Below are 72,089 nucleotides of genomic sequence, written 5' to 3'. Positions count from 1 at the left end.
GTCGCGGAACCATCCCACTGAGGGTCGCATTAGCATACGCCTAGACAGGGCGCTTGCCACCGCTGCATGGAAATCCAAATTCACCGGAGTATCAGTTCAACACCTTTCAATGTCCACCTCAGACCACTCCATGATTGCAGTACATTTGCCACCCTCTAAGACTCGGCTCAAACGTTCTCGACCACCTTTCTGCTTTGAAGCAATGTGGCTTCGTGACCCACGTTGTGCTGAAATAGTGGAGGAGGCATGGATGGAAGGACTATACAACCCAAATGGTGCCCCAAGCCTTGAAAGTTGTAGAGCTCGGCTATCTACATGGAACAAAACTGAGTTTGGGCATGTCGGAAGGCAGATTGCAAGGTTGGAAAAGGAATTACAATCTCTAGAACAACATCACCATCCTAACCATGAAAAGATTGAAGAGGTCCGTAAAGCTTTGAATTGCTAGCTTGATGCTGAAAACACAATGTGGCACCAGAGGTCTAGACATTTGTGGATCACTGATAGCGACCGAAACACCTCCTTCTTTCACCAAAAAGCTTCTAACTGTAAAGACAGAAACCTCATCCGAGGCATTACGGACACAAATGGGGTATGGCAAGAGGATGCTCAGGCTGTGGAAAGTGTTGTTCTAGACTACTTCAACTCCATTTTTCGGTCCAACGGCCCTACAAACACTGCTCCAGTAACTGCAGCCGTTCGACCTATGGTCACTGCCCAAATGAATGAGTACCTTTGTCAGCCTTTTCAAGCAAATGAGATACACAAAGCATTGAAGCAAATGCATCCAAAGAAATCCCCGGGCCCAGATAGTATGCCTCCACTCTTCTACCAATATTTTTGGTCTTTGTTGGGTGAGTGTGTTACAAAAGCTATACTTGACTTTTTAAATTTGGGAATCATGCCTCCTAAGTTTAATGACACTCATATCGTCCTCATCCCAAAGGTGAAAAACCCTACCAAGATAACAGAATATAGACCCATAAGCCTAAGCAATGTTATCTCTAAATTAGCTTCCAAAGTTATTGCAAATAGGCTTAAACGCTTCCTCCCTGATATCATTAGTGAAAACCAGAGTGTGTTTATGTCTACTCGGCTTATTACAGATAATGTATTAGTGGCTTTTGAGACCATGCATCACCTAAATCAAAAATGAAGTAGGCGGGTTGGGGAAATGGCTTTAAAGCTTGATATGAGTAAAGCTTTTGATAGAGTTGAATGGGGCTGCCTTCATGATATAATGTTAAAGATGGGTTTTAATACTAAATGGGTTAACTTTATGATGCTTTGTGTTACCTCTGTTACATATTCCATCAGGATCAATGGCGAGCCCCGTGGCCATATCACCCCTACGAGATGCTTGCGACAAGGGGACCCCATATCCCCTTTTCTTCTCTTGTTTTGTGCAGAAAGACTATCCGCCCTCCTCAATCAAGCCTCTAAAAGTGGGCCAATCCATGGTGTTGCTGCATGCCCACGGGGTCCACAGATCTCCCACCTTTTCTTTGCAGATGATAGTATAATCTTCTGTCGAGCCACTAGTGTTGACTGTGCTCACCTAGAACACATCTTGGAGACCTATGAACAAGCATCTAGCCAACAACTCAACCGTGACAAGACTACCTTATTCTTCAGCAAAAACAGAACACTTGAGGTTTAGGAGGACATTAAACATCGTTTTGGGGCAGAAGTTATCAGATAACATGAGACTTATCTGGGGTTACCTTCCCTGGTGGGTCGTTCAAAAAGAAATACCTTTCGAGCACTTAAGGAAAGACTGGATAACAAGCTCTCGAGATAGAAGGAGAAGTTGCTCTCACAAGTCGGAAAGGAAATCCTCATCAAGGCAGTGGCTCAAGCGATTCCCACCTATACAATGAGTGTCTTTAAGCTTCCAGACTCCCTTTGTGATGAGATGACAAGTATGGTTCGTAAGTTTTGGTGGGACCAAAAGGAAGGGAGAAATAAAATGGCTTGGTTAAGCTGGGAAAAAATGTGTGCACCCAAAAAAGATGGAGGTTTGGGCTTTCGTGATCAAAAATCTTTTAACATTGCACTCTTGGCAAAACAAGGCTGGCACCTTCAAAGCAACACACGCTCCCTAGTTCATCGTGTTCTCAAGGCATGTTACTTCCCTGACCGTGACTTCATCCATGCTGAATTGGGCCGAACACCCTCCTATGCTTGGAGAAGCATAATGGCTGCCCAAGATGTTGTTGGGGCCGGTCACCGATGGCAAGTGGGTGATGGCACTTCTATACAGATTTGGAGAGATAAATGGCTGCCAAAGCCCTCTACTTTCCAAGTCATCTCTATGCCAAAAACCTTACTTGAGACTGCAATACGTAATAAAAGTTTTAGTCTTCCTATCAAAAAAAGAAAAAAGAAAAACTAATTAAGTGAGATTCGAATCTTGTTAAAGGAGTACCATTTGTGTCAATTTAATCTTGAAATTTTAAAAATGGATTTCAGATGACTTTTATTCATACTTACCTAAGTTAATTTAAAATATAATTTTTAAATTTGGAGAAGTTGTACATCTTTTATCTATTTGATTTTGTATTAATAAGGATCAAAATTAACTATGATATGGATATAAAAGAGTCCCATTTTATGTACTCAGTCCATTCAAATCATTTGAGTAGCACATTCAAAATGATTAAGCAAGATTTCAATTTAATAAGCTTTCCAACATCTTGCCCAAAATTATAATTGTGCCCTACAACTACCATAACATAAATTCAACATAATGGCCGCCATAACCCACCATGAAACTTGCATATAAACCTAATTCCAAGAAAATTATAATTGTTGCCCCTACAACTACCATAACATAAATTCAACATAATGGCCGCCATACCCCACCATGAAACTTGCATGTAAACCAAATTCCAAGACATGTTTGAGATAACACTAATTATTTATAATTAAAAAACCATAGCTTCTTAAGAGAGAGAGAGAGAGAGAGAGATAACACTAACTTGGGCATCAAAGATCCCAAGCCCAACATCACACCAATGTCTTCTTATAAATTTTTTTTTTTTTTTTTTTTTGGTAGGTATTCATTGTCCACATCAGCGATACAATCAACTAATTCATCAATTATAAGTTGAACAACTATTTTTGTTAAAATTAATTCTATCAGGGAAGTTAAAATGAGTAATATTATATGATTTTTAAATTTTCATGATGTAAGATAACACAATAGTAGTTAACTATCAGGGAAGTTAAATTGTAATTTGCCTCTCTTTATTTATTGTTTTTCCAAGACAACTTGTAAACTACATCAGTAGACATTTTCTACCTTTTCTGTTTAGGTTTAGAGCTAACATGACCTGTAGTTTTATTCATTTTCCAAATGACTTGTACCTTAATACCCCTCCTACTTTTGAATGTGTACTTTCATACCTCGATGATCACAATGCCTGATATGTCAGCCAAACGCTCCTACAAATAGACAGAACAAACTTAAATCTTTGAGGCAACTGAGGGAAATCGAATGATTCTAGAGCACAAGGCTGATGATAGAGCAACACAATCAGTTTTGGGTGTAAGCGAAAATTGAACTCAGATCTCTTATTCAACCGTTAGAGATTTTACCAGTTTTATGTATGTATAAATACAATTAACTTTTAAGTTCCTTAATTGCTGATGATAGCTCTATCATCAGATCAAGATATCAATCGGTTTTTGAGATAGAAGGGAATTAAACCCCAGATTATTCAACCATTAGAAATTTTACCAATTAAGTTAACTGAAACCCATATAAATATAATCGTTTGAACTTTGAAACGTATGTCATTTACTATTATTATTATTATTATATATAATTATTTGAACTTTGAAATCTATGTCATTTATTATTGTTATTTTTTTTTTATGTATATATAAATACAATTAACTTTTAAGTACCCGTCAAAAGCCTTGTAGCTGAAATGACACTTCCTCATGTACAAAATACTTGAGGGTCTAAGGGGGAAAGGGTTTGAGTTACGGGGTTAGCAGCATGTTGTAATTATTTCTCAAAAAAAAAAAAACTTTTAAGTACCTTGATTGAATTCTGTGTGACATAAGTAATGTCGAACTTTGATAACAACATTGGCCATTGAACAGTCCTTCTTGGTAGAACTTTGAAACCTATGTCATGGAAAATGCCGGCCATACCAAAAAAAAAAATCCCACAACTTGTCGTATAGCGAGTTGTGAGTGGTGAAGATTAAATGGCGGGTCCACATCTTCACCACTTGCAACTTGTCACATGGTGAGCTGTGACAAAAATTATGAGATTTTACTAGAATTCATTTTAGTCCTTTTTAACTTTATTTTAAATTATTTTTGTCCTCTAAGTGTCCGTTTAAGAATAGTTTGTCTAACTTTTTGTTAAAAATATCCTAAAGCATACCTGTGAGAAAAATTGAGATTTTAAAAAATTATAAGTAAAAACTAAAAATTGTATTCAATCGAGGCTTCCATTAGACCTCCATTTAATAATGTTGTTTTTGGTGATTTTTAAATATTTAATTAATAAACTTATTATTTTAATATTTATTTCTAAATAATAATGATAACTAAATAAATAAATAAACCAAATGACATCATTGAGAGAGAGAAACTATTCTCTAGGGTCTAGGCCCAAGGAATTAGAATTTTTTTTTTTTCTATGGCTATGTTTGCACAATAGCATACCCTCAGCGGAAGTGTTGGGTGCAAGAGGTTTAAACTTTAACCCAATATGTATGATGTGTCACAGGAGCAATGAGTCCACCACCTTCTCAAGGAGTGCGAAATAGCTCAAAAATTCTGGCAAGAATTGCAAATCCCTTATTGCCTAAGAGATTCCTTTAAGCTTCGAATTGGAGAGTGGCTTGAACTCAATTGCAAGGCTAGGATGAGCTCCAAATTTATGGGTATTCTGTGGAAGTTACTGTTTCTGATGGGAGTATGGCAGCTATGGTTACATTGGAATAACTTTGTGTTTTGGACAGGTAAGGTGGACCACCTGATATTGAAATGATGCATCTAGGTCAGTGTAGAATTTTTCTCCATTGGTATGGAGACAAAAGTAAAAAACCCCAAAACCATCATTCCAGTAGGGTGGGAGAAGCCACTAGAAGGGTGGATGAAACTAAATTCATATGGTTCAACTTTGGGAAACCCAGGAAGGGCCGGGGGAGGAGGTATAATTCGAAATCATGAAGGAGATTGGATATGAGGGTATGCTAGAGCTCTTGGTAATACCAAAAATATTGTTGCAGAATTGTGGGCACTAAGAGATGGGCTGAACTTGGCAAGGGAGCTCAGGTTGAATAACCTTATTATAGAACTTGATGCTTTAAGTGTTGTAATTCTCATGAACAATGACTCTGAAAATTTGTTGATGAAACCCCTCCTAACTGATTGCAAGAACCTATTGAAGGCAATCCCAAATAAGCAGGTAATACACACCTACCGCAAAGCTAACCAGTGTGCAAACGCATTGGCAAAGCTAGGAGCTAACTCCTTATCATCTTTTGTTGTCTTTTAGAACCACCGCCTGTGGTGGAAAATATTTTGGCTTTTGATAAAGTAAATATGCACTGTAATAGACTTGTTAATTTCTAGTTAATGCAGTAATCTTGGTTTACCCAAAAAAGAATTTTTTTTTTTTTTAATAAAACCAAGGAATTAGAAACAGTTTGACTAATGAAAGTTCAAAACTATTCTCCAGCAAACAAAAGTATACATGTTTAGCACCAAAAAAAAAAAAAAAAGGGTATATATTTCAATTTTCAAACCTAAAGACTAAGTCTTATATTAGGTTTACCCCAAAAAAAAAAAAAAAAGTCTTAAATTATTATAATGCATTGCGAAGAAAATGGGTCTACGAAACCTCCGGCAAAGAACTGAACTGGAGTCGCCGACAATGTCCAAAAAAATAAGGGATTTGGTAGGGGTGGGTTTTTTTTTTTTTTAAATTAAATTTTTTAATTTAAAAATAAATAAATAAATATTAAATTTATTATTTAAACATTAATAAAACACCAAATAGGACCTCGTTTTGGGAGGGGACTAATGGCTAGGGGCGGCTTTCCTGGTCAGATCACATGAACATTGGACTTTGAAATATTTTTTTATTTACCTATAAAAAGTTAAATTTTAAATTAAAATAGATTCTTAACTGCCTTAGGAAAAAAAATCTTGACCACTTTTATAAAATACTAGCCTTTGAGTACGCGCTCACGCGCGTGCTTAGAGGCTCTTCTATTTTTTGTGTAAGGGTTAATCTAGAGTATTTATTATAATTTGAAATTACTACATTTTCTAATAAAAAAAAAAATGTAAGAGTGTGATAAGTATTATGTGTGGTGAAATAATTTTTCATCACACCCCTAGGTCTTTTTTGTAATTGAAAAATATAGTAATCCCAAATTTTAATAAATGTTCTAGATTAATTCTTAGCCAAAAAATAGAAGCACCACTGAGTTAAAACTTAAAACACTTCAAATTTTAGAAATTCATATGTGAAACTCTTAGCATGACTGAACAGATTTTCTTCAAAATCATTCTCTTGTATTTCAAAATAGAAAATTAGGACATTGTTAAAAACGTAGTAACCCCTAAAACTTCCAATCCCCCAAATCTTCCAATCCCCCAAATCAAAAATTCAGATGACACATTAAAAAATGACAAAATTGATTCCCCAATTTTTACCATCTTCAAAGGATAGCAACTTCTTAAACATTGAATTAAGAAATTGAAATGATTTTGAGTAATCAATCTAATCCAAAATATCAGAATAAAGGGAAAAAAAATTCTGAAAGCAAAGTAACTAAAAATTTTGTCTAAATAAATAGAACAAAGCATTAAAATAAAAAAGATCTTTTTTTTTTTTGGATAGAATAAAAAAAATCTTTGAAAAGTAACGAAAGCTTTCAAAAGAGAGTGGAAACTAAACGAAGTGATCATAGGATTTTTTAGCTTGCATATTTCTCAATGTAAACATTATTTCTCAGCGTAAATAGACAAAATATAAACAAATTTTAATAAAGACAAAATACGAACAATTTTGATAAGTAAATGAACAACCTACATATTACATCTTATGCACAACAATTAAAAAAATCCCCACACATCAATAAACCCATCTTGAGACATAAATTATTAATAGAACCAAAGAAAAAAAATAAATAAACCCATCACTTTGCCAATGGGATAAGAGGGAGTCCTAGAACTCTATAGAAACAAAGAATGAAACTGGTGATTGCTATTGAATTGCGATTCCTCAAAAAAACAAAACTTATACACCCCTCAAAACTTATACTTTGTAACTCTGTTTTGGGTGGTTGCCTCCTCCTTGCCAGTCACCACTCTTAACAAAATGTGAAAATGGTTACTGCTTTGAGTAACATAGCAAGATTGGCCTCTTCCTGTGTGTGTGTGTGTTTTCTTTTTTTTGGTAACTTTCAGGAGATTGAGGATAGAAATGGATTGACAATTGTGCATAGAAAGTCTATGGTGAATTTGAGTTTGTTGAAAGGCTGTGGAGATATTTTTCTGTTCAGGATGAAAGAAAAAAAAAATAGAAGAAGCAAGAGAAGGATGTAAACTGAAATTGTATTTTTTTTTTTTTTTTCATTAGGTTTTTTGTTTTTAATTTTTAAGAAGAAGTTAAAAACATTTTAAATAAATTGTAATATATATATCTATTTAGTTTTTTTTTTGGGATAAACTGGAGGATGTTTTTAAAAAAAAAAAATTGATTTGAAGTTAACGTGAGGATGATTTATTTTTTTTAAAGAAAAAAAACTTTGAAAAAGTGAGTTAGTGGAAGAATGATCCTGTTTTGTAGGAAATGTTTTAGGTGAGAGTTAGAGATATATTTTTACTAAGTTATCCTTAAGTTTTGCCTCTACTTAAACATAGGCTATAGGGGTATTTTGGAACCAAAAAAAAATCCGGTCTAAACAGGTGTAGCCCCTTAAATAGTAGTATAAAAAAAGTAAAAACTTGAACACCCTATAATATATATATATATATGTGTGTGTGTGTGTGTGTGTGTGTGTGTGTGTGTGTATTTGAGCCCATTAAAAATAAATTTTCATCTCTCCAAAATTTTGGTTCATTAAAAGTTGAACAAAAAAATTATGTGAAATTTCATACCCACAATACTTTCATAAATAATTCCTAAGTATCAAGTTGTTACTTGCTATTATTAGTGGACAAAAAGTAATTTCAATGGTAAGTTCAAATTAAAACCAATAATAACTTTCCATTTAAGATTTGTTGTGAAAGTATTATGAACATAATACTTCTTAAAAATTTCCCAAACAAATACAAATTAGCCCAAAAACCCAAATCAAATGTTTAATTGTGATTTTTTTTTTTTAGAAAGTAATTGTGATTTTTTAAATTGTGCTTTCAAAAGTCATATCATATCATATATATATATATATATATATAAGTTGAACAACTATTTTTGTTAAAATTAATTCTATCATGGAAGTTAAAACGAGTATTATAAAATGATTTATACATTTTCATGATGTAAAATAAGTAAATAACACAGTAGTAGTTAACTATCAGGGAAGTCAAATCGTAATTTGCCTCTCTTTATTTATTGTTTTTCCAAGACAATTTGTAAACTACATCACTAGACATTTTCCACCTTTTCTGTTCAGGTTTAGAGTTAACACGACCTGTAGTTTTATTCATTTTCCAAATGACTTGTAGCTTAATTAATACCCCTCCCACTTTTGAATTTTTACTTTCATAACTCGATGGTCACAATGCCTGATATGTCAACTAGTCAGGTCAAATTGTTTTCTTATAATGTTACAAGGAAACCAATGGTGCAGTTTCAGCAACTAAAAACGAGAAAAGCAAAAGGAATGTAAAACCCATGAGCTACCCACTATTTTAACTTGTACTCCTACCCTCAAAGGTAAAATTTGCAAGATAATGTTATTTTGATTTGTACTATTTTGAAACCATTTGGAGATCTAGTTATGTTTTTAAACCAACTTGATGACAGCATTTGAGCCAAACGCTCCTACAAATAGCCAGAACAAACTTAAATCTTTGAGGCAACTGAGGGAAATCGAATGATTCTGGAGCACGAGGCTGATAAACTTAACGACTCGGGTTTGATTTTGCATAAACATTGAAATTGAATTGCTCAAAGTCAAATCGACTCCAATCTCTATAGCATCAGTTGAAAATTGACAGCTTTGTTAGAAAAAAATTAGTAGTCCATAAGGCAATCTAATAAGAGCAGAAAAAATTTAACACTCTGGACATGTATATGACATCACTAGATAAACTGTGCTACCGACATGCAGACAGCAGCGGGAAGACTTCTCTTTGTTGCTTTCTTCAATCAAACCTGAAGAGGCACGAACAATTTCGCCACCGCAGAATACTCCTGCCAATGGTACCCCAGGAAAGTCCTCTATGAATGGAGAGCTAACAAGGTTGCGGCGTTTAAAGAATGAGTCACTGCACCCACAACATGAGAAAATAAACCCTCCAAAAACTTCCTTCTTAATATTAACAGGAACAGCCCTCTTGTGATGACAATTGTTGGAACTTCCATCTTGCTTCAAGCTTTTGAGATTTACAGAGGCATTATTACGATCTGAACGGTAGAATTGGAAGTAATCACCAGTTCTGATGTTAAAACCATCGACATAAAGGCTACTTTCACCTCCCCTGTCAATAGCCAAAAGACTCAAAAGACATTATTTAAAAAAAGAAGAATGCAACAAAGAATTAGTTAACTGCAACACTAGTCAAGTGACGGCAAAAGAAACACCAATAACACAATTATTCATTTAAGAATAAATTTCAAATAGTTACCCTCTAACTCGATGAAACGCCAAGGATGTTATTGTCTTTTCCTTTGACCGAATACAGTAATTTCTTTGTTTATTAACCCCAATGTACAGTGGGTACAGCTCATAATGATAATCCAACTGTAACATATATTTCAGTTTATGAGAAGCAAGCATATAGAAAGAGAAAAAATGACATAATACAAGTATACACATCTCATTCTATATAAAAAAGTTCTTAAATTTTATAATCTGCGAGTGAGTGTAGGGGCAGGCGGGGCATAGCACCACAAACCACACGCTTCTACTATCACCGGTATAAATGAATAGTTGAAGAAACCAGAAATATCCATAAGAATGAGCTGATGATCTATCACAAAGAGACTCTAGTAAATCATTTCCTAAGTATCAGAGTGCATCTAAAGCATCAATATAGTCTCCATGCTCATTTCATGTGCATCTAAGGCATAAACATAGTCTCCATGCTTATTTGAGTACCAAAAAGGAGAAAGAAGAAAAGTAGTTGAAGATTATCATGTTATAATCCTAATGTCCCACATGGATTAAATGTAAGCTTAACCACGTGTTTATAAGCTCTTGAGCACCCTCCCCTTGCAAGTTAGTTTTTAAGGGTAAGTTCTATCCATGAGTTCCTAACATTTGGTATCATCTCCTAGTCCCATGATTTCAAGAGAAAGAATCCATGGGAAGCAACATTTTTATTCAACCACAAATTTATTGTTTGAAAATACTAGTGTACCTCATTACTGATATCATCTAACATTGTTTGACCATCAAGAATATCCCTATCTCCTTCCCTTCTACCAGTAAGCCATGTAGAAGTAGTACGACGAGGTGAATTAGGTCCGTCCAACGTAACAGAAGCTGCTTTGTATTTGGGACCTATTGCCGATACACCATTTGACAATGCAACACGAAATTGAATATCCCCTATACCTTATTGTATACAGAAAATCCAAGGAAAAAGAGAGAGAGAGAGAAAGATATAAGTGATAGAAAATCATAACTTCAAGCAAAAGGAAAGTAAGAACATAGAATACAGACATGTATATAACGTGAAGAATTGAATTAGAGTAATTGAACTCAAAAAAAAAAAAAAATTAGAGTAACAGAGACGTAAAAACACAGACACCATATAATGATGGGACAGAGTTGAGCTTCACAAAGCACCCCTCTCCTGTTAATTGTACATATATTTTTCAATTTATTTCCCATGATTATCCATAAATCTATTAATACATAATAATAAAAAATATGCATGTCAGAAAATAATGTCTTAATTCATTTTGGACGCATAAGATAACAAATAGTACCACATAAATAAACACAATAATAACTACCACTAGACTTGTGTCTATCCCTTGCAAATACTAGAGCTACAGCATCTTCACAGTAGCCATTTCCACAGACACCTCTACTGTTATATCGAAAGCGGCCTCTCTCATCACCCACAATCACAGTTTCCTTTGGCATGGCATAATCTGCAATACACAAGTTGTAATCAACTAAAGCCGGTCAAGCACGAGCTTGCCACTAACAGATCATCAAAATTCACTAGTAATAGTATAAACTTCCAAGGACCAAAGGAATCTTCCATTACATAGCCTTTCTCAGAAACCAAACGAAAGATTTAATTTCTTTTCCTCTAAAATAAATCTAATAAAAGAAAAAAAAAACAAATAAAAGAAATTGAATGGGCAGATCAATACTCACCCAACACATCAATATGGGGTTTCAAGTCCACAAGCCTTTCCTATAAAATCATCCACATCACATGTTAGTAACACAACCAAGGGGGAACTGTTCTAAAGATATAGAAGGATGAACTTACTCCAAACATTATAATCGCAACTGGGGATGTACAACCCGAAACCGACGCTGTGTATTTCTTAATATCCTTCACAAACTTGTCAGTCATTGCCACTTTGGGTTCCTAATATCCAAATATTTCTTCATGTCAACTCATAATAAATTTAACACCTTTCCTTAAAAATTAATAAATGACAAAAAGTTGCCAATTTTCACTGAAAAATTAATGCAGTATCCTAACATCCAAAAAAAAAAAAAAAACCATAATATCAATATTTCATAACATAAAGCCATTATTATCTTGAACACCCTGCCACATCATCTAAGATGGCTATTTCAAATAAACTCATTATATTAACATAATATCAATATTATAATGACCTTTTACTCAAAAAAATATATGTAATATTAATACTTCATATTTCCTAACATAAAGCCGTTATTAGAGAAAATCAGCATTCATGTTTCAGTGCAAAAGTTAGTCACCCAGGGATTTCCTAGAAGTGGGATTGCATCAACTTTTAATCCTGGTACATAGCCAATAGTCAAAACAATGCCATGATTTGTATCTTCTATGTTCGAGCCATATTCATCGTCTGAATCACCATCAGTAGCTCCCCAATTTGCCTACATTAACATTTAAGTTGTTAAAAAAAATCAACATAAGTAAAATCATTATTCTTCTACGACAACTTCCCCCAAAAATGACAATTTACCAATAAAAAGTACCCAAAGAAAAAGAGAGAGAGAGAGAGAGAGATGAACCTCTCTAAATTCATTGGTAAGCGCATCCCTTCCAATTAGTCCATTGGCAATAGAAATAACGATCGGAGTTCTCTTAAACCTTCTCACAATCTGTATTATATGCATTAACAAACATTTAACTCACAATCTAAATAAGGCTAAACTACACTTTCCATTCCTTATATTTGGTTTGTGTTCAATTGTCATCCCTCAAAATGTTTACAAATTGACTGTAATACAACATTAACAAATTATATTTCACCCCATCAATTGTACTACAAAATGTTTACAAATTGACAAGACAATAATTGTGACAACTGTGATTGGTGCCACATATAATAAAATAAATTTCTTTACTATGCTTTTGTCTTATGTTTAGAAATTGAATCTCCAGAAATATAATACTCTCTACTCCTATTAAGTTTTTGTGGACAAAAATAATACCTTGAAGATATTTTAGGAACAAATTTACCTTTTTTTTTTTTAACAAATGCTCACAAAAAATGAATGGGATGGCAGAAATGAGGCTTTTTTCACCCGTTAGGCTAATTTCCCAAACACATTAGTTATATGTCCGATTTTGATACGTGACCACTTTTGAAATTTAAGTCTCGGATACTCGAGTTCCACGCAGAAAATCATGAGATGATTTTTTTTTTTTTTTAAGTTGAATTGAGTTTTAGAAACTCGAGTTACAAATGTAGTTACATAACTAAAATGTTCGCAAAATTAGCTTCACGGGGGCCAAAAAAAACCCGAAATGAGTGACATTTTAATATTTTTTTCGCGACGAAGAAAATAGAAACTAATTTAAAAAAGAAAGATTAAGATGAATCCATACAGGGCGAAAAGCATCAGGCAACTCGAATCCACGGGCAATGTTTGCGATAACGAAATGCGGTCGAATCGGCTCCGATAGCACTTTATCAAGAACATCTTCCACAGCACCCTATATCAATTTTCAACACATACCAAAAAAAAAAAAAATCCACACTTCAGTTAATGCAATCAATGTACTCAAAACCCTAATTTGAAGCAGAGAAATAGGAGAAGGGTAGAGTGGTAAATTTGTTTTTACATACAAAGGGACAGGGATCGAGAGAGAGAGCAGAAGCGAACTTAGGGCGAGAGAGGACGCGATTGCAGACTGTGTTCCACAGTTTCGAAACGCACGTCGCTGATGCGAACGACAAGGCTGGTAGTCTCGCTAGAATGTTCTGCAGTACGTCGTCGTTTAGCAGAGCGAACAACGACGACGACAACCCTGTTGTCGTAGTACAGTGCGTTTTGATTTTGGATCTCCTCGATGAGGATGATGATGACGACGACTCTGCCTCGCTCATCGTTGTTGTGAAATGCAAAGTATAGAATAGTACCCGCGTGCTTTTATATGTAACTAACACATAATCCCGCGGGAACTATTCGCGCCAAATGATACTAACGCACAAAGCATTGCAGTGTTAGATTTTACGCCTTAAAATTTTAAGATTTAGATTTTATCTCTTAATTTTTTTAAGTTATTATTGGACAAACTAAATACACTAGGTAAGTTTAGGTAAGTTTATGTAATATTTAACAGAAAAAATGGACGGAAAGGCTGTTGATTCAAGCAAGATAAAACTCTAAAGGATAAAATTTAAATTTTGAAATTTTAAGATAAAAAATTCAAAGGCATTCAAACTTTAGATGTGCAGTTTGCAATTTGACATTTTTTTTTTTTTTTTGTTAAACACAATTATTTGAAACCTATAACAATAGATATCTTTTTAATATTGGCAAATGCTAATTTTAGGGATAAGAGAATCAACCGATTAAGTTTGTTACTAAAACTAGCCTTTTGTGTGTTGAATTAAGTGAGATTTGAAAATTTTGTTAAATTATCATTTGTTTCAATTTATTCTTGAAATTTTAAAAATAGATTTAAGATGACTATTATTCATACTTAGTTTTTTTTTTAAAAAAAAAATGCTAAAATTGGATAAGTGGTACATTTTCATCTATTTGATTTTGATTTTTTTATTGAGATTTAAATTAGCTATGATATGGGTGTAACTAGCAAGTCTTATTTTATGTACCCAATTCAGCTAAATCATTCGAGTTGGTCTTTGCCTAACTTAAACATGTTCAAAATGATTGAGCAAGACTTTGATTCATGAAGGCTTAAGTCTAACCAATCTAAGGGCCCGTTTGGATGGAGGAAGGGGGGGGGGGGGAGAGGGAAAGTGGAGAGAAGTAGAGTAAAGTTGGTTGAAAATATGCTAATTTTGTGTCAAATCTACTCTACTTCCCCTTCCTCCCCCTCAATCCAAACAAACCATAAATTTGGGGTAATGACTATATATACTTCTTAGGATTTGGCACAAAATTACAATCGTCGTCCCACATGTTTAGTCACCCATAACGCATCATGAAACCTCAATACAAACTTCTTCTTCTTCTTTTTTCCAGAACCTCAATACAGACTATAAATATATTAAAGTCATGATCGAGGTAACAAGCAAATTATAAAAAAATTTATATAGAGAGAGAGCACTAACTTGGGCATCATATGGTATCCTTTTTTACAGGTATCCATTGTCCAAGTTAGTCATACAATTATTTGATTCATTAAGAGCATTAACATTAAGAGGTGTAAAACTCCCCAAATTGCTATTTTACAACCCAAAACCAATAAAAATATACAACCGGATTGCTCTATGTAAAATTTATACCAACCTACTACAATAATTTGGTATTTTTACAAATTATTGTTCATTGTTTGTAAACTTAAATTCACATATTTAACTCTCAAAAAAAAATTACATATTTTATTAACTCTCTCTCTCTCTCTCTCTCTCTCTCTCTCTCTCTCTCTCTCTCTCTCCTTTTTGGTTGGGTTGAATCAATGGCTAAGTTTCGTGGTTGCTTAGTTGGGATTGGTGGTTGGTTTTGATGGTGGTCATTTCAGTGATTGCTAGGTTGAGATTGGTGGTGGTCATTTCAATGGTTGCTGGGTTAGGACTAGTGGTGGATTGTTTCTTTGGTGGGTCGTTTTGGTGGTTGCTATGTGTGGTGCGATGGTGGTGGGTTTGATGGCAGTGGTTGCTAGGTTGGGATTTTGGTTGTACAAGGTGGTGGTTGCTTGGAGGAGAGAGGGAGAGAGAGAGAGAGAGAGAGAGAGAGAGAGAGTAAATAAAGAATAAAAAAGGAATATATAAATGAAGTGATAAAAGAATATTGTTTGGATGTTGGGTATATTGTAAAGGAGTAATGTTACATGCACAAACTATTTTATAACATTTTTACAAAATGTTGATGTGGTCAACTTCTTATTGGTTTTCATTAGGCCCACAATTAATATCAATTTTTCATTTACTAATAATCACTCACCACATCAATAGTTTGTAAAAAAATTTGTAAAATTGTTTGTATCTCTACCATTATTCTATTGTAAAGTAGTATGGTACAATAAATAGAGTAATTTTTTAGATGGTATATCTAGGAGGGAGTTTCACACACACATACACTTAAACTAGGTTAAACAATTTTACAAGGAGAGTTAAAACCAGTAATAATAAACAATTTTAATATTTTCATGAATTAAAGTAACACAATAGAAAAAAAATATGGATAATTACAATAAACCCATCCGTGGTTAGGCCCATTTTTACTTTGCCTATCCGTGGTTTAAAACTTTTTACTTTGCCCACCTGAACTTCAATCTGTTACCCATCCGTTACCCACCTCTCTCTTTGCCGTTAGAAAAACATATTTTTAGGAAAAAACAAATATAACAAAGATAAAAAAGTTAGGGTTTTTTAATGCTTAAGAACTTCTATGAGAACAAATTTTCTCAATGCAAAATGAATTTTTAACCAAGCCCCATGTTAAACAAAAGATATATCGAAGCAAATAACAACAAAAACAAAAAGGACAAGGACAAGGACAATGTTGTCAAAACTGGCCTTCCCTGGTTTCTTCCCTAACCTGGTTTCTCAATCCCATAATCTTCACCATCACTCCCAGACCCAGAAGTCGAACTTGAATTCAAATTCAAATCCGCACCACTTTCCCAAACCCCACTTCCTTCCAATCCCATCAAACGCACCTCATGTCGTTTCTTATACTCAACGATCACACACCCCATATGAAACAAACATTGCACCATGTATCCAACAACCCACACCCTCAACGACGCAATCGGCCTCTCCTCCACGCTCAGCCACAACACTACCAACCCGACCCTAATAAATGCAAAGCTCCAAAGCATATCCAATGCCAAAACCAACTTTGAGTACGCCCAGTCGCTCTGTCTCTCTTCCAACTACTCCGCTGCGTTCTCCTTTACCCGAACCGATGGCTCCTGGAGTGGCACTGCGCAAAGGCGGCGGCGTGCGCATAATGCTCAACCCACAAGCAAATTTACCCAATTTCTTTGAAGATTTTTCTGAGTATTTTTTGCTTTTGAGTTCTGAGGTTATTCTTTGCTGGGATTTACTCGTGGGCTGCTGTGGTTTTGGTGTGTTCTTATTGTTAAGATCTCACCGAAGATAGTGCTTGTGATAAAGACTAAGCTGAATCTGCTTTTGAACACTTCAATACTTTGGGAGCTCTGTGCATGTGTTAGTCATTAGCTTGTGGGTTTTGAGTATATGGGTGTTGTTTTGATAAAAAAGAGGTAGCTTTTTAGGCAAAGAAACAACTAAGAGTACATATCCAAACCAATACATGCTTGAATAACCCATTCGACAAGAGAATAGCAATACTGTTGATTTGTGGGCTATTCCTCCACTTTGTTCTCGTGGAAGTTCTCAAAGCAATAAAAAACCCTAACTTTTTTTATCTTCGTTATGTTTGTTTTTCCCTAAAAATATGTTTTTCTAATGGCAAAGGGAGAGGTGGGTAACGGATGGGTAATGAATTGAAGTTCAGGTAGGCAAAGTGTAAAGTTTTAAACCACGGGTAGGCAAAATGAAAATGGGCCTAAACACAGGTGGGTTTACTGTAATTATCCCAAAAAAATAATGAAAAATCACCCATAGTTTAAGATGAATTTTAAATCATAATTTGCCTTGTTGCTTATTGTTTTTCTCTAAAATGTCTTCTTTCTAATTCTTTTTCCAGTTTCTAACATGACAGATAGTTTTATTCTTTTTTCTTTTTTTTCTAATCAACTCCTAGAACAGACTAATTTTTATATATCCTCAAGACTAATAAACAGAAATATATATACTTTTTTCAATAATCAAGTGAATTTTATCAAGCAACAAAGACTTATAAACATCAAATAGCTCACTCCTAACTAATGTGAGACACAAAGTAAAATACTAAATGTTTGAAACACACTCACACACGCCAACATCCTATAACCCCTAAAATTTATTCCTATGTTCTCACTGTGCTCACAACAATTGGCTATTAGTCTTTTTTCTTTCCAATTTTATACTTTCCAAGTGATAAAATACCCATTCATCATCAACAGTCTACACATTATGGAGACTGAGGCAACAATCTAAAGGGGCCTAATTTATTTTATGTGTGTTAGGGTACATTTTTTTTACACCTAATTTTATTTAAATACCACTTTTTTATTTTCAAACACCACTAATAAGTTATTGGGCTTTCCCAAATATTTTTTTCCCTATTATTATATTAACCACAAACATTTCATATCTTATTATCTAAATTGGGTCACAATATAAACCAAAAAACTCATATCTTGTCTAATTTTATTATCATTATTTAGCTAAGCCCCAAATTGGCCCTACGAGCCCAATTTACACATCACATTCTTTTTTAAAGCCCAAGGCTACTTATGCTTGACAATATTTCAAAAACCTAATTTTCATTGGCAATATCAAAAGCTCAATTTACGTTGGCATTATTAAAAGCCCAAGCTAGTAAAAAGCCCAAAATTATCAATATTTGGCAAAATACCATATCATAAGTATTTCACTTAAAGTCCAATGATTAACAATGTTTTAAGTTCTTAAACCTATTACTATAATACTAAAAGCCTATGAAATCTATCTTATAAAACCCATGGTAACCATTTATGTTACTTGACACTATTCATTTTTCCAAAACCCATGGCAAACATATATCAAGCCCATGGAGAATTATGAATTTGTATTACTAATATAAAAACCCATGGAAAGTTATGATTTATCTAAACCCAAATATTTATTTATTTCATACCATATTATAAACCCATGGTAACTATTTATGCTACGTAACACTATTCATTTTTCCAAAACCTATGGCAAACATATATCAAGCCCATGGAGAATTATGAATTCGTGTTACTAATATAAAAGCCTACGGAAAGTTATGATTATTTATTTCAACCATAATATAAACTCATGGAATTTATATTAGAACCCATGGTCACTATTTATCTTACATCACAACATTCATAATATCTATTTTCAAAACTCATGATAATTATTGACCTTACAAGCATATTATGATTATCTATAGAAAAACCCATGAGAATATCACATTATTCCACTATAGTGGTTGTTACCATATTTTATTTGAAAACCATGGATACTACGTCTATTTAAAACTCATGGTAAATATTATTCTCAAGAAATATTAGAGGTCATTATTTAAAAGCCCCAAAGAAAATATCATTTACAAAATAATCTATGGCCAAAAATTATGAGAAACTATTCAAATTGTTATTTAAAGCCCATGGAAACTAATACCCAAAACTTATCATAAATATTTATTAAATCTCATGAATACATTTCATTTTTACTATCAACTAAAGCCCCATGTGAAATAAAGATCCATGGCAACATATATATGGTAGCTTTGTCCATTTTGTATGGCTCACAATGAGAAAGCAAAAGGATAGGCCAAAGTGGAGAGAACCATCAAGTCAAAGGCCCATCAAAATACTTAGCCCTCATGGCCAAGCCCAACATGAAGTCTTAGCCAAAACAACCCATGTGTGCAAATTGACCCAACTAGTGAACTCCATTTAGTTCTGCAACTAAGCTCCCAAACCAAATTAGGAGTTGGCCACCTGTTCCACTGTCAACTTTGTCATGAATAGTACTAGAGACTGACACCTAAAGGCTAATGGGCAATAGATACCCTTCTTCCCCAAGTTTTGGTCACAACTCAAGGAAGCCATAATCAAGACCTCCAAGCTCATGAAATCCTCAACTAAATAGTTTATTTTATTACTAAAAATGTATATAATTGATTCATGAACCAAGCCCATGAATCCTAAAAGGGAAAATTTGGGAACATGTGGTTTGGAGGGTATAAAGGAATCTCTAGCAGAACCCTCTGAAGTGGACTTAAACTTTGACACCTAGCTTAGGGTGTTGAATTCTACTTCCTAGGGTGGAAATCTCAGTTGCAGCACTAGGATTCCTCCTTGATACCTGCCTTACTCCTATTGGTTAAACTCAGCTTTGTAATTCTTGACATTTAATGCAAGATTACCCTAAATATTCACCATGTGTCATATTACCCAAAGAAGCAAAGCAACCCCAAAAGCAAATCTCTCATTTATGGCCAAAACCTAGGATAATTAAGTTTGCTATTCTGCATTCTGATCAGTCCTATGCTTTTGGACTTTTGTTAATTAATACCTCCCTAAACACCATTATAAAAGGATAAGCACACCAACCCACAAAACACAGACCAACTGTTTTAAAATTTCTGCTTTTCTTGTCACTTTGCTTGTGGTTCAACCCTCCCCAAGCTCATAAATCATTCCCCTTAGCCCACACTCACTTAGCCTCAGACATTCATTTTCCTTTTCTGCATGTTCCAAGCCTAAAGTCAAGTCTCAATCTTGACTCCCCTAATATCACGTGGGAGACGAAAAACGCCCCCAACAATGTGAAAATAGTTTCTTCCAATATCCCAATAGTGATCCTTTGAATTTTTTTTTTTTTTTTTTTTTTTTTTTTTTTGCAAAGCCATTAATTTGATATTTGTTTATTTTTTACAACTTTAGGCTCAATTGAATTGATTTATTTGTACTAATAGCATGATGATAATGTCAAAATTATGATATATTAATCATATTATTGGCATGCTAAATGTCTTTCATGCAATATAAGATCACATTGGTATGAGGATTTTTTTTTTCATATGCATAGATATTTTAAATATGAAATTAAATAATTTTAAAAAGCTTCTAAATTCATGACGTCGTTTTTGTTAAATACCTCAATTATGCTTCAAACGGCCTGGCTTAAATTCATAGTCCACAATAATTGGGCCTAATCTAGGACTAACGTAACACATTTTGGATCCTAAAGCGACAATTTTTAGTGGGTTTTTCTCTTATGTTAAATATTAACTGAATAATATTTATGTTTTGATTTTTTTTCTATTTAAAAATCTATTTTTCTTACATTTTGAAATGTAAGATTACTACTAATTTGTTTTTTTTTTCCAAGTTCCGCTAAGATTTCCTTTTCAATTGGTGATATCGCTAATTCACTCAGTCTTTCTTGTAACATAGTCAATCTTAAATAGGAATTTTTTAATTTTAGTTATGGATAACTTCTTTCTACATACGCAAATGTAAATGTATTATTAGGTAATGTAAGGACACGATTTTTAACGGCCTGGGAGTGACCTTGGGCTCGCATGTAAAGGGCCCAAACAATATGATTTGTAGAGAGTGGGTTGGGAAAGGCTAGACCTTGGTCGTTGGGCAACGGTTTAGTTAGGATTTTCATGGAAGCCCATACGAAGGTGGGTTTGGCCTGTAGGGCTAAGCCTTACACGGATGGGGTTTGAAAAGTTTATCTTCTCGGACTTAGTGTGAGGAGCGTCCCAACCTTGCCATTCTTCTTTTTTATGGGTTCGTCCCTCCTCCTCTCCCCCTAGTTCATGGGCCGCCCCTTGTCAATGCAACGAGCTTCCCTTTTATACTAGTATTTCCTTCCCATTCTTCACCTACGTGTCCGTTTCTCCTTATTCGGGGTGGTTACTTGTCTTGTCAATCCTCACGTCAGAGTGGTTGGGAAAAGCTAGATAGCATGGTATGAGTATGGGTTTGTCAGGCGCTGGGCTCCACATTAAGGTGCTGGCAGCCTTCTCCTTCGTGCTGCTCTTATACTGAATCTGTCCTTTTCTTCAGGCATTTTTGTGAGATGTTGGACGTAAAGTCGTCCTCGGCCACATCCTTCGGCCTTCAAGGAGCTTTCGTTGCGCGTCCTTGGCAGTAGGGCTCCTCGGCCTGGGTTTTGAGCCCTAAATACAAAGTGGGCTGGGACCTCAAATTTTGGGCCCCACAATAGCCCCTCAAAATCCTGTTGCCCGACTTTTTAGTTGGGGAGGAGGGTTTTGATGACGTTAGGCCCCCATTATGGCTCGCTCAAATCCTGTGCTCTACTAGTATTTGTGTTTTTTCTCATTTACATGGGAGACGTGTCAAAACAGGTGGCACTCCTTTATTTCTCACTCACGCGGAGTCCTTTGACACTTCGGTACTCGAGGCGCGCCTTCACGAGGATCTTCAGATCCTACGGCTGTGGATGAAGTTGGAAATTGAGCCAAGTCTGCTTTGTCCGTAGCGTTCCTTGGAAACTTGCGTGAATTAAATGCCACCGGTTTGCTCTGTGTATAAATAGGGTAGGGGGTCACTCCCCTTACACATGAACTCTCCTGTTCCCTTCAGAATCATACTTCTTCTTCCATACTCACGATCTCCATTTCTAGTGTCATTCTGCCTCAAAGCAAGATGTTTGAGGCGTGGATGGGGATGAAAGGTCTTCGCACGCTTCAGAGGCACCGAATCCTCAAGGTGATATGGTACGGACAAGGTTGGCACAGATTCAAGTCAGTCCCCCATTTTGACAGGGGGAAGATGATATTTCTCCCTCTTTCAGTCAAAATCCGAAGCAGGTTCTGGTCATGCCAGATTTTTGGTATGTCAGAAGAAGAAATTTCCGCCATCAGCGCCGTCTGCCTTGGCGCAGGCAAATTTTCGCGGGGGCTCCTCAACTTTCGGCTCCCTGCACCTTTTCTTCAACGGTGCAGGCCTCAAGTTGGGTTCCCTGCACCTTTTCTTCAGCGGCGCTAGCCTGAAGCCAGGTGCTCTCTGCACCTTTTCTTCAACGGTGCAGGCCCCACGTTGGGTTCTTTGGCTGCCTGAGTTATGGGCATGTAAAAGTATTGAGGAATGGTTTCCTTAATCAGCATCTTGGAACAGCAGCCAACCTCTCCTCTGTGCTTCTTCTTCGGCTTTATCTTCATTCTCTTGTAATTTTTCTTTTTACTTACGTAGTTAGCTTTAGTATAAGCTTATTTCAACTTTTCATTGTACATTGTACTATTTCTTTGTCTTAATAAAAGATGAGTTTATTTCTTTCTAAATACTTTTCTTTTCTGCAACGACTACTTTGTGCATGAATATTAAATATAAGCTTGCCTTTAATGATACTTGGAGCAAAAAAATGCCTTAAAACAGATTCCTTCTAGTTTAAACTTACTGACATTATCAAGTATAACAATGGTAATCCTCAATAAATTAAACTCTTGGAACTAACCGGGATACCGGCCGAGCGCTATGCGATGCATGCTAGACAAATGTCCGAGAACGATAAACTCTAAATAATTCATCCGAAAGGATAGCCGAGCAGTGAAGGACCTCAATTGTGTGTTTGGTAGCATATTGCTCTATATTGCATCAATCCCTTTGGTACTGAGGATCCGAGGGTAGACTGGGGAATCCATTCAGTGTAGGGATTAACCCAACTGTTAATGGGGAGTTCTCCTCGGATAGACTCTAAGGTCCATGTAACGTAGTTTTTCTTTTAAGTACTTGGTTTCCCCATAGGCTTGAGTCCGAGGACCATACAAGGCCTTGGTTCTGTCCAAAACTTGTAGTTTTTTCTTTTTTGTACTTGGTTTCCCCATAGGCTTGAGTCCGAGGACCATGCAAGGCCTTGGTTCTGTCCAAAACTTGTAGTTTTTTCTTTTTTGTACTTGGTTTCCCCATAGGCTTGAGTCCGAGGACCATGCAAGGCCTTGGTTCTGTCCAAAACTTGTTTTTTCTTTTCTGTACTTGGTTTCCCCATAGGCTTGAGTCCGAGGACCATGCAAGGCCTTGGTTCTGTCCAAAACTTGTAGTTTTTTCTTTTCTGTACTTGGTTTCCCCATAGGCTTGAGTCCGAGGACCATGCAAGGCCTTGGTTCTGTCCAAAACTTGTAGTTTTTTCTTTTTTGTACTTGGTTTCCCCATAGGCTTGAGTCCGAGGACCATGCAAGGCCTTGGTTCTGTCCAAAACTTGTAGTTTTTTCTTTTCTGTACTTGGTTTCCCCATAGGCTTGAGTCCGAGGACCATGCAAGGCCTTGGTTCTGTCCAAAACTTGTAATTTTTTCTTTTTTGTACTTGGTTTCCCCATAGGCTTGAGTCCGAGAACCATGCAAGGCTTTGATTCTGTCTAAAACTTGTAATTTTTTCTTTTTTGTACTTATTTATTTTTCGAACGTAAGCCCCTAGACCAGGACGGGGAGAGTTGGCTTGAGGCCAGAAGCCCCTAGAGATGCCCGCGCCCTTGGCAGTGCAAGGCGTAGCCCCTAGCAGAAGTTTTTGTCGGAGCAAAAACTGTATGTCGCCGGAGATGGAGGAAACCCCACGAACTTCTGCTTGCTAGAGAGTTGACTCCACCGCCACTTGTGCCAACGCGCAAGTCTTTCCCACAGACGGCGCCAATTGTAAGGACACGATTTTTAACGGCCCGGGAGTGACCTTGGGCTCGCATGTAAAGGGCCCAAACAATATGATTTGTAGAGAGTGGGTTTGGAAAGGCTAGACCTTGGTCGTTGGGCAACGGTTTAGTTAGGATTTTCATGGAAGCCCATACGAAGGTGGGTTTGGCCTGTAGGGCTAAGCCTTATACGGATGGGGTTTGAAAAGTTTATCTTCTCAGACTTAGTTTGAGGAGCGTCCCAACCTTGCCATTCTTCTTTTTTATGGGTTCGTCCCTCCTCTTCTCCCCCTAGTTCATGGGCCGCCCCTTGTCAATGCAGCGAGCTTCCCTTTTATACTAGTATTTTCTTCCCATTCTTCACCTACGTGTCCGTTTCTCTTTATTCGGGGTGGTTACTTGTCTTGTCAATCCTCACGTCAGAGTGGTTGGGAAAAGCTGGATAGCATGGTATGAGTATGGGTTTGTCAGGCGCTGGGCTCCACATTAAGGTGCTGGCAGCCTTCTCCTTCGTGCTGCTCTTGTACTAAATCTGTCCTTTTCTTCAGACGTTTTTGTGAGATGTTGGACGTAAAGTTGTCCTCGACCACATCCTTGGGCCTTCAAGGAGCTTTCGTTGCGGGTCCTTGGCAGTAGGGCTCCTCGGCCTGGGCTTTGAGCCCTAAATACAAAGTGGGCTGGGACCTCAAATTTTGGGCCCCACAGGTAATATTATACAAGCAATACATGCATTAGAAAAAGAATCTAGCCTTTATACATAACTTAATATTTTAATCGGACTATTTTCATCTATTTATAAAACTTATTTTAATTTTTAACTCTAAAAATAAATCTACACGATCCATATAATAATAAAAATCATGTTTATCATGTTTGAGATGGTCACTTTTTCTCTTTGCAATATTGGACTTGTATTGAACAATGAGTTTCAATAATGAATTTTTCCGAAGAACAATAAATTTTAATTTTGATGGATAAAAAAAGGAAAAGTAAAATTTTTGGGAGATTGAAAATTTTGACGCTCTTAAGCTACCGCAAATATAGTAAAACATATTAATAGAATGCACAAAATTGAAAAAATATAATATTTTTAAAAATGATTTTTTTCATTAAAATTTTTACATTGTAAGACCGATAGACAAAGCATTCTATTGGCTAATAGAAGTTTTTTTTTTTGCTAGGTGAGAGGCTTTACTTTATTTATTCTTTATTTTATTTTTGCAATCGTATAAGACAAATACATATAATACATTCTATTTAAGGGGGGACCTTCTTCCATCCCCCCCCCCCCCCTTTTAGTACACACAAAATGTCACAACTTATTCCCCAACTAACTATTCTTTCATTAGTAGATAATCTATCCCTCAAAGCCAACCAAGTAATGAAAGCACGCCTTGGGATGCCTTTAAACCAAACAATTTTCCACCAATCGATAGTAAGTCTCCTTAGCCTAATTTGGTCCCAAGCACTTGAGATACGTAACGTACCTGATTTGGAGGGAATCCATACAGCCTTATCACATTCACCAATAGCAGTCCATGATAAATTACATAGAATAGTAACAAGATCATCACACCTTACATAGCTCCAATTCCAAGCCTTGTCTAGAATCACACTAGAGAGTTTAGCATTTATTGAGCTCGCAGCATCATACACTATTCCATGCCCAAATATTTTTTAATAGAGTCCTCTTTGGGTGCCAATTATCATGCCAAATGATTTCATTTGTTTAATTAGGGTAATGAGTACCCAACATGTGATTAAAATCATCAATGGAAGCATTCTATCAAGTATCAATCAGGGCTAAAGCTTGACCAAGATTGCTTAAGCTTCGAGATTTGCAGTGATCCCTCACAGATTTCAAAGTAAGAACTGATTCTGATGAGGCTTTCCAAGTATTCTCTACCACTACTAATAGTAGTGGTAAGGTTCATACCCTTTCTTTTTCATTTCTTCTATCAACTTCACAGCTCCAACAAAGTTAATTACCCGCTCTACTCTACTTCCCTTCTCTCAGAAACGCTCAATTATTTAAACAGTAACTAAATTGGTGGCAAACTTGTAATTAAAACAAACATGACTTCAATTTTTTCTTTTTTGGGGCTAAAACTAAGATATTGTACTTCTCAAAAATAAAATGATATAGTCTCCTACATCTACTTAATTAAATATAATAATAATATAACATAAGAATAGTGTTACTGTTTTCCAAGAATAATTAAATTAAAAAAACAAGTGTATGAATTTTCTTCTAAAAACAAGGGTTTAAATTTAATTGGGAAACCATTTTTTTGATAATCAATTAAATTCGGAAACCTAATTTACTTACTATAAGTTTACTTTTTTTAAAACAAATTATATATAAGTGGAGTCTCATTCTTTTCAAGACTATTCTACTCTTTATCAATAAGACACTATTCGTAAACATGGCTTCAATTTTCTTTTTTCTTTTTTTGTTAAAATTTAGATATTGTACCTTGAGATGTAGTACATTAGTTATCTCAATTACATTCAAACAATTTGTTACATTGACCAATAAGATAAGAATAACGTTTCTTTTCCAAAAATAAATAAATTCAAAACTCCCATAAAAATATTTATATTCAAAACAATCCATTTGAATTCAATTAAAATTCAATTAAAGAACCTTATATATTGCATTTACCTTTTAAAATATATATATATATATATATATATATATATATAAAAGAAAGTGGGGTCAAAGTCTTTTCAAGACAACCTTACTTTCGGTCGAGAAAACAACCCGACAACCTGACAACCTAGTTTGACGAATAATGTGATGAATCCAATTTGTACTCACAGAGGGTGTCCCATAAGCGTTCAATTCCTTATGCTTTATGGTTTATAATGTGAAATGGAGACCAATGGTGCAGGGCTTACAAGTACAGCACTTCAGGTCGAGGAAAGAAAAAGAATGTGACGCCAAAAGCTAGTTGCTATTTTAACTTGTACACCTATTTACAATGCTAAAACCAAACTTTTAAGACCAAATTAGCCGTTTTGCAACTCAGCATAAACATTGAAATTAAGTTGCTCAAACAAAATTTTCTCTAATCTCTATAGCATTAATTGAAGAAAAATTTTCCAGGCAATATGCATATAAAAACTAACAGTTTTCCTAGTAAAGTATTTGCAGTCCATACTCTAATATCAGCAGCTTTTACTTGAAAAATAAATTCAGATTACTACTTTTCAAAACCAAAATCCGCATAGACGCATACATTAAGAGCTCATGTAGAGTAATTTTTTTCCCACAAGGTTCCAACCATTGTGAAGAATAACATGGACAAGATCAGAGCTCCAAAGGTGGAGGAACATATGACATCACTAAATAAACTGTGCTATAAACATGCAGGCAACATCGGCCAAAAGACGGCTCTTGACCCTCCCTTTGTGCACTTGAGCCTGGAGAGTCACGCCCGATTTCCTCAGTACAAAATAAGCCTGCTAGTGGTACATTCGGAAAGTTCAAAGAGAATGGGTCACTATCAACATTAGGGCGTCCGAAGTATGACTCACCACGAAGATGGCAAGAGAAGATAAAGCCTCCAAAGACTTCTTTCTTCAGACCATTATCAGCAACACCTATTATGTCACGGTGATCTTTGTCATTCGAACCTGTCTTCAAAGCTTCAAGATCTTCAAAGACATTGGCACAAGAAGATGATGCAGTTTCAGAATCAGAATGGTAGAATAGGAAGGAGTCACCAGGTTTGATACCAACACCATCAACAACAAAGTACTGATTATCTCCACTGTTAAAAACAATAAGAACCCAGAAATCAGTTTTTTGATTTGTTAATCTTTTCAACCTTCTGTAGGGGAAAAGGACAAGAATGAAAGGTATATCAGTAATCATTTGTCTCAACGAAAATACAAGTTCTCTAGGAAAATGTTACCAATACTCTTTGAAATGAAAATACCAAATTATTTATACAATTGTTTTATTTTGCTTAAAGATTTCCGGAAATTATCATTTATGGACATGCACCACAAAAAATCCTCTTGCAAATATGAAAATTCCAGAAACTCGTTGTTTATGGGTGCGCACCACAGGCCATTCTTCCAAAATTTGTGTCTTTTAGTAAACCATATGTGCCACAAGACCAGAATCCATTCAAACTTTAAACTTCTCAAGCACTAAACCCAGTATGTAAAAGTCATCTGATTATCACAAAGTAATTGATAGTATTTGGCTGATTGCTTCATGGTGAACTTACCTACTCAGCTTTGTGCACCATTCAAGAGTTGAAGAAGCACATTAGATGAGTATATACCAGTGGTGTGCAACTTAGCACTGATTCAAGTGTTGCTGCGGGGCTTGATATACATGTTGGGATACAGACATAAGCTCTAAGCTAATGGGTCCCACCAAGTATATCAATTTTCTCACTCTTATCAAATATTCAATACTACTTGATGTGGGACTTAAAAACTCAACATTAGCATGAAAATTTCCAACACAAGATATGCAACTTGAGTCAATGGACATGCTCAATGGGCAGTCCTTGTAGCTTGAATGAACAGTCATCACAAATGCAAATGAGGTAAACCACATATTAGGGGGCAAAAATGATATCTTACCCTAAAACTTCATAAAATGCCAAGGATGTTGCCGATCTCAATTGGACTGACCCAATGGAGCATTCTCTATGTTGTGTGACCCCAATGTACAAATCAGGAGACTCATCGATTTCATCTTGATCCATCTGCAACAAAATCCATTATCATTTGAGGAAAAGAAAGATCTTTAAAAGATAAAAAGTAAATACAAACTGAGCAGTAACTCAAAATAGAGAACAAGGCAGAATAAGATTGAATTTTAAAAAAAAATAGACCTTATGAAAATCAAATTTTGGTCACTAGACCAATTGCATTTTAACAACATAACAACTATTTAATGCTTTTCAACTTATCATTATCAACTTCCAAATATCACAATGAAATGTGAAAAATACATTATACTTATCAAAAAGGAAATGTGAAAATACATTATATTATATGTAACAGATTTGATGGCAAGGGGCATCCCAAAAAAAATGTAGACTATGTAATTTAAGAATGGATGGTGTAAGAAGAATACTTTGCGAATAAAAATAATTATATACAAGTTAACACTTAATCAACATACCACTTCATTAATACTGTCTAAAAGATCTTGGCCACCAAGAATCTCATGATATCCTTCCATGCTGGCAGAGAGCCACGAACATCCTTGATCTTTCATTCTCACAGAAACTGCCGTGAGTTGAGGACCAAATGGAATTACACCAGTTGACAGTGTAACATAGAACTGAGTTTCCCCTATACCTGCTTATTGAAACAGAATCCCCCCAGTTGATAGTTTTGTCAAAGAAAAAATTTGAAATATTAGAAGACAATACGTAATGGAGCATCAGAAACATTAAAGGTACTGCAATCGTATCATACTAGAGAATTTGTGATAAAATATAAAGTTTCTTATTGTAGCTAATGATCCAGAAAATGAGAGGGAAAAAACACAATTTAATTTCAAAACAAGTACTAGAAGCTTGGGGCTTAATTTATTAATAAAATGAAGTACCATGAGACTTTGCTTTGTCCCTTGCAAATACAAGAGCAACAGCATCAAAAAAGTACAAATCCCCACTGTAGCTGTGAGAGCTATCCCCACTTCTGAACAGGAAGTTACCACTTGCATCACCCACGATGGTTGTTTCCTCAGGCATAGCGTGATCTGCAGTTAGAGCAGTTAGATTTAATCATTTGGAAGCTATGTGAATAGCATCTATTACAATTCACAAGAAAATCTAAATACCTCGGACTACATTACTATTTACTAACTAAAACTTAAATCAATACAGCCAATGGACTCTAGCTGAAAGGATATATACTCTCCTTATAAAAACAAGGAAGAGGGTGAGACCATGAATTCAAGATCCAGCAGGTGCTTGAGTAATAAATACATACACACATACAACTCTAAGAAAACTGATCATTGACACAGAAAAGATTGCAAAATTTTCAATGTGATCCATGAAAAGTACTAACAAAGAAATGGAATCACAAAGAGCTCGGTTCTCACCCATCTTTGCAATAACGGGTTTCATGTCAATAGTTTGATCCTAAAACATCACATATGTCAAACGTTAGAAACAGAAAAGAACTAAACCCCACTTTAAGAAATGAAAATCATGTATTTTCTTTAGAAGTGAAACAACTAATAGCCCATCAAAACTCACACACACACACACACACTCATACTTACTCCAAACATTATGATGCCAGTTGGAGATGTACAACCCGAAACAGATGCTGTATAATTCATAATATCAATCACAAACTTGTCAACCATGGCCATTTGATTTCCCTGTCATTGGAAAAAGAAACGCCTAAGCCAATTTCTTCATACATTTACAAACCTACTAAATAATTTGTAGGACTCACAAATACTCCCTCTCAAAAATAGCGGGAAATAACTCCACATCATTTAAAATATCCATTTTCACCCATGAACTTGTGAAAAATCAAATCTTAATCATGAAGCTAGAATTTCTCCATTTCCCTAAGTCTATTTCAGGTTTAAGATTTTCTTTCTTATATCCAACAGTGGACACAATACCACATCATTTAAAATTATCATTTAAACACATAAACGTTCAGATTTGTAATATTTAATGTCAACCATGAAATGAATCAATTTGAAACAGGAATGATCTTTTTTTTTTTTTTGATAGGGGGAGTGATCTTTTTCCATCTAGTAAATGTTCACTTTTCATTTTAAAAAGCAAAATTGGGAGCATCCTAGTATAAAGCACATGTAAAAATTGCATTGTCATATCATTTTACCATATAAGACTGAATTTATATACCTTCTTAGGCCGTATAAGCGGGACAGCAGCAAGTTTGAGCCCAGGTACAAATCCAACAACCAAAACAATCCCTCGGTTTAAATTACTTACAGTATTATATTCCTCACAATTAGTACCATCCTCATCTCCTAATTCCCACTTCACCTGCATTTAAAAAATAAATAAAAACTTAATTAAGGATAATTTTTTTTTTTTTTCAAACCAGTTTGGAGGAATTTCCTCCAACCCAATACTTTGCGATTCATAAAACTGTTCACATGTATCATTTAAGCAAGTCACGTGACTCGTTAAAAAATGTCATGTGACTAAAAGTACGCATGCATAGTCTTGTCAATTGTCACATAGTGGGTTGGAAGAATTTTCAACCAAACCAGTTTGAAGTAAACTTTTTCCTAAAATTAATACCAATAATATTTAATGTACTTCAAACAAAATAATGAATAAAATTAAACAAACACACACAGAGACAGTCACACACCTCTCTGAGCACATTAGTTTTCGCATCGACACCAATGATTCCACTGGCAGCATTAGTAATTATAGGAATCTCACCGCCTAGCTTTTCTGTAATCTACAAAGCATTATTAAAAAAAATTAGTAAAAAAAAAAAAAAATTGGATGATAAATATATTTAATTAAAACAGAGTTAAACTTAATACAAGTTTGTGAGTCTCTTTCAAGTTGAATTGCACGCCAATGAATGCGATTGCAAATTGTGGACGAATTGGCTCCGAAAGCACCTTATCAAATACCTCTTTCACAGCTTCCTACAAAACAAAAATAAACATGAAAAAAAAAAATCAGTGAGCCACAATTTTGAATTATGAGGAATTGAGGGTGATTAAAGTTTAAACATATGTAATTAATTAACAAATTATTTCCTTTTAAACTTTAACATGCTTTTATTTCTATCCTATAGTTTCAATTTTTTTTTTCAGCCTCTTAATTTACATCTATTTTCAATATAGTCATTCAGTCCATTTCCGATTCCAATAAAAAATAACGTCTTTTGCTATGGATTTAAAAGGCGAATGGGTTTATATCGCTTGAGCTACAAGGCTCTTAACAATATTTTATAATAACAAAAAAAAAGTTCTATTAACTGGTGGCCTAAGGACACCATTTTTATGAAAAATGGATTTAAAAGGCGATATAAACATAATGAAAATATATTACTTGAGTCTTAACAATATTTTATAATAAAAAAACAAAAAAATTCTTTAAACTGGTGGCCTAAGGACACCATTTTTATGAAAAAAAAAACTGTAACAATTTTTTTTTATATAATAAAAAGTTTCTAAAAATATTATTTAATATATCAGTTAACTTTTTCAACCCAAAAAAAAAAAAAAAAAAAATTATTGAAAGAGGACTAACTTTCTTTTTGGAGAATTGAAAAAGAACTAACATATATCATTGAAATGGAAAAATTGAAACCATAAGAATAATGAAAATTAAAACCAAGTGTAAGTCATAATTAAATAAAATGATATACATATATATATATATATATATAATAATTAAAAATGAGAAAAATAAAATAAAATTTATTTTTGAGTGGAGTATTTACTTGTAGAGAGGGGTTGAGAGAGAGAGCCGACGCGAGCTTAGGGCGCGTGAGGAATCGACTGCATACATGATTCCAGGATTTGCTAACGCACGCAGCTGATGCGAAGGTTAAGGCTGGCAACCTCCCTAGAATGTTCTGCAAAACGTCATCGTTTATTTTAGAAATCCCTCCTCCTCCGGTTCCTCCGGCACAGTCTGTACCGGTAAGACACATTTCGGCCGGTTCGCTCACTCGCTCTTATTTTCCTCAGCTCTCACAGTTCTCCTCCTAGTACCAAACAAAGACACAGAGAGAGTACTATGGTTGTTCTTTTTGGTTTGTCCTGTTGTCTGTGTGTGCCTTTGTTTGTGTGGTGTTGGTGGGGTTTTATAATAGTTGAGTGTTTGCCACGTCAGCATGTACACGTCAGTTGTGGACTAGTTTTTTTAAAAAAATATAAAAAATGAAATCCAATTTTGGGTAGAAAAATCGGTCATTTACTTTATTACACTCACACAATTATGACATAATCCAATTGCTTTAAAATAAGTCACTATCATTAGGATACTATGAGATTCATTGCAAATTTGGTTACAAAATCAGGTTCTAGAGCTTTTCTAAATTTGATTCAAGGGGAGTATCCAAATCCTTCAATGATACATTAATTCTCAACTTGAGTTGTAGATTTGCTTGTTTATTACTTAGATTTGCATTTAAAAATAATGCATATAAGATGAAATTGTAAGGTTATTTTAATGGAAAATTATTCAAAATCCCGCGTGTTAATACTCATTTTTCTCTTGTAAATGGAAGGTGTTATTATGAATTTAATTAACATAGCATAATATTATGTGTGACATGAAGGAGTAGTGGTCTTAGAGTCCAACATAATTATTCATGTTTGATGCACAATTTAAAATTCTGCTTTAAGCAAGTATTAAAAACAAAAACAAAAAAAATATAGTTCCCATGGTGTTTTTTTCAATGTTTAAAAGTTTTCTTTTTTTTGACAATTATTCCCAAAATACAATGTTGAGATTTGTTTTTTGAAAATATCAAATTGATGTTTTCAAGACTTGAGTTTATTCTTCTTTAAAGAGGGTGGGGAGATTTTTGTAAATTACAAGTTTTGTGATTCAAAATCCACTAGTCTCTTTGGCTTAGTTTTGACATTTCTAATTAGGTTCACAAGGAGAATTTGCTACCATGAAAATGATAAAAACTCATAACCTTTCCAGATATGTTGTTAATTACATGACATTTATTTGCATTTAAGAAATGCATTTAAGAAGAAAATGTAACGACCGTTTGATGCTTTACTTTTCTTTTATGTAAAAAAAAATAGAAATTATTCAAGCAATGCTTCATATTTTTCACGTGAATGAAAGGTCATACAATGAATTTAATTAACAAGACCTACTATTATGTGAAAGATTTGAGCATTACTCTCAAAGTACTAAAAACCTCATATTTGATAGCACATTTTAAAAACTATTTTTGTGGATTCTAGTTAGTTCAACTAGTAAAGTCTCTGATGATTGAATAAGAGATCTAGGGTTCAATTCCTGATTATACCAAAAATCGATCAGTGTCTTAATCTGATGATAAAGAGCGCAATCATCAGAAATAGACGTCATAGGTTGAAACTCTAAAAAAAAAAAAAAAAAAAAAAAACTAATTTCAATACCATGAAATTGATAATAACTCATAAAGTTAATAGATATGTTGTTAATTACATGTCATTTATTCACATTTAAAAGATTCATTCAAGATGAAATTGTAACGGCCGTTTGATGCTTTACTTCTTTTGTAAGTAAAAACTATTCAAGTAATGCTTCATCTTTTCCACGTGAATGAAAGGTCATACAATGAATTTAATTAACAAGACCTACTATTATGTGAAAGAAATGAGCATTACTCTCAGAGTACTAAAAAAACTCATATTTGATAGCACATTTTAAAAACTATTTTCATGGGTTATAGTTAGCTCAACTAGTAAAGTCTCTGATAGTTGAATAAAAAATCTGAGATTCAATCATTGCCTACACCAAAAACTGATTGGCGTCTTAGTCTGATAATAAAGAGCGCAATTATTAGAAGCAGACATCATAGGTTGAATCACTAAAATAAAATAAAAAACTAATTTCAATACCATGAAATTGATAATAACTCATAAACTTAATAGATCTATTGTTAATTAGATGTCATTTATTCGCATTTAAGATGAAATTGTAACGGCCGTTTGATGCTTTTCCTTTTTTTTTTAAGTAAAAATTATTCAAGCAATGCTTCATCTTTTTCCCGTGAATGAAAGGTCACGCAATGAATGTAATTAACAAGACCTACTACTATGTGAAAGAAATGAGTATTACTTTTGGAGTATTAACAAACTCATGCTTGATACCACATTTTAAAAAATGTTTTTGTGGGTTCTTGGTAGTTCAACTGGTAAAATCTCTTACAGTTGAATTAGAGATCAGTGTCTTGGTCTAATGATAAAGAATGCAATTATCAGAAGCGGACGCCAAAGGTTAAAACTCTATAAAAATAAATTAATTAAAAACTATTTTCAATACCATGAAATTGATATTAACTCATAAGCTCAATAGATATATTATTAATTACATGTCATTTATTCACATTTAAGAAATGCATTTAAGATGAAACTGTAACAGACATTTCATGCTTTACTTTTTTTTTTATAAAAAAGTAATGATGGTTTAAAGAAAATTATTCAAACAATGCTTCATCTTTTAAATGTAGTGGCCGTTTCATGCTTTACTTTTTTAAAAAAAATTAATGATGGTTTAATAGAAAATTATTCAAACAATGCTTCATCTTTCTCACGTGAATGAAGGGTCACACAATGAATTAAATTAACAAGACCTACTATTATGTAAAAGAAATGAGCAATGCTCTCAGAGTAACAAAAAACTCATGTTTGATAAAACATTTTAAAAACTGTTTTCGTGGGTTCTAGTTAGCTCAAATAGTAAAGTTTCCGATGGTTGAATTAGAGATCTGGGGTTCAATCCTCGCTTACATCAAAAACCTACAGGTGTCTTAATCTGATGATAAAAAGCACAATTATCAAAAAAGGATGCCATAAGTTGAAATTTTATTTTTAAAAAAAAAACTTTATTTAATACCATGAAATTGATAATAACTCATAAGCTTAATAGATATGTTGTTAATTACATGTCATTTATTTACATTTAAGAAATGCATTTAAAATGAAACTGTAACGGCTATTTGATGCTTTACTTTTTTTTTTTTTTTAAATAATGATTGTTTAATAAATAATTATTCAAACAATGTTTCATCTTTTCACACAATAAATTTAACTAATAGGAGCTACTATTATGTGAAAGAAATTAGCATTACTCTCAAAGTACAAAAAATTTCATGTTTGATATAGCACATTATAAAAATTGTTTTTGTGGGTTCTGGTTAGTTTAACTGGTAAAGTCTCTGATGGTTGAATTAGAGATCTGGGGTTCAATTTCTGTTATACCAAAAACTAATTGGTATCTTAGTCTGATGATAAAGAGCGCAATCATCAGAAGTGGACGTCATATATTGAAAATCTATCAAACCAAAAAAAAAAAAAAATTTGTTTTCAATAGCATGAAATTGATAATAACTCATAAGCTTAATAGATATGTTGTTAATTACATATCATTTATTTGCATTTAAGAAATGCATTTAAGAAGAAACTATAACGGCCGTTTGATGCATTACTTTAAAAAAAAGGTAATGATTGTTTAATAGAAAATTATTCAAACAATGCTTCATCTTTCTCACATGAATGAAGAATCACACAATGAATTTAATTAACAAGAATTTCTATTATGTGAAAGAAATGAGCATTACTCTAGGAGTACTGAAAAACTCATGTTTGATAGCACATTTTAAAAATATGTTTTCAATACCATGAAAATGATAATAACTCATTAGCTTACTAGATCTGTTGTTCATTACATGTTGTTTATTTGCATTTAAGATGAAATTGTAATGGCAGTTTGATGCTTTACTTTTTTTATAAAAAAAGGAAAAAAGAAAAGAAAAGTAACGATTGTTTAATAGAAAAGTATTCAAGCAATGCTTCATCATTCTCACATGAATTAAGGGTCACACAATGAATTTGATTAACAAAACCTACTATTATGTGAAAGAAATGAGCATTATTCTAGGAGTACTAAAAAACTCATGTTTGATAGCACATTTGAAAAATGTTTTGAACACCATGAAAATGAAAATCACTCATAAGCTTACTAGATCTGTTGTTGATCACGTGTCATTTATTTGTAGTTAAGAAATGCATTTAAGATGAAACTATAATGGCTTTCTGATGCTTTACTAAAATAAAAAAAAACTTACGATTGTTTAATGGAGAACTATTCGAGCAATGCTTCATCTTTCTCACGTGAATGATGGTCACATAATGAATTTTGATAGGTAGAAATTCCTGAAGTAAAGCTGACGAACCTATGGAAGCTGACGACTTTGCTTACATGCCCATAAACACCTCTAAAAGATTGACGATCCATCTCAATGATTGACGAGCGCACCTGAAGGTCGTCAATGTAAATAGGAACGATTAGAAGGCATTGATGGACAGCGAAGCTGACGGGATGAAGTTGACAGATTCAGCATGACTTGGTCTACACGCTGATAACGACTTAAAATGTATACTTGTTATATATTTATATGAGTGTTATCTCCTTATTATTACGCTTAATTTGTATAATTAAGCCATGATTTGCATTAGTCCCTATTATTTATCTTTACATAATTTCTTGAATAAAATGCTATTCATTGTGTGTAATTTTCTACTTTCAGGAAATTATGTGAGAAAGATGAGTTTACAGGAATTTGTGAGAGAATGGAGGCCAAACTAGAATTAAAGTGGAGCTAAAGGACCATACTTAAATGTCTAAGGAGGTGCAGCTGGAGTGCTTGGATCGTCTACCATGATTGGAAGCTTCAAATAAGGAAAGAAATCAAAGAAGCATAATCTGAAAAGGAAAAATCTGATTTGAGCACTGATCAGTATTTTGGGCGTATCTCTCTCCTCAAAAATCCAATTGATACAAGGCCAGATGGGTTGGAACCTTCACTTAAATATCTACAACTTTCCAGTTTTGAGTTTTTCGAAATTCTCAATTTTTGAAAGCCGAAATTAACTCACAAGCTACCGCTGTAAACCTGGACGGAAATTAAAATAGTAAATGTTTTATTTTCTTTGGACACTTTAGACATTAGGGTTTTGAAGGGAGGCTGTGGAGAATGATTTTTGGGGAGAAAACCTTGTATTTTCCTTTCTCTAATAGCAGCCTAAACTCTTTGCTAGGGCTAGGGGTTATGTTTCTTCTATACGGTATGAATATTTAATGTGATTCCTTCTAGGATTTTATCAACGACATATTTGATTGTTCAATTAGATTTCTTTTGATGTATTAGTTCTTCCATGCTTTCAATAAGTTCAATCATGTTTTTCTTATTGTTTAGATAAATTTCTAATAGTTTCAAATAGAAATCAGGATTTAAAGTGAATGGGTTTTTCTGAAAACTTTTCTAACTGCATTATCAATTGAGGTTATCATGCGTTCTTGAATTGTCTCAGTTCAACCGAATCATAAGTTTTTAATTGTATAAGAACAATCAATTATGAAATAGATGTTTTCTTAGATCACAAAGAATTTCATATCGATATAGAGAAACACCCCGATACCCTAGTATTTACATTATTGATTAAAATCAATTTTTATTATTATTCTTGTTAACAATCATCAAGCAAAAATATTTTTCTTCTTCACTCAAATTGTTATTTAATTATATTGTCTTTGAATTTACCCTGCTCCTTGTGATTCGACCTCGGTACTCTGAGAAATATATTACTACGATCTCCTGCACTTGGGAGTGAGCAAGCACACGCATAAGTATATAAGGAAATATCTTGTGCCTTTCACTTAACCCTAATCAAGAAGAGTCCTATAAGGAAAGAACTCCACAAAATACGCGACTTAAAGAGGATCTCTTCTACAAGGAAACATCTTCTTAACTAAGAAACAAATGTCAACCCTACACTACTATAAAAACCTCAAGACCCTCATAAACTAAGATACGCATAATTCACCCTAACTTTGGCACTCTAAAGTTGTGAGAAGTTTTCTAACTTGACCTTTGGAGGGTCTTTGGCCAGCATCACACCGGTGCTCTCTATTAGGTCTTCTCTTTTTGTTGTGCAGGTACTGTCGCGAGCGCGTAAGGGCTGTGTGGCTCACTGGTGATTTTTCGGCATCATCAATTGGCACCATCTGTGTGAACACGGTGATCAGGAGATAAGCCATATTCACCACTTTCCGAACAAAAAGTTGCATGGTACTTACTCGTTCGATGGCAACAACCACCAACAATCAGGGCGACGAACTGCAACCCACAGCCCTGGAGAGGCAAGTCCAAACCCTCATAGCAGCAGTGGAACGTCTCACCAAGCAGAATCATGACTTAGAGGAACCGCTGTGCCAGAAGAACGCAGCAATAGATACCCAAGAGGAAGACCAAGAAGGCACCAGTGCTGAGAGAAGGAACCAAGAAGGGCCAGAAGGAAGCAACGCCCCAAGCAGACCAGAATGATAGGACACGAGCCGGCCATCCGTCACCAATATGGTTCCACCTCACATAGTCATCGAGATGTAGATGATGAAGAAGCGGATGGACTTTATGATGAACACCCTTAGAGGACGAATGTCTAGCGACCTCGATGACTTGGTCCTCCGAATTGATTTGCCATTCACAGTGCCCGTCACTTCATTCCCCCTTCCATCAAAGTTTCGTATGCCGCAAGTGGAAAATTACGACGGATCCAAGGACTCCTTAGATCATTTGGAGTCTTTCAAGACCTTGATGCACTTGCAAAGGGTGCCAGATGAGATCATGTGCAGAACCTTCCCCATCACGCTGAAGGGACTCACAAGGATCTGGTTCAGCAGGCTGACGCCGAACTATATTGGTACCTTCAAGGAGTTAAGCGCCCAATTCGCCTTACACTTCATCGGGGGACACAGGTACAAGAAGTCCACTGCATGCCTGATGAACATTAAGCAGCGGGAGGACGAGATGTTGAGGTCTTACATAACCCACTTTAACAAGGAGGTCCTTTCGATCGACGAAGCGGATGACAAGATTCTCGTGGCAGCATTCACCAATGGACTACGGAAAGGTAAGTTCCTATTTTCTCTATATAAAAACAACCCAAAGACTATGTCAAATGTGTTTTACAGGGCAACCAAGTACATAAACGCAGATGCACTACTAGCCCGAGAAGAGAAGCCCAAGAAAAGGGAAAGACAAGAAGACATGTGGCCAGACAAGGGGAGAAAGATGGCTAGGATCGGAGAGCGGCGGGAGGACAAACGCTCCAAGCCCCTTGTAGGGAAGTTCATAAGCTTCACCCTACTATCTGCCCCAAACAACCAGGTTTTGATGCAAATCAAGGACGAAGGAGTCTTGACCTTTCCCAGCAAGTTGAAGGGGGATCCTAATAAGAGGTCTAGAGACAAGTACTGCTGCTTCTATCGGGATCACGACCACAACACAACTTGCTGCTACGACTTGAAGTAGTAAATTGAAGCCCATATCAGGCAAGGAAAGCTGCAGAGGTTCGTTGGCAAGGAGAAAACGGATCCACCCCAAGAGCAGGCTCTCTGATGAGAAAACAAGCGTCCTAGGCCGCCTATAGGAGACATAAGAATGATTGTGGGGGGCACAACGGCTGCCGGGTCGTCCAAAAAGGCCCGTAAAACTTACTTGAGGATGGTCCATAACCTCCAGTTGATAGGTTTCGTGCCGAAGATGCCGCGGATCGACAACCTCGTCATCAAACTCTCAGAAGAAGATGCCCGACATCTTCACTACCCACACAACGATGCACTTGTCGTCAGCATACGAGTAGGAGATTACAACACGCACCGGGTTCTGATTGACAATGGTAGTTCAGTTGGCATCCTTTACTACCTAGCATTCCAACATATGAGGATTGATAGAGAGCGACTAATTCCGACGAACACTCCGCTCGTTGGTTTTGGAGAAACAAGGGTATACTCCATTGGCGCAGTCACATTATCCGTAATGGTGGGCGACTACCCCCAACAGATCACTAAGGACGTAATATTCCTTGTGGTCGACTGCTCGTCCGCCTACAGTTCCATCTTGGGACGGCCTACCCTCAATTTATGGAAGGCCGTAACCTCAACATACCTCTTAATGATCAAATTTCCCACCAATTATGGAGTAGGGGAGCTGCGCGGGAATCAAGTAGCCGCACGCGAATGCTACATAGCTATGATGGAGATGGATGACCACTTCCAGGCCATGAACATAGAGGAGCACCGGACAATGACAAAGCCAATCGAACAGCTTGAAGAGATACTTCTTGATGACTTTAAGCCTGATTGAACGACCAGGATTGGTACGTTAGCCAGCCCGATGATTCGACAAGCACTTAAACTTCTCTCAAAGATAACTGGGATGTATTTGCTTGGAGCCATGAAGATATGCCAGGAATCGACCCTTCGGTCATAGTGCACAGAATGAATGTATTGCCCTCATTTCCACCCATCCGTCAGAAGATGCGAGTATTTGCCCAAGAACGGGACCTGGCTATAGTAGAAGAAATTCACAAGCTACAAGAGGCAAACTTCATTAGAGAAGTTTACTACCCCGACTGATTGATAAACGTGGTATTGGTCAAGAAACCTAGCAGGAAATGAAGGATGTGCATAGACTTCACCGACCTAAATAAGGCATGCACCAAAGATAGCTACCTCCTCTCGCGGGTTGACATCCTAGTTGACTCTACAGCCCAGCACCAGTTACTAAGTTTCATGGACACCTTTTCCGGTTATAACCAGATTTGAATGGACGAGTCGGATCAAGAGAAAATTTCATTCGTTATCAGCCAAGGCCTCTTCTGTTACAAAGTGATGTCATTCGGCCTCAAGAACGTAGGCGTGACGTATCAGAGGCTCATGAACAAGATGTTCACGAACCAAATCAGGAGGAATGTTCAAGTCTACGTCGACGACATGTTGGTAAAGAACCGAAGGGAGGAGGACTATTTGAAGGATCTTAGGGAAACATTCGACACCCTTAGCTCTTACAACATGAAGTTCAATCCAAGTTAGTGTGCAATTGGGGTGACGGCGGGAAAGCTCTTAGGGTTTATAGTGTCTCAAAGAGGTATCAAGGCCAACCCGGACAAGATTAGGGCCATAGTAGAGATGGCCCCCTAAAGAACGTAAAAGAAGTACAAAGTTTAAACGGCAAAATCACCGCCCTGAACAGGTTTGTGTCAAGGGCAACGGATAAGTGTCTACCCTTTTTCCACATGTTGGAAAAGTCTTTTGAGTAGATGGCTGAGTGTCAGCAGGCATTTGAGGATCTAAAGGTCTACCTTTCTTCCCCACCGCTACTAAGTCCTTCACAACTAGGTGAAGAGCTCTTCCTCTATTTGGCTGTCTCCTTTGCAGCCGTCAGCGCGGCCTTAGTCAGGGAAGAAGACAAGGTTTAGAGGCCCGTGTACTACATTAGCTAGGCACTTCGTGGTGCAGAAGAAAGGTACCCGCTAATGGAGAAGCTCACGCCTTCACTTTGGTTAAGGCAGCCCGCAAGCTCAAACCATACTTCCAAGCCCAAACGGTGATCATCCTAACCGACAAACCATTATGGCGAGCGATAAGCAACCCTGAAGCTGCCGGGCGATTGGCACTGTGGGCGATAGAGTTGAGTAAGTTTGATATTCAGTACCGCTCGCATACCGCCATCAAGGGACAGGTCGTCATTGAATTCATAGCGGAGTTCACCAACGGGGAAGGCAAGGGGGCAGATGAGTGTCCTCGATGAAGCATACATACAGACGGATTGTCTAACAGACAGGCCGGTGGAGCAGGTATCGTGCTTCTTTCTCCAGAAGGAGACAAGATTGAATGCATGGTTTGCCTCGACTTCCCTATCACTAACAATGAAGCGAAGTACGAAACTCTAGTGGTAGGACTTGATCTCGCCAAAGCGGCACGGGCCACAAGTGTGGTCATTCATTGCAACTCCTAGGTCGTCACTAACCAAGTAAACGGTGATTACGAATGTAAAGGTGAAAGGATGAAGAAGTACCTGGAGCAAGTAAAGAGAAAGGTGGACAACCTACAGGCCAAGATTGTTCAAATCCCCAGAGGGGAAAATGAGCAAGTCGACCGCCTTGCCAAAGCCGTTTTAGCAGAACATATGACCATCCTTGGCAATGTAGTCTCCTTTGTTCAGCTTTCTCCACTAATAAATTTCGACGATGTGCAAGAGATAGGTTCTAAAAATAACTAGACCACACCATTAGTCTCCTACTTGAAAAATGGCGTGTTACCAGATGGGAAGGAAGCCGCAAGAAAGCTAAAGGTTCAAGCAGCGCGATTCGTTCTAATAAAGGACATCTTATACAAGAGAGGTTTCTCCTGCCCATACCTAAGGTGTTTAGGCCTTGAGGAAGCAGACTACGTCATGAGAGAAGTCTGCGAAGGGATTTACGAAAACCACTCAGGGTCACAATCATTGGTACATAAATTAATTCGAGTAGGGTACTACTGGCCCACCATGCAAAAGGATGCCCAGACTTATTGCAAAACCTGTGACAAGTGTCAAAGGTTCAGCAACGTCATCAGACAACCATCTAAAGAGTTGACCTCGATAACAGCCTTATGGCCATTTGCTCAGTGGGGATTAGACATCATAGGACCATTTTCGATAGCGGTGCGATAGCTGAAGTTCCTTATAGTAGGCGGCATAGACTACTTCACAAAGTTGGTGGAAGCTGAAGCCCTGGCAACCATTACAAAGAAGAATGTGCAAAACTTCGTTTGGAGGTACATCATCTGCAGGTATGGAATCCCTAGGGTCCTGGTCTTAGACAATGGGAAACAATTCAACAACGACTCCTTCTGGGATTTTTGCTCGCATTTGGGGATCAAAAAACACCACTCCTCTCCCGCCCACCCTCAAGCTAACAGACAAGTTGAAGTCACAAACCGATCCTTACTTAAAATTATCAAGACTCAACTTGAGAGGGGAAAGGGTATATGGCCTGAAAAGCTGCTAAGCATACTATGGGCATACAGGACAACAGCAAGAACACCTACCGGAGAGACACCATTTTGGCTAACATACAGGAGTGAGGTGGTTATTCCATCCAAGGTCGGGCTCACAAGCTACAAGGTGGACAACCACAATGAAAGCAAAAACGACGAAGCTATGCATCTATAGCTTGATCTACTGGACGAAGTTAGGGCGATAGCCGAACAAAGACTCGCACGGTACTAGGACCTCATGGCCAAGCACTACAACTCTCGGGTCAGACACAGAGACTTTCAGGTTGGAGATCTCGTTTTGAGGAAGGTAATGGGCGCCACTAAAAACCCTACCCAAGGGAAGCTCGGCCCCAACTGGGAGGGACCTTACAGGATTATGTCATGGCAGAGGAAAGGCATCTACCACCTAGAGACACTAAACGGACGAAAGTTGCACCATTCTTGGAACACCGAGCACCTACGGAAGTACTACCAGTAGAGCTGATAGCGTGGATAGCAGCACTCTTCATTTTTCAGTTTACTTTAGTTAATTTTAGCTACACTCCTCAGTTTTTCAGTTTACCTTAGTTAATTTTTGCTACAATACTTTTTAAGCCCAAAGGGCAGGTCTTTTTCTTTAAAGAGTAATTTTTCTACGAATGCATGGTTTATCATAATAAGAGGAGTTTATTCAGATATGACTAATGTGTTTTTCTACAAAATATTATCAAGTCCACAAGTAGACGAGTTTATCAGTAAGTCCATAAAGTGGACGAGTTTATTAGTAAGTCCAGAAAGTGGACAAGTTCATTCCAGGAGGATGAATTATTATTAGTCCATAAAGTGGACGAGTTCATTCCAGGAGGATGAATTATTATTAGTCCATAAAGTGGACGAGTTTACTAGGAAGTCCATAGAGTGGACAAGTTCATCCCATAAGGATAAGTTATTATCATAAAGTCCATAAGTATACGAATTCATAAGTCCATAAAGAGGACGAGTTCATTACACAAGTGGACAGGTTCATGATTTGGTCCACAAGTGGACGGATCCATAATTAATGTGGACGGACTTATAAAGTCCATGAAGAGGACGAACTCATTCCACAAGAATGACTTAATATAATCCATAATTAAGGTGGACAAGTCCACAAGAAGAAAGCTTCATAACTCAGTCCATAAATTTGACGAGTTCAATAGAGTGGACGGATCCATGATTAAGCCCACAAAGTGGACAAGTCCATTATAAAGTTTAAAAAGTCCACAAGTGGACAAATTCATCACATGAAGAGATTATAATCCACAAAGGAACAAGCTTCTTAGCCCACAAAGTGGACGAGTCCATTATGAAGTTTATTAGCCCACAAATGGACGAGTTCAAAACAGACGAATCAAAATTATTAAGTCATGAAGTAGACAAATTCATAAAGGCAAGGGATGAACATACACATACCAATAAGCAACACACATATTGAAAGCGACGAATATGAAATACCATAAATAAAGTGAAGCTTTTACAAATAGAGCCCAAAAAACAAAAGGGCATTGTCCGAAAATTAGATTAAATTTACAATAAAGAGGAAAGAAAAAGGCTAAGTTTAGGAGGCTAAGGTGTCTTGTGGGATCTCGTCACCCTTAAGAGGCAGGTCCTAGACATCCTGAGTTGAAGGATCTTCAGCATTTGGATGTTGGCCAATGGGGTCAGAGGAATGATGGGCTGGTCCACATCAGGTTGGGCAAGAACGACACTATCATCCTTTAGATCCACCTCGGACTAGGTGGAGTCGTTACTCTCTTCAGGAATAGTGTCACCTACAAGTGTTGACGACAAGGGGTCATCCAGGGAAACCTTAGACAAATCCAAGTGATGGTAGATGGATTTGACCTGTTTAAGGCAATCCTCAAACCCATCACCATAGTATTCGGCATAGGAATCAATGAATGTCTGTGACCCTAAATTCCTTCACGACGTCAACCTTGATTGTCTCCACCTGGCCTAAAAGGGCCGTCAACTCCTTTTCCGTCGCCTCCTTGGCCTCTTGCTCTTTTTTCTTTTGACGACCCTCCTCCTCCAATTTCTCTCTCAGCTCCTTCACCTCCTGGTTAAGGGTACGAAAGGCACCCTTGTATTGTTCTTGCTCGTCGGTCAGGTTCTTAATACGCTTATACAGACAGGTAATCACCCTTTCCTTGGCGACGCCCCTATCTTGCAAAGCTTTCATACGAACGAAAGCCTGTAAGACAGGATAACTGTTAGCTATTAAACATAAGAATGAATAAATAGAAAGACAAAGGAAGGAACGTACTCGAGCAAGGTCAAAAAGACCTGACACCCCCAGCTCCTCCATGGCTTGCTCAGTACAAGGGTCCACGTCCTTGTCCCTAATAATGGACTCCATCATCTTCAAGGCATAGTCCTTGTGAGTGAGAAAATGACGCTCAGGATCCTGGGTGACGGGGCCGGACGTCATCATCAGCCCCTTGCTTACCCCGTGCTTCGACTTGGGAGGCTTCTTGGGGGCTTCTCTCCAAGAGTGATAGACACCTTTTTGGACGGGCAGTCGTCCTTACTGTCACCCTTCCTCTTAGTTGCACCCTTATTGACGGCCTTGGGGGCTGATGAGGACGCCCCCTCCTTTCCCTTGGCATTCTCCTCTTTCTTGCACGCTGCAGCTACCCTTACCTGCATCCTTAGCCTAGCTGCCTCCATTTCTACAAAAGGGCAAATAACAAGTATTGGAACAAGTGACGGCCTTAGACAAGCCGACGAAGAAAGAAAAAAGAAGGGTTAAAATGGATAAACTTACGACGATGGGAATAAGCGTTAAGACGACGGGCTTTTAGTGTTGGCTTAGGACCCCCACAATATGCGTATTAAGTGTCGAGTGTAATGAGATCCCGACACTTCCGCTTATCCAACGGGATTTCTGTTACCCGACGAATAAAAACTTCTTGCACGTCGGTGATATGTGGACGAACACTAGCCGAAAAAACAAGAAAAGTAGACGATGTTAGAAATTCGAAACAAATAAATTGAAAGAAGCAGACGGGATTAACCTGAATCCTTGACATAAGCCCAAGTGTTGTCAAAGCCATGAGACATCGTCTCCCACTCCTTCTGATGACACACCCAGTTCGTCCCTTTGATGAAGAAATATCGGCCCTTCCAATTCCTATTGGAATTAAGCATATCAGATACCAGCTTTAGCCCCTTCTTCCTTATAGCAAAGTGGTATGTTCCCTAGGACGAGACAATGTGTTGAGGACGGTAACACCAAAAGAACTCGTCAAGAGTTAGTTGATGGTTCCCTCCACTTAGACGACCCCACAAAATCTCAGCCTCAATGAATATCCTCTAAGCGTTGGGGGCAATTTGGTTGATGGACAACCCCAAAAATTGGCCAACTGACGGTGAAGTGCTGTCAGAGGTAGTCTCAATCCTGCCGTGAACATGGCATCATACATGTCGACATCTGCGGTCTTCCCTGAATAGCACTTCTCAAACTTCCCAAGTAGACAGATTAGGATGTTATTCGGAATTTGGTAACGGTCACGTAAAGTGTTGAAAACCTTGTCTGACATCGTCGGTAGAAAGTCATTTACCGTCCATTTTTAAGGGAGGATGAAAGGATGGTCGTCTCCTGGGCTACCTGAAGTACTCTCTAAGACCTCCTCCTCACCATCATTTTCATCCCCGTCACTCTCTCTCCCTTTTTCTCCCTCGTAATCCTCATCTTCGCCCTCACTTACTACTTCATCTTCTCCTCCACAACTTTCCACTTCCTCGTCAGAAGATTGGGCTAACGTTTCCCACTCTGACAACCAGGAGAAGCCCTCATCAAGCTCATGACTTGATGTGAAGACCTCGTCGTAGCCCGCTCCCTCGCGGACTAACGACTGTTCACTCGTCGCCTCTCTAGACATCTAACTACCTATAAGTGACAGGGGTATTCTAAGAACCTAAGTTGACGGCCTTTCTAAAAAAATTTCACAATCAACTAGGATAAAAGTAAAAGATAGGAGGTAGTGAGAGCAAAGGTGACTTACCAAGTAAAGCAGACGGTTTCTTGAAAGATGACAATCTCAGCTAAAGGACGACAACAAAAGCACGATGACGTAGGCGAAATCCTTGAAGTGATGGGTTTGCTCTGATGATCAGCAGCAATGAAATAGAAGAAAATGAGGAAGGAAGTGAAGAATATATAGGGTAAGAAATGCACAGAAGACGAAGCGACACCTTTGTCCAGAAACAAGGCCAATTGGATTGAGCCACGTGTTCTGACATTTATGGCTGCTCAAGGAACCAAACAATAAATGCCCCATTTACCAAAAAATATATATAAATCAACTCCACAACCCGACAGCTAAAACTGATAGGATTATGAAGTAGGGGGCAGTTGATAGGTAGAAATTCCTAAAGTAAAGCTAACTAACCTGTGGAAGCTGACGACTTTGCTTACATGCCCATAAACACCTCTAAAAGATTGACGATCCATCTCACGGACTAACAGGCACACCTGAAGGTTGTCAATGTAAATAGGAACGATCAAAAGGCATTGACCAATAGCGAAGCTAACAGGATGAAGCTGATGGATTCAGCATGACTTGGTCTACACCCATAAGTATATAAGGAAATATCTTGCGCCCTACACTTAACCCTAATCAAGAAGAGTCCTATAAGGAAAGAACTCCACAAAATACGCGACTTAAAGAGGATCTCTCCTACAAGGAAACATCTTCTTAACCAAGGCACGAATGTCAGCCCTACACTACTATAAAAACCCCAAGACTCTCATAAACTAAGATACGCATAATTTACCTCAGCTCTGGCACTCTAGAGTTGTGAGAAGTTTTCTAACTTGACCTTCGGAGGGTCTTTGGCCGGCACCACACCGGTGCTCTCTGTTAGGTCTTCTCTTTTTATTGTGTAGGTACTGTCACGAGCGCGTAAGGGCTGTGTGGCTCATTGATGATTTTTCGACATCATCAAATTTAATTAACAAGACCTACTATTATATGAAAGAAATTGGCATTACTCTTGAATTACTAAAAAACTCATGTTTGATAGCACATTAAAAAAATAAAAATTGTGGATTCTAGTTAGATCAACTGGCAAAGTCTCCGATGGTTGAATTAGAAATCTGAGGTTCAATTCCCGCCTATATCAAAAACTAACTAGTGTCTGGGTCTAATGATAAAGAGCACAATCATCAAAACTAGACGTCATAGGTTAAAACTCTAATGAAAATGATAATTTTTTATTTGATACAAGATAGAAACTCTACTCTAGCAAAATCTAAGTGTATATGTGTGTGAAACTCCCTCCTGAAGACTTGAGCCCCGACCTTTACCCTCCACACCCTACAAACACTTATACCTGTGAAATTGATAATAACTCATAAGCTTAAAGGATTTGTTACTAATTACATGTCCTTTATTCGAATTTAAGAAATGCATTTAAGATGAAATTGTAACAGCCGTTTCATGCTTTACTTAAAAAAAGAAAAGAAAAGAAGAAGTAATGATGGTTTAATAGAAAATTATTCAAACAATGCTTCATCTTTCTCACATGAATGAAGGGTCACACAATGAATTTAATTAACAAGACCTACTATTATGTGAATGAAATGAGTATTACTCTCGAAGTACTAAAAAACTCATGTTTGATAGCACATTTTAAAAACTATTTTTGTGAGTTCTAGTTAGTTCAACTGGTAAAATTTTTGATAATTGAATTAGAGATCCAGGGTTTAATCCCCATCTACACCAAAAATCGACTAGTGTCTTGATCTGATAATAAAGAGCGCAATAATCACGCCATAGGTTAAATTCTATCAAAAAATTAAAATTGTTTTCAATACCATGAAATTAATAATAACTCATAAGCATAATAGATCTGTTATTAATTACATGTCATTTATTTGCATTTAATAAATGAATTTAAGATGAAACTGTAACGGCCGTTTCATGCTTTACTTAAAAAGAAGAAAAAGTAATGATGGTTTAATAGAAAATTATTTCAAACAATGCTTCATCTTTCTCACGTGAATGATGGGTCACACAATGAATTAATTTAACAAGACCTACTATTATGTGAAAGAAATGAGCAATGCTCTTGGAGTAACTAAAAACTCATGTTTGATAGGACATTTTAAAAACTGTTTTCGTGGGTTTTAGTTAGCTCAACTAGTAAAGTCTCTGATGGTTGAATTAGAGATCTGGAGTTTAATTCTCGCCTACACCAAAAACCTATAGTTGTCTTGGTCTGATGATAAAAAACGCAATCGCCAAAAACAGATGTCATAGGTTGAAACTTTACCAAAAAAAAAAAAAAAAAATTGTTTTCAATACCATGAAATTGATAATAACTCAGAAGCTTATAGATTTGTTGTTAATTACATGTCATTTACTCAAATTTAAGAAATGCATTTAAAATGAAATTGTAACGGCCGTTTGATATTTTACTTTCTATAAAAAATTAATGATTTTTTAATAGATAATTATTCAAACAATGTTTCATCTTTTCACACAATGAATTTAATTAACAAGACCTACTATTATGTGAAAGAAATGAGCATTACTCTCAAAGTACTAAAAATTTCAAGTTTGATATCACATTTTAAAAATTGTTTTTGTGGGTTCTAGTTAGCTTAATTGATAAAGCTCTAGTAATTGAATTAAAGATCTATGATTCAATCTCCGCTACACCAAAAATCAATTAGCGTCTTAGTCTAATGATAAAGAGTGCATTCTTCAGAAGTGGACTCCATAGATTGAAACTCTATCAAACCAAAAAATAAAAGTTTTCAATAGCATGAAATTGATAATAACTCATAAGCCTAATAGATCAGTTGTTAATTACATATCATTTATTCGCATTTAAGAAATGCATTTAAGATGAAACTGTAATGGCCGTTTGATGCATTACTTTAAAAAAAAAAAAAAAGTAATGATTGTTTAATAGAAAATTATTCAAACATTGCTTCATCTTTCTCACGTGAATGAAGGATCACACAATGAATTTAATTAACAAGACCTACTATTATGTGAAACAAATGAGCATTACTCTAGGAGTACTGAAACACTCATGTTTGATAGCACATTTTTAAAAAATGTTTTCAATACCATGAAAATGATAATAACTCATAAGCTTACTAGATTTGTTGTTGATTACATGTCATTTATTTGCATTTAAGAAATACATTTAAGATTAAATTGTAATGGCTGTTTGATGCTTTACTTTTTTAAGAAAAAAAAAAAGTAATGATTGTTTAATAGAAAAGTATTCAAACAATGCTTCACCATTCTCACGTGAATGAAGGGTCACACAATGAATTTGAATAACAAGACCTATTATTATATGAAAGAAATGAGCATTACTCTAGAAGTACTAAAAAACTCATGTTTGATAGCACATTTTGAAAAATGTTTTCAACACCGAGAAAATGATAATAACTCATAAGCTTACTAGATGTGTTGTTAAGAAATTATTTAAGATGAAATTGTAATGGCCGTTTGATGCTTTACATAAATAAATAAAAATAAAAATAAAAACTTACGATTGTGTAATAGAAAATTATTCGAGCAATGCTTCATCTTTCTGACATGAATGATGGTCACATAATGAATTTAAAACAAGACCTACTATTATATGAAAAAAATTAGCATTATTCTTGAAGTACTAAAAAACTCATGTTTGATAGCACATTTTAAAAACTGTTTTCGTGGGTTTTAGTTAGCTCAACTGATAGTCTCTAATGGTTGAATTAGAAATCTGTAGTTCAATCCCTACCTACACTGAAAACCAACTGGTATCTTGGTTTGATGGTAAGATGATAAAAAACGCAATCATTAGAAGTGGACGTCATAGGTTAAAAGTCTATAAAAAGAATTGTTTTCAATACAATGAAATTGATAAGAACTCATAAGCTTAAACGATTTGTTATTAATTGCATGTCATTTATTCACATTTAAGAAATGGATTTAAGATGAAACTATAACGGCCGTTTCAAGCTTTACTTTAAAAAAAAAGTAATGAGGGTTTAATAGAAAATTATTCAAACAATGCTTCATCTTTCTCATGTGAATGAAGGGTCACACAATGAATTTAATTAACAAGACCTACTATTATGTGAAAAAAAATGAGTATTTCTCTCGGAGTACTAAAAAACTCATGTTTGATAGCACATTTTAAAAACTGTTTTCATGGGTTCTAGTTAACTCAACTGGTAAAGTTTCCGATAGTTGAATTAGAGATCTAGGGTTCAATCCCCGCCTACACCAAAAACCAACTAGTGTCTTGGTTTTGTGATAAAGAGTACAATAGTGTTTAATAGAAAATTATTCAAACAATGCTTCATCTTTCTCACATGAATGAAGGGTCACACAATGAATTTAATTAACAAGACCTACTATTATGTGAAAGAAATGAGTATTACTCTCGGAGTACTAAAAAACTCATGTTTGATAGCTCATTTTAAAAATTGTTTTCATGGATTCTAGTTAGCTTAACTGGTAAAGTCTTCGATAGTTGAATTAAAGATCTAGGGTTTAATCCCAGCCTACACCAAAAATCGACTGGTGTCTTGGTTTGATGATAAAGAGCGCAATAATTAGAAGCGAACGTCATAAGTTCAAACTCTATAAAAAATAAAAAAATAAAAAATTTGTTTTCAATACCATGAAATTGATAATAACTCATAAGCATAATAGATCTATTATTAATTACATGTCATTTATTTTTATTTAATAAATGCATTTAAGATGAAACTGTAATGGCCATTTCATGCTTTACTTTTAAAAAAAAAAAGAAAAAGAAAAAGTAATGATAGTTTAAAGAAAATTATTCAAATTGTGCTTCATCTTTCAATTGTAACGGCCGTTTCATGCTTTACTTACCAAAAAAAATTATGATGGTTTAATAGAAAATTATTTCAAACAATGCTTCAGCTTTCTCATGTGAATGAAGGGCCACACAATGAATTGAATTAACAGGACCTACTATTATGTGAAAGAAATGAGCAATGCCCTAGAGTAACTAAAAACTCATGTTTGATAGCACATTTAAAAAATTGTTTTCATGGGTTTTAGTTAGCTTAACTAGTAAAGTCTCTGATGGTTGAACTAGAGATTTGGAGTTCAATTTTTGCCTACACCAAAAACCTATAGGTGTTTTAGTTTGATGATAAAAGGCGCAATTATAAAAAACAAATGTCATAGGTTGAAACTTTATCCAAAAAAAAAAAAAAAAACAGTTTTCAATAACATGAAATTGATAATAACTCATAAGCTTAATAGATCTGTTGTTATTTACATGTCATTTATTCACATTTAAGAAATGCATTTAAAATGAAATTGTAACGGCCCTTTGATACTTTACTTTTTTAAAAAAAATTAATGATTGTTTAATAGATAATTATTCAAACAATGTTTCATCTTTTCACACAATAAATTTAATTAACAAGACCTACTATTATGTGAAAGAAATGAGCATCACCCTCGGAGTACTAAAAAACTCATGTTTGATTGCATATTTGAAAACTATTTTTGTGGGCTCTAGTTAACTCAACTAGAAAAGTTTCTGATAGTTGAATAAGAGATCTATGGTTTAATTCTTGTCACAATCAAAAACTGATTGGTGTCTTAGTTTGATGATAAAGAACACAATCATTAGAAACAGACACCATAAGTTGAAATCCTATAATAAAAAATAAAAAATAAAAATAACTATTTTCAATACCATGAAGTTAATAATAGCTCATAAGCTTAATAGTTCTACTGTTAATTACATGTCATTTATTCACATTTAAGTTGAAACTGTAACTGCCGTTTGATGCTTTGCTTTAAAATAAAAACTAATGATAGTTTAATAGAAAATTATTCAAACAATGCTTCATCTTTCTCATGTGAATGAAGGGTCCCACAATAAATTTAATTAACAAGACCTACTATTATGTGAAAAAAATGAGCATTACTCTGGGAGTACTAAAAAACTCATGTTTGATAGCACATTTTAAAAAAATATTTTCAATACAATGAAAATGATAATAAATCATAAGTTTACTAGATTTGTTGTTGATTACATTTCATTTATTTGCATTTAAGAAATGCATTTAAGATGAAACTGTAACGACCGTTTGATGCTTTAAAAAAAAAGTAACGATTGTTTAATAGAAAATTATTCAAGTAATGCTTTATCTTTCTCATGTGAATGAAGGGTCACTCAATGAATTTAATTAACAAGACTTACTATTATGTGAAAGAAATGAGCACTACTCTAGGAGTACTAAAAACTCATGTTGATAGCACATTTTGAAAAATGTTTTCGCACCATGAAAATGATTATAACTCATAAGCTTACTAGATCTATTGTTGATCACATGTCATTTGTTTGTAGTTAAGAAATGCATTTAAGATGAAACTGTAACGGCCGTTTGATGCTTTACTTAAAAAAAAAAAAAAAAAAAAAAAAAAAAGGAGGTTAAAATTGTTTTATAGAAAATTAATCGAGTAATGCTTCATCTTTCTCACATGAATGACGGTCACGTAATAAATTTAATTAACAAGACCTACTATTATATGAAAGAAATTAGCATTACTCTTGAAGTACTAAAAAACTCATGTTTGATAGCACACATATATGCTTGTTTGATGAAATTGGAACGCTTGTTTGGTGAAGAATTAGTCTACTAGAAATGCTTCCTCCTCCCACGTAAATGGTGGGTCTCATCACTAATTTAATAACCGGGCCTACTATTATATAAGAGGAATGAGCATTACTCCCAAAGTATCAAATAATTACTTATGTTTGATAACAGATTTTAAAATTTGTTTTCAACTTTTAAAAATAAAAACAAAAACAAAAAATCTTATTTCCCATGTGTTTGGTTTAGTGTTATAGTTTTCAATTTATGAAAATTCCACTCAAAATACAATGTTGAGGTTCAGGTTTTTGTAAAACATCAAAATGAATCAAATGATGTTTTCAGCTTTCAACTTGGGTTTTATTATGTTTTCTAAAAGGGTGGTGACATTTTCATAAATTATGAGATATGGTTTGGTTTTCAATTCACAGGAGTATTCAATATTATTAAATGAATAATTATTTCTCAACTTGAAGAGATCTGCTGATTGATTATCTGTCAGGAAAATTATTAAGTACTCCCGGAGTACCATAAATGCGTAGTCCTTCCTCTCACATGAATGGTAGGTCCCACTAAGTGGGACCTACCATTCATGTGAGGAGGGAGTAGATGAAATTATAACGGTCATTTGTTGAAGAAAATACTCTAGAAGCAAATGCTTTCTCCTCTCACCTAAATAATAAGTTCCATCATGAATTTAATTAATGAATCCAATATTATGTGAGAGGAATAAGCATGATTCCTCAAGTACTAAATAATTAGTATTGTTTGATCATACTTTTTAAAAATTGTTTTTAAATTTTAAATACAAAAACTCATTTCCAATAGTGTTTGTTTTAGTGTTTTAGTTTTCATTTTTTGAAAATTATTCTCGAAATTTTTTGAGATCAGCTCTTTGAACACCATCAAAATGATGCTTTTAGCTTTCAGCTTGGGTTTTATGTTTTCTAAAGTGGATGACAGTTTTGTAAATTATGAAATAAGTGCTTCAAAATCCATCAAACATTTTAAACATTTTTTGTTGGGTTTTTTGTTTACTGGGAGTATCTAATACCATTAAAATGACAATAACTCCTCAATTTTCTGACTAGATATGTTGATTGATTACATGCCTTCCATTCTCATTTAAGATGAAGCTTTTTTTTTTTTTTTTTGTTGAAAATTTTACAATATGTTGTTAACTTCGCAGCTTGAATCCTTTCTCCTCTAGACCTTCTAAGCATTTTGTGAATAGAGAAGTACTAATTAAATTACAAGGTCCTTGGCATTTAAGATAAAACTGTATGCCTATTTGATGAAAAAATATTCAACACACCAAGAACAATACAGACCAATAATATGGACCGATGGTAGGCCCATTGTTATCTGAGAAAAAAAAAAAAAAAAAGAGCATTATTCCCTGTTTGATGGCACATTTTTAAAAAACTTGTTTTCAACTTTTAGAAACAAAAACAAAAACTCTTATTCCCAATGTTGTTTGATTTAGTGTTTTAGTTTTCAGTTTTTAAAATTTATTCTCAAAATACAATGTTGATATCAATTTTTTTTTTTTTTTGAAAAACATCAAAATGAAGTTTTCAACTTTTTGAGCTTGGGTTATGTGTTTTCTGAAGGGGCCGGTGGCATTTTTGTAAATTACGAGATATGTGTACTTCGAAAACCATTAGTCCCATTAGCATTGTTTTGGCATTTCTGGTTAGGTTTTCTATTCACAAGGAGAAATCTAATACCATTAAATAGATAATAACTCTGTAACTTGATTAGATATGTTGATTGATTACATGACATGATTCATATTTAAGAAATGCATTTAGGATGTAAGCCATATTTGATGAAATATTATTCAATACGTACACCTGGAGTAATGCTTCCCCCGTCCTCCAACATAATAGTCCCACTATAAATTTTGATTAATGGAACCCACAATTATATGACAGGAAAAAGTATTGCTCTTGAAGTACCAAAAACTTACAATGGTTTAATAGCATGCTTTAAAAACTATTGAAATCAATAATAACTCATTAATTTGATTAAATCTGCTAGATGAATACATGTTCTTATTGATTTGCCCTTTTTTTTTCCAATTTTGATTTGCTATTTAAGATGAAACTTTTAAGCATGTTTGATGGGAAATTATATACTAATACACTAAAAACAATACCTAGTTACTTACACCTTTCACATGAATGATGGATCTCTCCATCATTGGACCTACAATTATATGAGAGGAATGAACATTAGTCCCAAAATACTTTAATAATTACTTATGTTAGATAACACGTCTTAAAATATGTTTTAAGCTTCTTCTTTTTATCAATACATCAATAGTTAGGAGTGAGAAGATTTGAACTTTGAATGTCTTCATTGAAAACATCAAGTGGTACCAGTTGCTACAGAGCTCCTAGCAAAAATTGTTTTAAGCTTTTAAAAACAAAAATATTGCTCCCTATGGTGTTTGGTTTAGTGTTTTACTTTTTAGTTTTTGAATATATATGTATATATATAATTCGATAGTTGGGGAGGAGAGATTTGAACCCTTGTTTCCGTTAGAAACACTACGAAGTGCTAACTAATTGAATTACAATAAGATTCTTGGCAAAATAGACCATCAAAATTAAATATTTTTTACACATAAAAATGAAGTTTTCGGTTTGGGTTTTATGTTTTCTAAAGCTGGCGGTGCCTACTATACTAAGCACTGATATAGAAAAAGTCGCTACTTCCATCATTTCAAATACCAAAAATTTTGGAAAAAGTTTTCCACCGAAATAAATAAAACAAAACTACACATGGAAGACAATTGAAATTACTTCACTGCTCACTATTCGTAGTCTAAAAGGTAAATCAAATAGTGGGTATAATAACTAGTAAGCACACCTCTTTTAATGCACTATTATTGAACGTAGGCATGCTATGCATCAATGGAGGCATACGTGCATTCACTCACAAGTCACAAGCTGCGTACCTATTACCTAACCTAGCACAAGTAATCAAACCTACCCCCCTTTTTCTTCCCTCTAGTCAAAAGGTCCTCACCTTTCTGATGGAACTAACCTTCCTATAATGGCATTGGAGTTTTGGATTGGAACTAGCCTTCCATAAGGGGCAACAGAGTTTTGGCTATCCTTTGGTGTTAAAAAAGTTTAGGACCACACATTTTAACACAACTTAAACATATGGCGAGCAATGATTGGACCATATGTAAGTGATGTAATCTAATTATATATTGACAGATGTGTAAATTATGTAAAAGTATAAGTAAGAGTATGTGTCCGTAGAAAAACTGGTTGGTGCTTTCTTTGACATTTTTTGAACAAGCAAATGGTCTTGGTGTTTTCTTTAACCTGTTTGGCCGAGATTAGATAATTAGTGTATTTTAGACTAAATTATATTTTTAGCCCTTAAAGTTTAAGATAATTTTTAATACGCATTGTCTAAATTTTTCATTTTATTCTACCATGTTTAATTTGTTTTCAAAATAGCCCTTTCATCCATCTTTGAATATTGAGATTGATTTGATCATTAAGTACCAAAAAATTGATGTCGCTTCTTTTTCTTGTTAATAGAAAAAATCAACCAATACCATTAAACCACAAGATTCATTGTCCTTTAGGTAAACAACAGCTTTATTTATTTATTTATTTATTTATTTATTTATTTATTTTTGATATGTAAAACAACAGCTTTATTAGTCAAGCTGAAAAGGTACTTGAACAATTGGACATACAATTTAGTGTCTTAGTATTTGTACATTTTATTATTTGGATAGTTGCTAAGTATCATTAGGAAATTCACATGAAGAGTGAGAATCAGATAGCACTTCAAGAAAGCATAAAAGGACTAACATATGAATGTGATAATGGTATATGCCATTATTTAGAGCTAGGAAAATGTTGAGTCAAAAGTGCATTATAGAACAGAAATTTCACACCACAAAAGAATAGCACATCATAAAGCTCCAAGCTGTTGTACCTAAAGGGTGGTTCAGATACAGCATTAATATAGTTTTTACATCTCTCTCTCCTTTAAAAAAAAATTATTAGCAGGTAAAGAAATTACAGAATTGAAGAAGTCAACAAAATTTTGCACGCTAAAATTCCATGTGCATTAGGGAACTATTGAAGTATAAAACCAACAAAGTAAGAGGCATTCACCAAGTATGTTGCTGTCATAAAAGACTAACCATAGAAATTTAAAAATATGGAAACTTTAGTATTACTTAAAATCATCACAACATCCCAATGCAGAATCCATTACAGTTACTCTGAGAAACATAAGGGTAGTGTGATTATGTTCATAAATGAAAGAAATTCAATAACCAACCATCTCAACTTTAGGAAAAAAATGAAAAAAAAAAAAAAATAGTTAAGATCATCAACAAGGAAATCCGGATTCATTATGCAACAAAAGTAAAAGAAAGTAATACCTTAATTTACTCCCAATGAAAGGGAAGATTTTGAGGGGTTTGATTTCCCTGTGATCCATCAGACCCCATGAGAAACATTCCCTGGCAATGTACATTATTACCACTGCCATTTGAAACCAGAACTGAATCCATTGGCTCTAAAGTACTGTCACCATGTAGGCTTGGGCCTAAAGGCTGCACTAGGGAGGCTGAGTTAGGATGCATTACATGGCTCAAATTGAGCCCGGATGATTGTGACTGAGGCGATGACAGAAGAGAGAGAGCACAATCCGAGTCATGGACTCGAGCTGTTAACCTGTCACAATACATTTTGCTCCTAGCCCTATCACCTTCTGAAGCAATGGTCCTCAGAAGCGGCTGGCAGACAGGAGCCTCAAGAGATAATTGATTGTTGAGCGTGGTGCTGCCATTTTGCAAGAATGAGAGTTGCTTCCCTCCTCCTATATAGCTGCTAGTGCTAGGGGATGATCCAATATATGGTTTCTGTTTATCAAGTAACTGTAATTGTTGCTGCTGGTTAGGAAGCCTAGCATCTGCTGCAGTATTGAGAACTCCAGTCCAGGCAGGGCTCATCACAGTGGTGGAGGGATATACATGTGTACCGGAGAATTGTATGAATTGGGGACCTGAAACAACAAAAACCAAGCTTTAGTCCTAAAATTTTTAAGTCAGTTATTGATCTGATAGAATTAGGAGTATCTACGGTCTTTTGGTGCTTTTTCCAAAAATACTATTTCATCCAAATGGATGCTTCTAATAAGTCAGAATCAGTTTTGGGATTAGAGCTACCTGGATTTGTAAACTGATATTAAAGCAGCTTTGAAGAAGTAACTAACTGTAAACATATTAAAAGTTATATGCTAAACATGCACGCAAGTTTCTAATTCGTGTTGGACTCAATGACCTCAAGAAAAAATCTGCAGTTAAAATGATTTCCATTTGAAAAGAGCCACTGTAGAGATTGAAAAACATTTTGGTTATCACAATTTTTGTCTAGTACGAAAAGCCAAAGAATGACACACATTGAACTGACCTCTAGAAATGACTCTAGTGGCCACTAGAGTCATGAAATCTCACCATCAATCATAGCTGGCATTGAAGCACTTAGCTGAGTGGATATTCAGCATAAAGAGTTTTAGTCTTTTAGTGAAAATTACATCCTAAAAGCTTTGTGTTTGTGTGTGCGCAGTGCACATGCCAATTCACAGCTGACAATGAGTTCAATCAGCCATCATCAAAGCTAACCTTGGTAATTAGACAAAAAGTTCCCAGATTGAGACAGGGGTTCTGGCTGAGGCTTTCTTCGCCTTCTGTTGTGTCCATCAAGACGTTTCCTGCAGCTTCTCTTCCCTTCATCAAATTCCTCCAGTGAATGGAACCTACAAAAAGAGTGATGGAATTATTTAGAAACTAGGATTGCAAGGGGTAATGGTGTAGAAGATAAGGGGATTCTTTGCACATGAAATTAAGAAACAATAAATTATAGAGATATCAATTAAATCTAAAATTGAAGTCCTTCATATGCACATGAGAAGAAAAATACTTAACTCAACTGAGCCTTTGTCCTAATTAAGTTAGGGTCGACTATGGATCCTCATCACCTAATTGAGGTCAATCACGTGTATTCTTTTATACCATTCCATTCTATCAAATCTAAAATTGTGTTCTCTTTCACCTCCCAATTTAACTTACATGAGAAGAACAATGTGAAAAAGAATCTGAGCTATGGATCTTCATCAACTAATTAAGGTTGGTGACTTGTATTCTTTTATGCAATTCTATCCCATCTAAAATCGTATTCTCTTTCACCTCCCTATTTTACTTACATAAGAAGAACAATCTGAGCTAGTCATCAGCAAGGATTTTATGAAGAAAAAAAAACACTACTTTTGAGCATATAAAACTAAACAAAATTTCTATTAGAGGGATGAGATTAGTTAGATGAACCATCCAAAGTAATGCATGGTCAAAGAGGGTCAAGGAAAAAAAAATACAGACTTCAATATCACACAAAGACCGGACATGGGAGACTGCTCCTAGACATTTAGACGAAAAATATAGCTTGTCAATAGTTTCAGTCTTTCATATGATATCACATGTTTTCCTTAAACTTAAGTTCTCTGTATACTAAAGCTAGTCCTTATCAAGCTATTATATCTATACACAGAAAGTATACTCCTATCAGAATCTGGCTGCTTAATTTTACACCTCTAAAACAAAGCAAGACCAGAGATACTCATGGACAGAGAACACTAAAAACAAATTTTATTGAAATTAGTCCACACACTTTTATTGACTATACAATTAGGAAATAGTGTATTACAGTTATATTAGCAAAAGGACTACAGAACACACACTCCTAAAAACAAATTTAAGTAATCAACAGCAGAGTTGATGTGACTTTCACTAGGAAAGCACTAATACCATCAATCAACTAATACCTGCTACACTGCTGGCAAAATCTTTGCTTCTGACCACAGATGCTTACTTGTGGAGTCTTTGAATGGAGCTCACACACCTTGTGGCGCCTATGGTAATCCCTGCAAATACTAAGATCTGAAGTGCATCCATCAACTAGGCATGACACTGGCTGAGTTCCATTATTGGCTGCTCTTGCTCTCTTCGATGACCCTGAAGGTGGTGATGCCATTTTTGAGACTCCAGGCTCCTTCCATTTATTCACTGACTCATTGCCTGAACTTCCCACCTGACCAAGCTTCAAATCAACTGAAAAATCCCCCCTTTGGGCTCTATGATCTCCAAAACTACTTGACCCACTAACTGTTTCTATGTTAGGAAATGCTCCTTGTTCCAATTCTGACAAATCCCAAGAAGGTGCTTTCAAGTTCCAGTCCATACAAACTGTCACTTCTAGATTTCTTCTACTTCTCCAAACACCTCTATTCACCCACACAACCCTTTTAAGCTTCTCTTTTTCACTATGAATTTGAGGCACCCTTAAAGAGAAATAATTTCATGACAGCATCAAGCAAAACAAGAGCAACAAGTCAAAAATTAGAGTCTTTAGAGAATAAGTACTGTGTTAGAAATTAAAAATTTATAATAAAAAAACCATTAATTTACATAAATCTTTTATTGGGTACCTTCAAATTGTAAAATTTCAAAGAAACCAACAGTAGAAAGTAAAAGGAAAGCTAGAAGTGAAACAATAGGAATCCTTAAAATGCATCACAAAATTTTTGTTTTTGTTAAAATAAAAGCCAAAAAAATAGTAATAATATAAGAAAACATAGCAGAAAGTTACATTTTTTTTTAATTAAAAAAATGACTGCTAAGAATAGAAGTAGAGAGCAGCAGAGAGAGTTCCAAGGACTTTGGAAGCTAAAAATGAAAAGTACCAACCAGAAATAAAGAAGTAATATAACAAATAAAGAAACAGCAAGAGGAAAGAGGTGAGAGAGAGAGTACTTACAGTTACAGTCAATTACAGCAAAATGAAGACTGTTTGCTATTTCCAGCCACTCATTCCCTGACAAGGATTGCATTACAAACTTTAAAGTAGCAAAGTCGGTTTTTTTTTTTTTTTTTGGTTAATACAAAAAGAAAAGAACTTGTAAAAGAGAATCATTCAGTACTGTACCTGTTAGCACAATGCAATTGAAGGTTTTTTGTGCATAGAAAGAGAGAATGGATAATGTATTGAAATGGGTAGAGAAATATTGAGAGAGAAAAGATAATAGTGGAAGTGTGAGAAGCTATAAGTCTATAGCTAGATTTGTTGGGTTTTTTCCTAAGCAAGCTCTAGTTTTTTTTTAATATTTTTTTTCCTTTTCCATTTAGGGTTTTGTTTGTTTGAATGTATTGTAGGTAGGTCTTGAAGAAAGGAAGGAGGACAGGCTGTTGTTGCTTTCAACTTTTGTAAGCCAAAGAAAAAAATAAAGGAAGTACAAGGATGGGTGCTTAAGACAAAGCATGTGGCATTGTGTTTCTCATTTCATGGCATGTCTTTCTTTTTGGGTTTCTTTTACTACGTGGGTTTTGGGAACCATAGTGCACGCTCCTATGGGAGAGAGTGGGAAAGCTACACTTCAAATTTTGAAACCCCATCTTGAAGCTCAAAGGGAATTGGAATTGGAATCTAATTTTAGTTGCCTTACACTTTTGATGGACTATCTTCCCACTCTAATGATTATTTTTGTGAGCAATGCTGCGGACACAAAAAAAATTTGACAATATTTTTGCCGTTTTCTGATGTGGTAAGTTTGTATTGGTTTTTATATCGACTCATCGTTGACATTACTTTTTAAACTACTACTAATAGTCTGTTATATTAATAAGTATCATATTTTGTTGTCAAATTTTATGTGTCGGTAAATTTTATCTAATTCTGCAGGGGACCCATAATCTACGTTGATTATTTTGTTGTCGATCTTGTTGGTGCCTACTGATAGCTGCTTGGGACGGATTACAAGATGCCATTAGGGATTCATTCAAGACATCCATTATCATAAGCTATTTAAAAAGAAAATACACTTAACACGTCGGATAAAATTAGAATGATACTAAAAAAGGGTTGATTCTCACACTCCTTGTTATATATCGTTCGTATACATTACTTATTTGCATTTTAAATATGGACACTAATAAAAAAAATGAACATCTCATGCAAAATTGTATACATTGTATGTGTAGAGTGTACATCAACAAATATGTGAGAAGTGAGAACAATTTTAGAAGAATAATTCATAAATAAATTTTTTAGTACTACATTCTTTGTTAAGCTGCATCTGCCTAAAAGTTGAACCTGACCTTAATTTTGCGCATATTGAGATGAAAAGCACCGGTTGATAAAGAGAAGCAACCCTTTTTTATATATAGATATAGAAGAGAAGCAACGCATTAAGCATAAAGCAATAGCAAAAGTAGATTTGTGAATATAAATTAACCCCCCCCCCCCCCCCAAACATAAAAAAAAATAATAAAAAAATAAAAAATAAAAAAAAAAACATATGTGAGAATCTTGCAAATTACAATTCCTTATTTGTATCTATTTATATAATTGAAATAAAATTTTTTGATTTTCATTTTTTTTTTGCCAGAACTAATTAATGATCATATATATATATTATAATAATAATAATAAGATTCTCTATTGTCCATTTATGTTTTGCCAAAATTAATCTTATTATATACTGTACTAGTTTAAAAATTAATTAGAGATGACAAATTGGTGATACTGAATTGATTCTATTTTGATAACATAGGGCACGTTTTTCTTATCAAAAAAAAAAAAAAAACATTGGGCACGTTTTTGCTACAACTAACACAATTTTTTTTTTTTTTTTATATCAAATTCGAAATTTAAAACAGCAATGACTTCTATACTAATCATATTTAATCAACAGTTTCCAACAGTTTTTTTTTAATCAATTATCATCAAATTGACTTTGAACACATAGTAATGATTTCTATACACATCAAATTTAATTTCCACAGGTACAACATGATTCAATATTCATAAAATTATTGTACTTTTATATGCCCAAAAAAACAAAACCATATGCAGTTTTCTTATTATACTGGTTTGATGGAGGTGTCCTGGAATACTGTGCAATCTAGTCATGAATGGCTAGTTTCTAGTACTCTCATTGTTTCACACAACGGGCATCGAATTAATGGTTAATGTCGCATTCCTTGAAACAAAAAACAAAATGGGCTGCAAAAACTAGTTGTATTATTTAATGAACACTGTTCTTTAGTTGAAAAGTTCCTATTTTTGAAGACTTTTTGAGATGAGTACAATCGAGCATTCAACTGGTGACTAATATATAGCCAACAAAAATAAACTGGTACCTATAATAGCGGCTGCTGGGAATGATGTTTTTTTCTTTCCCTGTATTTTTTGTAATATATATTGAGCATGTTTTTATAAGCTATTCGATACCTGTGTTTTGAGTTTAAAATAAACATGATTATTAAAAAATAGAGTTTAAAGTGAATATTTGTATATGAGGAGTTGTGGTTGCATGCTAGAATTTTAGATTTTAAAAAGACACTCTTTTAAACTCTCAAAATGCTTAACTAAGCATGCCCATAATTATCGTAACATAAAATAAATAAATAAATAAAAGATATCCTCCGCGCACTCTTAGTATGGGTACCAAATTCCAGTCTTTCGTTTCTCAAAAAAAAAAAAAAAAAAAAAAATCCAGTCTTTCTATACGTTTTAGCCCATGTTCATCAAATGCAAAGATGTTTTTTAACTTATCCATAACTTCTGCTCTATTTTCACAATGAACGTATGAGCTAAAATCCAAATACAATCATAATGAGTTAATATCCTAAAATTAATTAGAATAAATATAGTATAAGTAATCATGTGTTTAAATCAATTAAATTGTTCTTCTTTTTTTTAAATCACCTCTCCTTTCACAAAATAATTATTATTATCAATATATTTAAATAATGATAATAAAGTTGAATTTTTATAAAAGAATTAACTATGAAGCGAGTTCCATAACTCAAAGTTGTCTCCAAATGCAGACATCCCTAAACATTGTTTTTGATGCTTCATCAAATGCATAGATGTCTTATGACTTATCCCAAAAAAAAAAAAAAAGAAGGTAATTTTACTAATTTATTCCCATCATGAACCTATTAACTAAAACCCAATACAATCTTAATGAGTTAATATCCTAATTTCTTTTTTATAATTTGATAGTATAATGGGGAGATTTGAATCATTATAATCATTCTCCTAATAAAGAATAACTATGTTACTAAGTTACAAAGTTCTTGACTAGTATCTGAATTATCATTTTTTTTATTGTTATATATATTCAAAAATAGAAAAATTAGTATATTAATAATTGCGTGAATGCACTCATTAAAGAAAAATAGAATGAATCCTATTTCATTAGGAAGTAACAAAAGTTAATAAATAAATATTATTTTTACTCGACGTTGAGTGAGTCCAAAAAATCCTAGGCCATAGAAAAATAAATAGGCATATGTTAAACTAGTATGCAATGTTGTTCTATTCATATATAGTTGAAAACTGACTAGCCGCATTGGTTGGCAACTTTTTTCCTTTGTAATTGGATGAGAGATCTATGCATTTGGAACTAGGGAGTTGGTTCGTACCCAATGAAACCAATTTGGGCCACTTATCAATTTGTGGTCCACACTTTGATCAATTTATTGTAGCATGTGGACTTTGGGAGTCGAACGTGGAGCGTGAACAGTACACATATGACGTAAACCCATGGTAGACGTGTGCTGTCAAAAATGCACAATAAAATGATGTCATTGATAAAGAATAAATTTAAAAGAAAAAAAAAGAAGAAGAAGATATTGAAAAGAAGATTCGATAGTGTTGTTACACGCTTTTCAAAAAAAAAAAAAAAAAGTGTTGTTACACGACTCTTACACCTCTCATAAAATGATATTGGATCGCTCAGAATTTGATATTTAAGGTGAGTTTTAGTTAGGTCGGCAAAGTTTATTGTAGTTAAATAAGGGATTATGAGTTCGAATTCTGCTTATATTAAAAACTGATTACTATATTAATTTGATAATAAAGAATAATCATTATAAAACAAACACATAAATTCAAAATTTTATCATATCTATAAAAAAAATTATTAGTATCTCATTAAATTATAAAATAATATTAAGTTCATACATTTCACTTTTAAAAGCCCTAATTCTATTTATACCAAAAGCCGATTACTATATTACCTTGATAATAAGGAATAATCATTACGAAAAAGACATATATTCAAAATTTTATCATATCTATAAAAAAAATTATTAGTATCTCATTAAATTATAAAATAATATTAAATTCATACATTTCACTTTTAAAAGAGTGGGGCTATAATTAATACAAAATTTATTACATCAATCTTATATGTATATGTATCAACTTGTAAACACAAACTAAAGAAATAATTCTATAACCATTTTATTATATTATTAATGTGACACTAATCATATTTATTATTATATTAGTTAATAAGTGAATACTTACTAGATACACTCAAAATACTTCTGATGTGTTACTCCAAAAAAAAAAGCCATTTAATGCAATAATATGGCTAGCTTTTTCTCTTTTTTTTTTTTTTTTTTTTTTGACAAGAAAATAATATGGCTAGCTTAAGCTTAAAAAAAATGCAAAAAAAAGGTAAGGGAAAAAAAAAATACAAAACCTACTTATGGTTTCCATGTAAGACATTAACTTCCTTTAAAATTTGAGTCTAACAGTTTAGTCTAGTCCTCTATAATATTGTTTAGGCAACATTGTTTACGCGTAAACCATTAAATATCTATGAAAATAAATAGTGAGTTGATCATATGATAACATGTGCCTATATATTATTTTCACACAAAATAGTACCACCAAAGGTTTTGTGTTACATTCAAAACCAAAAAAAAATTATGTGTTAAAGATTTAACAATCTATACATAATCAATACAAAATGTGATTGTGTGTGAAACTCTCTCTCAAAAACAAAAAACAAAAAAAAAAAAAAAACAAAATGTGATTGTTTGGGAAAAAAAGTTTTTATCTCTTAGTCTTTTACCTTATGTCTAAGTTTTTTTTTTAATTAAAAAAATTAAGTTAATCTTTGGGTTTTTCACATATTTAATATAAAAGACTACCAAAAATTATATCTCTCAACATATATATATATGTATGTATATTTTTAGAGAGTTTTAATCTATGACGTCTGCTTTTAATGATGATTTTTTATCATCAGACTAAGATACTAATCGGTTTTTGGTATAGGTGGGGATTGAACCTCAAATTTCTCATTTAACTATAAAAAATTTTACTAGTTGAGCTAACTAAAACCCATATCTCAATAAATATTATGCAAATAAGTTACTGAAAACAACGCGTCCCAAATCAATTTTAATAAGAGAAAATTACAAAGGGTTTTGGGTTTTTTTGGTTATAAAAAAAATAAGATTTGAAAATTTGCATAATTTATTATTATATATATATATATATTTTGTAAAAGACGGGATGAATAACATTAAACAACAAGTATAGTACAAAATAGTTCAACTTTGTCCAAAGCTAGTGCATTATCCACAATAGACAATGGTTCATACAAAATTTGGAAGTCAATAACTAGATTTGCTCCCACCTTTGCCATCTTGTCCGCACATTTGTTTACCTCCCGAAAAATGTGGGTTATAAAGCAGTTAGGCATCAATTTGATCGGAGTCCTACAGTCATTAAGGAGAGGTTCAAGCATAGTATTAATAGTAGTGGGGTTAGAAAGTAAGTACACAATAAATTCAGCATTTAGTTCAATGTTAACATTTAGGAGGTTTAATTGCTTAGCCAAGGATAGGTCATCCTTGAAGGCTCAGAGATTTAAACATATATTTTCAATTTTTAAACAATATTACATATATTTTTATATACTTTTTTATTCATATATATTACCAAAAAATATATATATACAACTTTACGATTATCACATGAATAATATTCCAAGATACACTGATGTAACTTTACTTTCATCATTTTTTTTTTTTTCCGGGTGGGTAAATATTGTGAGAAGATGCTACAGAAAAGAGAGACAGGACCTTTAAATCTGCAACAACCAGTGCTGGCAGCTGTAATTGCTATTGTTTATAGTGGGGCCTACGTACCACTGCTTCAAAATCAGTCATGAGTACACAGTAGAGAACAAAAAAGAAAGAAAACAAAAAACTATCTTAGCCTTTCGCTGTTTATTACTTGACACGTGTTACAAGCCCAGATCATTCAAATATTAACGATTATTGTTTTGTGTGTCGGCATCTCTATCCCTAATACGAGACATTTTGTTTGTCCTCTTCTCTGCATCTTTAAATTCCATAACAAAACAAAACACAGAAGTAGGAGAAAAGCAACAACAAACAAGGCTACGTAGTAATCAACATTAATACCAAGGAAATTTTTTTAAGTTTGTGTCTAGTTTTGTGTCAGGACTCGCCACGTGATGAGTTGTGAGAAGTATAAGTGTGATGATAGGTCATGTGAGAATACTTTTATCATTCATAATTTGTTATGTGACAAGTTATATCACAAAATTGTATCATAAGCATTACTCTCTTTAGTAACATAAATTATTTCACAATTTTTTTTATTCTATATTTATAATGTGACAAAATGTGAATAAGAAAAAAAATAATAGATACATGTGTAAGTGATAGACAATCACTCACAATTTACAACGTCAAAATTATGATAAAAAAATTGTGAAATAGTTTACGATCTTATACTCAAATTTAATATAAGATGGATAGGTATGAACTTCTTTTCTTTTTACCCTTTATCTTTAGTCACCTTGTCTTTTATTGTAGGACAGATAAACGTGGTTAGTTAAGTCGAGTATTAAATGTTTAAATTTATTCATTTCATTCATTTAGAACACGAGTTATGCTTGAGCTTATCGTCAAAAAAGGTTACATGTTTAAACTTGATTAGTTTATTTGTCAAACAAGCTCAAACTTATTTACGAATTACTTAATTAATTTTTTTTTCCATATATAGTACAACCATGACTAAAATTTATTTTTCTTTCACAAATTTATGAATTTTTACTACTAATGAATTGTTTATATTATTGATCAATTGTAAATAATAATTTGACATCACACAGACATATTTACAAATTTATGAAATCAATTTTCATATCTATATAAGTATACTTTTAGACTATTATATATATAAAGATATAATATTATATATAGTTAAATGGAGCACCACGTTCACAAGCTTATTCATAGACACATTATAATGGTTGAGCTTGGCTCGTTTAATAGTCGAGTCTAAAGCTGGACTTGAACTTGGCTTATTAACTAAACAAACAAACATAAATAAGCTATTTCACAAGTTGAATTTGAATTATTCATCAAGACATTAGTTCATGTACAACCCTATATTATAATATCAATAATCTTATACACACAATAAATTTTGTAAATATTTTTAATAATTGAGTAGATTGTGATTTTATTTTTATTTGGATTAGTATTAATTTATTTTTATTATATATTATCACACTTTTCCACCTCAATTCCTATAAAAAAAATTGTAAAAGTTATTGTGTATCATCACATTATTGAGCGTCCATTTGGCAATAAAGCTTTTTGCTAAATATAAGATAAAAAAAATATATGATTTTTTGTAATTTTTATATTAAGGACCTGTTTAATAATGTTGTGCTAGCAATGGTATTTGTATTTTTTAGAAATACAAACTTAGAGCACTAGTAATAGTGGTGCTAAATAGCTATATAGCTATTTTAAACACTACTAATACTTAAAATGCATGCTACAACAATGGTGCTATAGCTAAATTTTTTTAGCTTCTTGCTATAGTGTGTATAGCTATTTAGAGTATCCACAGTAGCGGAGCAAAAAATATAGCTATTTAACACCTACAAAAATCACTTTATCTATATTACCCTTTCACACCCCACATCAATGGAGCTATACTTTTAGCTATTTGATTAAAATAATACAAATAAATCATTAAAATAATAATAAAAACATCCACCGAAAAAAAAAAGAAACATCAGCACAACACAGCGCAATCATCCACCACCACCACCACCACTAGCAGTCCACAGTAGGAAAAAAAAAACCACCACCCAATCACCACCCCTTCGCACTTGTCCTATTCGTGACTCATCCGAGTCAACTCGGCCCACTCGTCCTTCCTTAGATCGTAAACCCACCCCGATTCCTCAGATCGGCCCACTCGTCCCATTCGTTCTTGTTCTCACCCATTAAAACCAGCTTGCCTTCACAGCTTGCCAACTAAGAAAACAACGGTAACCCATCTGGGTACTTGGGAATCGGGTTGACTCGGCGATGGGGCTTGGGGAGATCGGTGATGGGGCTTAGGGTGGGTTGGTGGAACAGATCGGTGATGAGGGAGCTGGCCGGCGAGCTGAGGGACGAGGGAGCTGGTCGGCGAGCTAGAGAGAGAAAAAAATTGAGGAAGAAAGAAGAAAGAAGAGAAGCCGGAGAGAGATAAAGAAAATAGGAAATATTTGTTTAACAAGAGAAGAGAGAGAAGTGTAATATATATATATATATATATATATTTATTTTACCTTTGAGCTATAGTGCACATCTAAAGATAGATGTGTACTGTAGCTGAGAAACTAAAATTTTTAGATTTAGCTCCACTACTATAGCCATTTTTTTGTGTTTTGGTGTAGCTAAAATAGCTATATAGCTATTTAGCTACACTGTTGTGAGTGCTCTTATGGCTGTGCACTGTAATAAGAAGCTAAAAAAAAAAAAATTATTAAACTATATCTCTCATCTCTCGTTAAAAAAATATTTTATCTTTTTCTTTTTCTCTCTCTCCGGCTTCTCTTCTTTCCTTAGTCTGCAGGCTCTGGTTAACGGGGTTTGAAAGCAAAACCCGTAAAATAATTTCAGAGACAATCACAAAGAATCGATAATGGAAGCAAGAGTAGTTCTTCCACCACAACATTACTTTTTTCAAGATTAGGTTTTGCAAATTATCAAAAACAAAAACAAAAAAAAAAGGATTGAATTTTGCAACTGGGGTTTTTTTTTTTGGGTCGGTGTTATTTGTTTCTTCAAACTGATGGGTTAGGAACTTAGGGTGCTTCATAGACATTTGGAGGCTTTGTGGTTTCCTTAATTTTTAATTGATGGATTGTGGGTCCTTGTAATCCAACCCTTTCTATTGGTTTTGATCAAGTGGGTAGGGAAGTTCATGTAGATATGATTGTTGAAATCTTTCTTTCTTCTTATTATTGAAATTTGGATATATTGGATTTTTGGCAGTGGTTGTGGGTGGATGTTCTTGGTTGGCAGTGATTGTGGATTATGCCATTGATCGATTTGTGGTATTTTTTTGACAGTGATATATATTATTTTATTGTAATAATTTAATAGATATATTATTTTATTGTAATATTTATATTATTTTATTGTATTAAAAACTAAAATAAATTCACTATTATTGGCTATTTTGTAAAATAAATAATTAAAATAAATAAAATAAATTTTTGTGAAGACAAATAAAAAAAATAGTGGGCTAATGCTCTTACACTTATTTTTATAAAAAAATTTGAGACAAAATGAAAAAGTAAAAAAGCAAACATGAAAAAGCTTCTAACGGACACTGATACTACAATAGGAGGAGAAAAATTGAGGTCAGAAAAAAAGGGTTCCTACCAACGTACCTGTCCTTTGAAAAACTTGGAGGCTATGAGAGCAAGTGTAGCAGGTTTAACAGGAACACTGAACACATTGGTCAATTTGGATCACGGATATTCAAGAAAAACTTGGACTTGGAGGCTATGACAGCTACTCTAACAGCTTTAACAGGAACGCACTTGTCAATTTTGCTGGATCCAAAGTCCAAACTCCATGATGCATCTGCGTGGATAGATAGTCTTTTCATGTCACTGACATTG

At 34.5% G+C, this 72,089-nt stretch overlaps 5 protein-coding genes across 7 annotated transcripts in view; 2 read left to right on the top strand and 3 right to left on the bottom strand.

Annotated features, from left to right (window-relative positions):
- The window catches only part of LOC115963506, a 522-nt gene extending 74 nt beyond the window's left edge, over positions 1-448 (top strand). Inside the window, exon 1 of the mRNA XM_031082513.1 lies at positions 1-448. This exon is cut by the window's left edge and continues 74 nt beyond it. Within this exon, the coding sequence (XP_030938373.1) occupies positions 1-448 (448 nt within the window).
- Positions 449-8,970: 8,522 nt separating this feature from the next.
- LOC115963896 (F-box/LRR-repeat protein At5g63520-like) lies at positions 8,971-13,879 on the bottom strand. 2 transcript variants are annotated; one of them, XM_031083128.1, is made up of 10 exons: positions 13,466-13,879; positions 13,225-13,332; positions 12,405-12,494; positions 12,126-12,266; positions 11,662-11,763; positions 11,544-11,583; positions 11,171-11,311; positions 10,570-10,766; positions 9,835-9,950; positions 8,971-9,687 (listed from the first exon to the last, which is right to left on the bottom strand). In XM_031083128.1, the coding sequence occupies exons 1-10, from the start codon at positions 13,724-13,726 to the stop codon at positions 9,261-9,263; spliced, it is 1,623 nt and encodes a 540-aa protein (XP_030938988.1). In that variant the 5' UTR covers positions 13,727-13,879; the 3' UTR covers positions 8,971-9,260. The 2 variants fall into 2 exon arrangements, with proteins under 2 accessions (XP_030938988.1, XP_030938989.1); XM_031083129.1 differs by having other exon boundaries at positions 10,570-10,760.
- A 13,278-nt stretch (positions 13,880-27,157) lies between these two features.
- Positions 27,158-32,834, bottom strand: LOC115963897 (F-box/LRR-repeat protein At5g63520-like). The gene is made up of 10 exons (XM_031083130.1): positions 32,499-32,834; positions 31,588-31,695; positions 31,407-31,499; positions 30,929-31,072; positions 30,325-30,426; positions 30,142-30,181; positions 29,641-29,793; positions 29,209-29,387; positions 28,662-28,786; positions 27,158-27,832 (listed from the first exon to the last, which is right to left on the bottom strand). The coding sequence occupies exons 1-10, from the start codon at positions 32,709-32,711 to the stop codon at positions 27,370-27,372; spliced, it is 1,620 nt and encodes a 539-aa protein (XP_030938990.1). The 5' UTR covers positions 32,712-32,834; the 3' UTR covers positions 27,158-27,369.
- A 6,348-nt stretch (positions 32,835-39,182) lies between these two features.
- On the top strand, positions 39,183-40,103 carry LOC115963503. The gene has a single exon (XM_031082509.1). It carries the CDS (start codon positions 39,183-39,185, stop codon positions 40,101-40,103), a length of 921 nt encoding a protein of 306 aa, XP_030938369.1.
- Positions 40,104-58,420: 18,317 nt separating this feature from the next.
- LOC115962524 (squamosa promoter-binding-like protein 13A) lies at positions 58,421-62,547 on the bottom strand. 2 transcript variants are annotated; one of them, XM_031081375.1, is made up of 5 exons: positions 62,261-62,547; positions 62,093-62,149; positions 61,101-61,616; positions 59,905-60,038; positions 58,421-59,285 (listed from the first exon to the last, which is right to left on the bottom strand). In XM_031081375.1, the coding sequence occupies exons 3-5, from the start codon at positions 61,514-61,516 to the stop codon at positions 58,666-58,668; spliced, it is 1,170 nt and encodes a 389-aa protein (XP_030937235.1). In that variant the 5' UTR covers positions 61,517-61,616; positions 62,093-62,149; positions 62,261-62,547; the 3' UTR covers positions 58,421-58,665. The 2 variants fall into 2 exon arrangements, with proteins under 2 accessions (XP_030937235.1, XP_030937234.1); XM_031081374.1 differs by lacking the exons at positions 62,093-62,149; positions 62,261-62,547 and adding an exon at positions 61,925-62,054.
- Between the last annotated feature and the right edge of the window lie 9,542 nt (positions 62,548-72,089).

The sequence above is a fragment of the Quercus lobata genome, chromosome 10 (assembly GCF_001633185.2).
Source record: "Quercus lobata isolate SW786 chromosome 10, ValleyOak3.0 Primary Assembly, whole genome shotgun sequence".
In the NCBI taxonomy this organism is placed as follows: Eukaryota; Viridiplantae; Streptophyta; class Magnoliopsida; order Fagales; family Fagaceae; genus Quercus; species Quercus lobata.
Note: the sequence above shows the minus strand (reverse complement) of the source record. Positions and strands in the feature narration are given on the sequence as shown.

Bases quoted from the DNA above. Each gene is read 5' to 3' on its own strand.
- LOC115963896 (XM_031083128.1), bottom strand. From the start codon at position 13,726: ATGAGCGAGGCAGAGTCGTCGTCATCATCATCCTCATCGAGGAGATCC. The intron at 11,764-12,125 runs GTGACTAACTTT...TTTGGATATTAG, and splicing joins CACTTCTAGGAAATCCCTGG to GAACCCAAAGTGGCAATGAC. The intron at 11,312-11,543 runs GTGAGTATTGAT...TGTGTATTGCAG, and splicing joins ACCCCATATTGATGTGTTGG to ATTATGCCATGCCAAAGGAA.
- LOC115963503 (XM_031082509.1), top strand. From the start codon at position 39,183: ATGAAGAAGCGGATGGACTTTATGATGAACACCCTTAGAGGACGAATG.
- LOC115962524 (XM_031081374.1), bottom strand. The intron at 60,039-61,100 runs GTATTAGTTGAT...CTCTTTTTGTAG, and splicing joins TTTTGCCAGCAGTGTAGCAG to GTTCCATTCACTGGAGGAAT. The intron at 59,286-59,904 runs GTTAGCTTTGAT...TTGTTGTTTCAG, and splicing joins CTTTTTGTCTAATTACCAAG to GTCCCCAATTCATACAATTC.
- LOC115963897 (XM_031083130.1), bottom strand. From the start codon at position 32,711: ATGTGTCTTACCGGTACAGACTGTGCCGGAGGAACCGGAGGAGGAGGG. The intron at 31,073-31,406 runs GTGTGTGACTGT...TTTTAAATGCAG, and splicing joins AAACTAATGTGCTCAGAGAG to GTGAAGTGGGAATTAGGAGA. The intron at 29,794-30,141 runs GTGAGAACCGAG...CTCTAACTGCAG, and splicing joins ACCCGTTATTGCAAAGATGG to ATCACGCTATGCCTGAGGAA.